The sequence below is a fragment of the Coregonus lavaretus genome (assembly GCF_964263955.1).
Source record: "Coregonus lavaretus genome assembly, chromosome: 13".
Classification (NCBI taxonomy): domain Eukaryota; kingdom Metazoa; phylum Chordata; class Actinopteri; order Salmoniformes; family Salmonidae; genus Coregonus; species Coregonus lavaretus.
Window position 1 is genome coordinate 25,493,216 of NC_140000.1, and position 54,754 is coordinate 25,547,969.

Consider the following 54,754-nt stretch of genomic DNA (forward strand, 5'->3'; position numbering starts at 1 on the left):
GTTACGAAAGAGAGGTTGAACAGGCTAGAAATAGGGGTTGCGACAATTTCGGCGGCTAATTTGAGAAAGAAAGGGTCCAGATTGTCTAGCCCAGCTGATTTGTAGGGTTCCAGATTCTTTAGCTCTTTCAGAACATCAGCTGTCTGAATTTGTGTGAAGGAGAAGCGGGGGGGGGGGGGGGGGGGGGGGGGGGGGCATGGGCAAGTTGCAGAGGAGGGTGCAGAGCTGGTGGCCTGGGTAGTGGTAGCCAGGTGGAAAGCATGGCCAGCCGTAGCAAAATGCTTGTTGAAATTCTCGATTATTGTAGATTTTAGAGGATGCAAATTTCTGTTTGAAAAAGCTAGCCTTTGCTTTCCTAACTGATTGTGTATATTGGTTCCTGACTTCCCTGAAAAGTTGCATATCGCAGGGGCTGTTCGATGCTAATGCAGTATGCCACAGGATGTTTTTGTGCTGGTCAAGGGCAGTCAAGTCTGAGGAGAACCAGGGGCTATATCTGTTCTTAGTTCTGAATTTTTTGAATGGGGCATGCTTATTTAAGATTGAGAGGAAAGCACTTTTAAAGAACAACCAGGCATCCTCTACTGACGGAATGAGGTCAATATCCATCCAGGATACCCGGGCCAGGTCAATTAGAAAGGCCTGCTCGCTAATGTGTTTTAGGGAGCGTTTGACAGTGATGAGGGGTGGTCGTTTGACCGCAGACCCATTACGGACGCAGGCATTAAGGCAGTGATCGCTGAGATCCTGGTTGAAGACAGCTGAGGTGTATTTAGAGGGTAAATTTGTCAGGATGATATCTATGAGGGTGCCCATGTTTACAGATTTAGGGTTGTACCTGGTAGGTTCGTTGATAATTTGTGTGAGATTGAGGGCATCTAGTTTAGATTGTAGGTTGGCTGGGGTGTTAAGCATATCCCAGTTTAGGTCACCAAGCAGTACGAACTCTGAGGATAGATGGGGGGCAATCAGTTCACATATGGTGTCCAGGGCACAGCTCGGTGCTGAGGGGGGTCTGTAGCAAGCGGCAACAGTGAGAGACTTATTTCTGGAAAGGTGGATTTTTAGAAGTAGAAGCTCAAACTGTTTGAGCACAGACCTGGATAGGACGATAGAGCTCTGCAGGCTATCTCTACAGTAGATTGCAACCCCACCCCCTTTGGCAGTTCTATCGAGACGGAAAATGTTGTAGTTGGGGATGGAAATGTCTGAATTTTTGGTGGCCTTCCTAAGCCAGGATTCAGACACTGCTAGGACATCAGGGTTGGCGGAGTGTGCTAACGCAGTGAATAACTCAAACTTCGGGAGGAGGCTTCGGATGTTAACGTGCAAGAAACCAATGCTTTTACGGTTACAGAAGTCAACAAATGATCATGCCTGGGGAGTAGGAGTGATACTGGGGGCTACAGGGCCTTGGTTAACCTCTACATCACCAGAGGAACAGAGGAGGAGTAGAATAAGGATACGGCTAAAGGCTTTAAGTACTGGTCTTCTAGTGCGTTGGGTACAGAGAAAAAAAGGGGCAGGTTTCCGGGCGTTGTAGAATAGATTCAGGGCATTATGTACAGAAAAGGATATGGAAGGATATGAGTACAGTGGAGGTAAACCTAAGCGTTGGGTAACAATGAAAGAGATAGCATCAATGGAGGCACCAATTGAGTCGGTCTCTGCGTGTAATGGGGGGGTGGGACAAAGGAGCTATCTATGGCAGGTTGAGCTGGGCTGGGGGATCTACAGTGAAATAGTACAATAAGAAATAACCAAAACAGCAATAAGCAAGGCATATTGACATGGGAGAGAGGCATAAAGCAATCACGGGTGTTATTCAAGAGAGCTAAGACAACAGCTGGTAATCGCGACAAAGTTTGGGCTGAGGCTAAACATAAACAGGATGCGGTACCGTATAAAGGAACAGTCCAGCAGGCATCAGCTGTATAGCTGAGTTATCATAAGGTCCGGTGAACAGCAATAGGAGAGTTCGGAGGTAGTTCGGGGGCTGCTATAGCACTAGCGAGCAAGAGGCCACGGCTAGCGTGTGCTAGCGGGCCGGGGCTAGCAGATGGATCTTCGTGGTCGACGTCGTAACGGGAAACCTGTTGTAATCGCATCAGACGATTTCGTCGGCAGACCAGTCGTAAGCAAATTTGACTTAAATCTGCTTGGAAATCTATGACAAGACCTGTAAATAGTTGTCTAGCAATGATCAACAACCAATTTGACAGAGCTTGAAGAATTTTGAAAAGAATAATGGGCAAATGTTGCACAATCCAGATGTGGAAAGCTCTTGGAGACTAACCCAGAAAGACTCACAGCTGTAATCACTGCCAAAGGTGATTCGAACATGTAATGTCTCAGGGGGTTGAATACTTATCTAATCAAGATATATTGGTCTTCTATTTTTATATATATCATTTTTTTTTTTTTTTACAAATGTTAGAATTTTGTGTTTTGTGTTGATCATTGACAAAAAAAAACACACAATTAAATCCATTTTAATCCCACTTTGTAACAACAAAATGTGGAAAAAGTCAAGGGGTGTGAATACTTTCTGAAGGCACTGTATAAACATAGACGTAATAGCTAATCGGCAAATTATGATTTTGTAGTTGCATTGATATTAAACGTTATTTAATCACTTTATGCAAAGTATTCATAAGTAAATTAATGTGCAGTTCATTAAGATTTAATTTTAATCAAACTGCACGATTGTTTGCAAGTGGTTCGTTATTTATTTAATTTTCGATCTCATGAACTTAAAGGCAATAGTTTTTCTATAGGTTATATAAACCTGCATATGCCTATGCTCTTAGAAAAAACGGTTCTATCTAGAACCATAAAGGGTCATTCAGCTTGTCCATGTAGAAGAACCCTTTACAGATCCACGTAGAACCTTTTCACCCAATAAAGTTTAGAAGCCTTTATTCCAAAGAGAAGGAACCTTTACGCCTGTAGAAGAGCCCTTTAGAACCGGGTTTCTATGTGAAATACAGCTGTATTATTTTTACTAATATTAATAGGCCTATAATGCTATACATTTGAAACACCAGGAGGAGATGTTTCTCAAATTTCAATCAAGTTCAATACCTCATAACCTCATAGCCTAAGGCTCATACCGGTATTATCCGGTCCCGCATCTGTATTTCCTTAAAAGTATGCTAAAGCGTAGGCTAAACCAGACAACTGACACGTACTGGGCTCACTCAAACTTCGCAACAATGGTTATTAGTAAGTACATTCGAATATGTCTTCTAACTTAATTTGTATGATTTGAATGCTCATTATCGTGCTCGGGAATAGCCTATACTGTGCCGGAATGTACAGGTGCCGGTTGGGCTGAGTAGAAGGCCTGCTAAACTATTTCTGAACCATGTAGCACGCAGAAGCCCGATAATTGTTCTCCGATAATACTGTCATATAGAAAAGGTGAAAGCTTTATGGGGTTAGTTATCATAATCTTTGACAATGTTCTCTAGAGTAGCCTATTCTTGCCTATTAAAATTGAATCGAAGTTTAGACATTTTCACAGCAGGGGTCTCAGTCGGCATCGAATAGCCGAAATAGGCCCCCCAAAAATCCGGCTTTGCATGTTAAACCGAGGTCATAAAATAATACGTTTAGGGTGTCTTTCATTAAAACTTGTCTATGAACTTGAGTGACAGTCAGAATTGCAATGAATTATATTATGCTAATTAGGCTGTATCAATAATGGTCTCCCAGAAAGCCTGGAAAAAGTAAATAGCCTGCTAGATTAATCAATTACGTAATCCAATATTGAAGAGAGATCATTCCATGTCGAAACCATTTGGTAGCTAAGCGAAATCTTGAATAAATTATGAATAGTTTGATAAAGCATAGCCTAAACGGAACATTGGAAAAAAATGAAATAATGTAGGCCGTGCAGAAAAGCCTGTATTTCGGAGGGGGTGTATGCTTATATTTTAGCCTGCCTTAAACTCGTAGTTTTAATACATTTACATTTACATTTTAGTCATTTAGCAGACGCTCTTATCCATAGCGACTTACAGTTAGTGAGTGCATACATTATTATTACATTTTTTTCGATTTTGCCATGTGAATCATCGACATAATTTATGATTCTTTCAAATTTGATAAGATTAATGATTAATTCAGCTAAATCGTTACCCTATTTATTTTGTGTAATTTGTTAAATATAAGCTATTATAGTAGGACATTTGTGTTTATATTAGCCTGTGCTATTTCTGTTGAACTGTACTATGTTTTTATTTTTTGATAAGGCACGTAACTCCAATAACGTGAAATGGCCTTTTACAATCCTAATAGTTAGGAGCCTATTATTGAAAAACGCCCTATTCTCAGACATCACAAGGTCCATAACGCAACTCATAGGCTATTAAAACTCGTTTTATTTTTCTTGGCCTTATTTGGCAGTAGGTTATTAATGTGTAAGCATTTAACGGCTGATTAATTTATCTAGGCCTACATCATATTCTCCAGGCGCCTATTTACGCTTTCCCAACGTCAAGATAATGATTCAGAATTACTGTTTTTATTTACCGCCCAGGTGGACCATTGCAGCATGCTCAGGAAAGTGGGTAAGTCTACAAATGACTAATCGTGTGTGTGCGTATGTGCGCGCACACACGTTTGCTTAAATCATGGATTGGCATTAAGCATGGCAGGCTAACCTGGAAGATAAATTGATTAAACGTCTTTATGTTTTGTATAGGTTTGCTGGCTACTCAGCAGATATGCAGCACAGCATTAGGACTGATCATTACCCTGAGAAAACATCACTTCAAGCTGAGAGCAACAGCTTTGTAAGGCCTATCCCTAGCAAAACGCAGAGAATAAGCGAACTCAACAGCTACAGGACACCAGGAGTGCCTGTTACTTGTGCTAATCTACCCGTGCAAGTGCCTGAGGATCATCAAGTTATCTCTGGTCATGTTAAGAAGAAAGGTCAAGTGGATGATTTCTCCACTCCTGGGACTGACCAGAGACCCACCCGCCCAGGTGGTGTCTCTACAGTGGTGAAGAAAATGCAAGAGTCTTCAGGGGATCACCAATCCGAAATGGGGGTGTTAGCAGCACCCCCCCTTGATACCCCTCTGATGGAACCTCACATGAGCATATCCATGTCCGCCTTTGAACCAGAGACCAACCCTGGAAAAGATGCTGAGGCAGTGCCTACCCGACCATCATACAATGAGGCTCTGGATCTTGCTCTGGTTCCAAAGAAAAGCCCAGCAATAATGGATGGTGCAACAGGGTACAAGAGAGAGGCTACAAGAGAGAAGATTGCTACCTACAAAAGAGATGAAGAGTCCCCAAATCTGAAATCTAACATGGCTCAAGGTCAGGAGGAAGGCCTCCCTGACCTTGAGGAAGGCCTCCCTCTTCCTGTCACCCAAGGACTTCCTGTCACCAAGTGTGTGAGTGAACAAGCTCCTTGTCAACAAAAGAAAACAACCTTTTACAGAAGAAGAGGGGCTGGGATGGAGCATGTGAAATATACTGGTATATATTTTTCCTTTTACTTGCATTGTTATGTGTTTGCAGTAGCGGTGCATGGGTGAAATCACTGGGGAAGCCAAGGCATGTATTTTGATAATTGCGTTGTTTGTGCTATAACCTGTTAGTTCATATGCCTTGCGACAGTGATATATAGGCCTAAGGCCAAGACAATAAGAAGACACAGTGGCAGAATAAATTCAACCACACCATTGTTTCATCACAAAACCAGAGAGCAACCTCTGTCTGGTGAAGTCCACAAAGCAAGCATATCGCATGTAGCAAACAGTTACATGGCCTACAGCATGGTCAAGCAAGTTCATGTTTCAGACATTTTCTGACCACTAAACAACTATTGATTTAGAACCCCGGAGAGTCGCAAAGAAAACAGGAGCTGCCTCCCACTATTCCAGCACCATTTCAACCTCATCAAATCACCTATGTTTAGTCTAATACAGTGACAACTAAAATATACCAAAAACTATTTAGTCCAATCAACGTAAGCTAAATGTCATGTGGCTGTCAATAGTTCTGTGTATGTGTGTGCGCGCGAGGGTGTGCGTTTGTGCAAGTAGAAAAATACATGTTGACTCACCCTACTTGTAGAGAAAACACCAATGCCATCCTCCTCTCTTTCATGTTGATGAAACAGTCTATCACTCTGTCATACAGTACACTGTGTGTTTGCAGTACTTCTGATACTTTTTCAATTCATTCATTTTCTATTCCAGCCATTTTTGTGGGAATCAATAACTTTGAACAAAATAGGTGCTTTTGGTGCTTGTTACAACAATGAAAACAAAAAATAACTATAATTTCCTGTGTTTCCAGTGTTTCTTCAGTTCTTAATCATCAGTGCACTAATTCAAGACTCTGATGGTGAGCTCTGCCCTTTTTGTCTGTTTGCTCTTTAAATGTTTTGAGATTGTTTTTGCAATGAAAAGCTCTATATGTTCTGCTTTATGTTTAGATTGTTAGAGCAGCCAGTCATGTAATGAGCTCTACTTGGCAGACACACATGCAGGAAGTGGAACACTCTCTCTCAGGAACACTTCTGTAAGTGAGGCTGTGTGTTCAGTTTAAACCAGTAGAGACATTCTCTTTCACACTGTTTCACTCGGCCTCACTCACTCTCTCCCTCTCTTTCACTGTCTCTTTCCTTCTCTCTCTCTCATTCCCACCCTGTGTGAGATATGTATTGTTTTAAACAACTAAGCAACCACAGATTTTTAGTTGTGTGGCATTTTACTATTATTTTCGGATCCATCAATAAAAATGTCATAGAGATTTTAAAGTTAAATCCATCTATATGATCAACCTGCTCAGGAAAATGTAATATTACAAATGTGTTCATTTTAATGCTCCTACTTGCTGCCTTTGTGTTCATCCATGCCTCCTTTTCTCAGGAAGCTGTTCAGCCTGCAATCAAGACGGATGTGCAAAAGTGCAGACAATATATGGATCGAATGACACCATATTGTATCAGAGAAGTAACCACATGGAAAAGCTCACAAGTTGTTCCACCACCGCTGCACCACCGCCTCCGAGTCAGAGATGCAATTTATGTCTTGCTGATACCGGAGCTACGATCCTCTTTTGCTCAGACAGCGGGGAAGCAGCTGGGCTGCTCGACTGGGAGGTTGATGGCATCCGATTGAAAAACATCTCTGTGGTTGGTAAGTATAACTTATGGCTGAAGTAAGACTCAATAGTGAATTAAACAATGTGACAAAACAGACTGATATAACATTACTATTCAACAGTCAGGGTGGGAAATGTATCTTCACAGTAGTATATTGTCTTTTGTTGTCAAAATGTGATTTGTTCTTCCATAACTAAGTAATTTAAATACTTAAATACCCTTCCCTCGAAGGATGTTTATAATCATGAACTGTTTTAATGACAGACTGCCCAGCCATGAAGACTGTTCCTGGTGCAACAGGTAAACATCTACTAAAACACTGATGTTAGAAAATAGAAAGTGATATATTCACATATACGATATAAGATTCACCTATAAGATTAATACCATATTTCTAAATCAAATATGATTTTGTATCCCCTAAGACCTCAGCCCTGCTGGGATTTCTGGTACCCTCAGCCCTGGCGGGATTGCTGGTATCCTCAGCCTTTTTGGGATTGCTGGTATGTATGTATCTAGGTACCAGTAGTGTTTATTTCTATTTTACATGTTTGGTGTTTTTTTATGAATTGAATAAACACAAATTACTTTCTCTTTTTTTTCTTCTTCAAAGGCTAGTGTTGGGAATGTCAAGTACTTTTAAGTTTGAAAATATGTTTATCCTTCCATAGTGGTCTGCTGTGCTGGGATTGGCCTCCACTGTAATCGCAAGATGAAACGGTATGTACACAATCAATCCTCTTATCCAGATTTTATAACTTCTTTAAAACAGATTAAATTATATCAAGTTATAATTAGGTTGGCTATTCTCTATGTTATATCATAATCTAACCACAACATTCTATACAATAAAATGCAAATGTATTTATAAAAAATAGCTACATTATATAAAATAGCTACAACCAATAAAATTGCTAAACTTTTATGGCTCAATGTTATTTTCTCTCTCCCTGTTTGTGTTTTTTACAGCGATCGTCAGGAGAGGAGGTAGGTTTGGTAAAATGTGTCCCCCAACCCTCCAGTGATGGGTAAGACAGCTATCAACAACATATAAACGTTTATTCTTCTTGGCCTAAGTAAGGGTTTTGATCCATGTCAATTTCTTTCCATAGGCCTGAAGCTCTGGAGATGATGACAGAAGTGTGAGGACCATGCAGTCGAGCATTAGGGAGAGGACCAGTGGAGCATTTGGGAGAGGAAAAGTGAAGCATTCTACATTAACCTTAGTCTCATACATAAAAAATATCCTTGTTTAGTTATTTACAATATGCCACAGTTACTTATTTGCATGCTTAATCTAACAAACAATTATATTGGATAGTAAACTAATCATGTAATTTGAGCTCAGTGTATTTTAAACCCTGTCAATTGTAGTTCTATACAGCTGCCCACTGGGAGTGATGCAGCATAGAGACATGGTGGATCCTGTTTGTTCAAAGTATGGTTGCTGTTTGATGACAGCACATGGCTTTGAGAGCTGTAATTGTTATCATTCTAAAGACGGACACCTGCCTTCTGTGCTGCAGCACTTCCTGTGTGATTTGTTTTGTTTTTCCAATTTTAACTATGGTTTTGAACCTGTTACTTTCCAGCCTGTGACATGTACAGTGCATTTGGAAAGTGTTCAGACTTTTTCCACATTTTGTTAGGTTACAGCCTTATTCTAAAATTGATTGAATATTTTTTCTCATCAATCTACACACAATACCCCATAAAGTGAAAACAGGTTTTTTGAAATTTTTGCTAATTTATTACAAATACAAAACTGAAATACCTTATTTACATATGTATTCAGACCCTTTGCGATGAGACTCGAAATTGCGGTCAGGTGCATCCTGTTTCCATTGATCATCCCTGAGATGTTTCTACAACTTGATTGGAGTCCACCTGTGGTACATTTAAATTGATTGGACATGATTTGGAAAGGCACACACCTGTTTATATAAGGTCCCACAGTTGACAGTGCATGTCAGAGCAAAAAGCAAGGTCGAGGTCGAAAGAATTGTCCGTAGAGCTCCAAGCCAGGATTGTGTCGAGGCACAGATCTGGGGAAGGGTAACAAAACATTTCTGCAGCATTGAAGGTCCCCAAGAACACAGAGGCCTCCATCATTCTTAAATGGAAGAAGTTTGGAACCACCAAGCCTCTTCCTAGAGCTGGCCGCCCGGCCAAACACAGAGTTCCTCTGTGGAGATGGGAGAACCTTCCAGAAAGACAACCATCTCTGCAGCACTCCACCAATCAGTCCTTTATGGTAGAGTGGCCAGACAGAAGCCACTCCTCAGTAAAAGGCACATGACGGTCCGCTTGGAGTTTGCCTAAAGGACTCTCGGACCATGAGAAACAATATTCTCTGGTCTGATGAAACCAAGATTGAACTCTTTGACCTGAATGCCAAGGGTCACGTCTGGAGGAAACACGGCACCATCCCTACGGTGAAGCATGGTGGTGGCTGCATCATGCTGTGGGGATGTTTTTCAGAGTCAGGGACTGGGAGACTAGTCAGGATTGAGGGAAAGATGAACAGAGCAAAGTAGAGAGAGATCCTTGATGAAAACCTGCTGTAGAGCGCTCAGGACCTCAGACTGGGGCAAAGGTTCACCTTCCAACAGGACAACGACCCTAAGCACACAGCCAAGACAATGCAGGAGTGGCTTTGGGACAAGTCTCTGAATGTCCTTGAGTGGCCCAGCCAGAGCCTGGACTTGAACCCGATCTAACATCTCTGGAGAGACCTGAAAATAGCTGTGCAGCAACGCTCCCCATCCAACCTGACAGAGCTTGAGAGGATCTGCAGAGACTAATGGGAGAAAGTCCCCAAATACAGGTGTGCCAAGCTTGTAGCGTCATACCCAAGAAGACTAGAGGCTGTAATCGCTGCCAAAGATGCTTCAACTGAGTAAAGGGTCTGAATACTTATGTAAATGTGATATTTCCGTTTTTTATTTGTAATAAATTAGCAATAAATTCTAAACAGTTTTTGCTTTGTCATTATGGGGTATTGTGTGTAGATTGATGAACGAAAAAAAAAATCCATTTTAGAATAAGGCTGTAACATAACAAAATGTGGAAAAAGTCAAGGGGTCTGAATACTTTCCGAATGCACTGCATACTGACATTCATTAGGTGAGGTATCTGCTTTTTAACCCCAACTAGTATGCTATATTAGAATAGGCCTATTCTCCTTTTGTGGAAAGTTGTGAATTGATTTACTATTGAATAAAATAGGACAAAAGTAAAAAATGTTATTGTGCTGCCAATATTTTATCACCATCTACATAGCCAGGCCCACTGAGCAAATCTTCAGTGTGAAACCAGAAAAATTGACTTATGTATCTGGATTACATTATTATGTTCATTGCATTGAAAGGGATCTCTTTATCTTTCATATCTGATAGTGATGTGAAAAACCTGAACCTGCTAAAATAAAGGTACTTTACAGGTAAAGCATCTGTATGAAAGGGATTTATTAATAGGAATCGCAATCAAAACAATGTGAAACGTGTAGGATACCATTGCTAAGGGTATTCAGAGTGAAAACTGTCTGTTAAACGAACTTTCTTCAAAGAAAATGCAACAGTTGAAGTCCACAAATCAAATAGAAATTGAAACCCACAATTGAAAGCCTGCTTTTACTGGCATTTCCCGCATGCGCGCCCACACAGTCCTTACTCCTCATAGGGTACATTGCTTATCAACAAACAATCCCCATAAAACAGTTTTACTAGGCCAGCAGCTTGAGATCGGCACACTGCTGCTGCTGCTTAGTATAGAGGCATAGGCAGCAACACCGTCATTGAAGCTTGAAAAGTAACCAGTTTCGAGCTGGGCCATACCAACTATCGCTCCCTTTCGTTTGATGTGGAATGGGTGTGTCCCAGGTCACGTTCAAAGTTACATTATCAATGTAGAGGGCGATTAACTAAATAAACTGTGTAATAAAACAAAAATACATTTTTACAATCCAAATTATTATTTTTAATTACAAATTTCACATTAGAACCAGCCATGTAATATTCGTTTTCAATGGCCACCCCCAGAATTCACATCAAACGTCCCCCTACTGTGCAAGAGGTTTGGCAATCTCACCTGTCAGGTCCGCCTCCTACACCGTGAGACAAAATGTCGGAAGTTGGCCTACCTAGTTAAGGAAAAAACAATTAATGGTTGCGTTTCTACAAGGTTTCTAATGGCTTTTCTGCTCCCATTGAATTCATTACGTTACATGGTTTTTAAATTGAGACTTCTATAAAATATACTCACTTCGGATCGGAAAATGTTCCTGACTTTCGTCGTGACCGTCCTTATGGCAACAGGTAGGGAGAGGAAATGCAATGTTTTTCAAAAGGGAGGGTCAGGGTCCAATTTGATCAACAAGTTAGTTACTGATGTGTATTTATTAATAAACCGCATCTTTTAAACAGTTCATATTATCTAATGTAAATTTTAATGTCGTATTCGTTGGGAAAAGTAGCCTTGTGCTGAATAGTTTATTTTTATTTTTTTTATCGGAAGAGGTAGCCTGAATCTCTTGTTCCTTCTTTTGTCAGGTGTTGGCCACCAAATGCCTCAATCTGTATACATTTGATCGTTTTATATATGCTATTCATCTGTTTGCTTCATGACGTACACGAAATACTATGTTTATGTATTTTTTTTTAAATACTTTTACCGTTTGGTGTAGGCTTTGTAAAATCAAATCAAATTGTATTTGCCACATGCGCCGAATACAACAGGTGTAGACATTACAGTGAAATGCTTACTTACAAGCCCTTAACCAACAATGCAAAGTAAAACAAATAACCAAAAAAAAAGAGCTAATAACTAAAGAGCAGCAGTAAAATAAAATAACAGTAGGGAGGCTATATACAGGGGGGTACCAGTGCAGAGTCAATGTGCGTGGGCACCGGCTAGTCGAGGTAATTGAGGTAATACGTACATGTGGGTAAATCACCACCATAAGTAATATTGAGTGTTTTTCCTAAAGAAAGAACATGTATAATATTCTTATGTATATTTCAGATAATTAGTGACTTCTTTATTTATTAGTTAAATCACAGATTTCCGTTTCTCCAGTGGTGGACAACATTCATGTCAGAATGCAATAAATTAAGGGATAGTCGGCACATACATTTTTAAGACTGAATCATAGTCAAAACTTTTTTAAACTTTCAGATCAAGTATTCGTCATATCATTGTTATTTTCTGTCTCCTGACATTTTTTGTGCACACACATAGCCTGGAATAAGATGAAGTGGTGTGATTTTGATAATATCACATCAATGATACTAGTCAGACTACCTCCCTACTCCAAATATGAAATTAATCTATAGCTCAACAGATTTGTTTATCTAACAGTAATTCCACAGGGATGCTACCTTTCTGACAATTGAAGAGCTGTGAAGCAAACTTCTGATTGAACCAAGGAACAACATCTAATATGTTCATGCCAAATGCCTATGTCTTCCTTTATAAATTTGATACAATTTCACCCCCTATGAAATATATAATTCAGTCAAAACTGAACTATTAAATAATCTCACAGTCTTAATCATGGGGTCAGCATCTAGGGCTAGGCTATTACTCAAATGTAAAGTTTTGGTGATGGAACATGCCCAGCTGAAGGTCTTGGTGACTCATTGCATCTACTCTATGATACCAGGCAGACCTTTGTGACTGTCATTTACAGACTGGTCAGTTTCCTGCCACACCCAGAGTATCTTCAATCTCACTCTCACAGAGCTGCTGAATTACAAATGAGAAAATTGAGCAAATAATGTACTCACAAGAAAAGTTAGCTGCCTTCAGTTAACAACACACTTTCTTGCACACTTATGGGTGGTGAAGATCTCCATCTACCTGCATGCATTGAGACAAACTATACTCTTTAAACACCCCCTATTCTCTCTCCAGGTTCCACCATGGCCATCTCTGTCCAGTGTCCTGACAAGAGATACGTGGTCATCCTGTTCCAGCCGGTCACGCTCACCTGCAACTTCCAGACGTCTGCCACGCAGCCACCCGTCATCACCTGGAGGTACAAGTCCTACTGCAGGGACCCCATCCAGGCAGCCCTGAACCCCAGCAGCGCTGACAACATCCTGTCCCAGAACAACCCTAACTACAACGCCAACATCGAGTGTGCCGACAGCATGCGGACAGTGCGCATTGTGGCCTCCAAGCAGGGCAGTGCTGTCACCCTGGGCCAGCAGTACCAGGGGCGCAAAGTCAGCATCTTGAACAGTGAGTTTGGCTTTTAGTGATTTCAAATGTGGTGTGTGTGTGGGCGGCCGTGCACACCGGTGTGTGTGTGTGTATGTGTTCCTGTCTCTCTCTGTGTCTGTGTGTTACTTCCATTACAAGGCTCCTATATCACAGTGAGTCTTGTCTGTTGCCAGTGTCCCTTCCTCAAACCCACCCTACTTGTCTCTTTAGACGCAGACCTGAACCTTGCCCAGACGGCGTGGGGAGACAGTGGCGTGTACGTGTGCTCTGTGGTGTCTGCTCAGGATCTGACAGGGAACAGCGAGGACTACACTGAGCTCATAGTGCTGGGTGAGTGGCGTCTATCCTCACAAACCCTTCTTAGAGCTCCCCTGACCTGCCGTCATCTTCCACTATTCCACCACCACCCCTCCATCTCTCTACCAAGTCCTATACCACTGCTCCTCACAGAACTGCTGTCCTATGAGGAACAATCACTTGTTTACTCTGTGTTGGTTTCCCCTTAGTTCGCTTTGGTTTATTTGTTGAGTTAGCTGGACACCATGTGGAGCAACACAAAATCTTATAGCGGTAACAATCAAATGTAAAATTATCTTGAAAATCCAATTTTCAGGCAGTTCCACAATTTCCAAATTTGCTATTTGACTCCTGGTTGTGCTTAATGAGACTGCATCCCTCAAGGCTCAGTGAAGTTTCTCCGGAAGGATCCATGACTTCCATTTTGAAGTGATTCATGAACCACTTAGCAGGGAATTCTAAGAAGGACAAGTTGTTGTGAGGGAGACTCTAGAGGGCAAAGGTATAGTCATTTACTAGAAAGATAGTTGGGGCTTTTTAAAATAATTGTGGCTTTCCTTCTTTCACAGAGAGAAAGTCAAATACCACTGATCTCCTGCCTGAGATTGACTTACTGGTTATGGAAGGTACTTTCCAATTTGCCCCTTATATTCAGTAGAGCCCAACCTAGCCTAAGCCATGATTGTTAGGGTAATATGTAAACTATGTCACTGTATAGGTTCAGTTTCTGGAGAATAATATTTGGCCTGGACCCTCTTGCAAATACCTCACAGCTTTGAACGAGACAACATATAGTCAGTGTGGTTAGAACATGTAGAGTCAGAGAAGCAGCCTCCCTTGATAAAGGCAGACAAAACTAAAGTTTTGCTGGTTTGAGTTATCAAGCTTGTTGATGTTTTTATCAAGGTAGTTTGTGCAATGATTTTGGCTCTACTAAATCAAGCCTCTCAGTTTGTCATTTTTTTTTTTTTACATTACACCACCTTCAAGGTCTACATTTGGAATGAGGAACCACATTGAACCACATCTCAAAGTAGTGCTCAGCAGAAAAGCCACCAAAAAACTCCTCTTTACTATTATCTTGTTTGGACTTGTCCTTGCATGTGAAGTCCCCTCACAACAACTTAAAAAACAGATTATGAGAAAATGTGTAACCCCTGAAATATAAAATTAGTTGGTTGCATGGAATAAAATGTTACATTCAACTCTAACTAGTTTTTTCTCTTCTTCATGGTTGAGACCGCAAAACTCTCAGCAGAACATAATGCTAGCCCTAAAGACTGACATTGTTGCAATATGAGGCCACTCAGCACATAGCTCTGGTCTGTTTTGTGTTGACTCAAACTGCACATGAACTCTTTTTCAGTCAGACTGCAGCCTATGACATTTATAGGAGAGGTGGGGTTTAAGTTAATATATCCTCTTTCAGTATATTAGCATAGATTGTTTTTACATCCCGTGCAGCTAGCTCTCTAATCTGACAGAATGACTCACTGAAACCAGTGTTTGAAAAAAAGGAAAACTGAAACCTGTCTTATCTGGTTTCTCTGATGTCTGAAATGAACATGTCGTGTAGATGCTCCAATGTTTACTGCTTGTCATTGTGAGTTTTCACACAATACATACTGTAGCTTTGCATACTAGACTGATAATTGGACTAGCCAAGCTACAGGTTCTAAAACGAATGTGTTTCTTTTTCTATATTAGTGCTCTGTTCTCCAGTGTTCTTGAAAGACTTGTAAATTGTCATTTTCTTGTCCACATCTTTGAAGATATTAGCTTTGTCAAGTTGGCTTTTTGAACAGTAGAAGTCCTCCACTTCTCAGAGCCAAGGGCAAACTAGAACTGCATGAACAAGTGCTATGTAAATACAGAAACGTTAATATGCAACCACGCTGATAGTCACCCAGAGAACGCAGAGGAGATGTTTAATTTTGACTGAATGGCACACACATTAGCTTGCCTATACATACATAATTATAATCTCTCTCTCTCTCACTCTCTCTCTCTCTCCCTCTACTTTCTCTATTCCCCCTCTACTCTTTCTCTGTCTACAGACTGGTTGTTGGTGGTACTGGTAGTGTTTGGCTTCCTGCTGCTGTTGCTCCTCATAGCGATCTGCTGGTGCCAGTGCTGCCCCCACACCTGCTGCTGCTACATCAGTTGCCCCTGCTGCCCTGAGAAATGCTGCTGCCCCCGGGCACGTAAGTACCACTCTCCACCGCTCTGTGCAAAAACCACACCACCACCACCCTTAATTGTTCCTCTTCCACTGGGCACAGAGCATCCTGCTTCGATGCCACCTTCACATGAGTGTGCCCATTCCATTCAACCAAACTCCTTTTTCTCATTCAGTTTCACTTTGCCAGTTTGTGACACTGGCACTGTTTACCTTTTATTTGCCATTCTCATGTACATATTATTTATACAGCTTGTGCTGCTACTCTTATCTTCATAGAAAGACATATAGGTTTTGCTCGTGCACAACACACTGGTTGTATTGAATTTCATCATGACTTACAATGAAACACATTTTAACAGGCAAATGAAGTAAAACCTGGTAAATGAAGTAAGCCCTCCACAATATGTATTTCCAGTATGCTACCTAACTACAACATTAATGCATCGTAACACGGTGAACTGACTCCTCTCAATTCAGTGTACGAAGCAGGCAAGGCGGTGAAGTCAGGCGTCCCCAGCCACTACGCCCCCACGCTCTATGCCCCCAGCATGTACGCCCAGCCACCCTACGGAGGGGGCATGCAACAGCCCGGCATGCCCATGCTGCCCCTACCCCAGGGGATGGGTGGTCCCCCACTACACCCCAACGGCTACGGACGGGAGTACGACGGTGCCAGTTCAGGTGACTACAGCCTCTCTCCAGTTTTAACATGACAATTAGCTCGATAAAATAACTTTTATGCGTGAATTTCGCTTCTCAGTTTTGTGTGGATTGATGATCGTCTTGCTCTCAGATCTTAGTACTGCACATTTTCGCAGCCATGTGGTTTTCAACGCTGGCGTGAGGAACCTTTTGTTGATAAATCTCTTTTTTTGTTTTCTGTTTGTAGTTGGACAGGGCTCCCAGGTGCCTTTGCTGCATGACCAGGACAGTGGCGCAGGAGACCAAAGTGAGTAGTTAAAACGGTTACTACAAATCCTCAATCTGTTTTGATTATTTGTGATAATACATAAAAGTCTAACAAGAGCTATAGCTCGCGGGCTGAGAAATATCAGCATATTTCATCTCTTCACCAGGGTTGGGCTCATTTCCATTTCCATTCAGTGAATTCACAAAGTAAACTGAAATTCCCATTCTAATTTTCCTCATTGTTTTTCAAAGGAATTTTTGTTTACTTCCTGAATTGAATGGATTGAAATTGAATTGAGACCAACCCTGCTTGTCACAATGTGTCATGGTTTACTCCCTCCTCCTCAGCTCGGAGCGGCTACCGTATCCAGGTGGACCCAGATGGGAACGCAACGCGGGCCATCTACTACATGGAGAAACAGTTAGCCAACCTGGACCTCACCCGGTCTGGTGACGCCGCTGGGAAGTACAACCGCTGTGAGTCTTACACATAAACACACCCATGTGAACTGTACTGTACTTCAAAGTTCGGGGCCTGTAATCACAAAGAGCCTCAGAGTAGGAGTGCTGATCTAGGATCAGTTTAACCTTTTAGATTACAATAGCCAGGCGGGACCTCTGAGAAGCTATTTGAATATGGTCCCTAGGCTCATCCATCAGTTCAATGTTGTGTTTTATGAGGGTTGTTCAAGTGAAAGGGGGAAAGTGTTCCTTCATTTCACATGGAGCCTTCAACTGGCTTCAACTTTAATGTGTTGTAATGTTCTTTGATAGTGCTTTTTAACTCTGACTCGCGGTTGATCTCTCTCTCTCTGTCTCTCTTGTGCATTTCCCCATCGTCTTAATTTTTCCTTCTCCTCTCCCCCCATCTCTCTCTCTCTTTCTCAGTGGATGGGGTGATGAGTGAGGTCAGCTCCCTACACGATGACCCCCGGGGCCGTGGCGGGGGCCGCTCCCAGGCCCCGCCCCTCGCCACCGTGTACGACCAGGACGAAGCCATGAGCACCATCAGCAGCGTGTCCACGCACGGCCAGCGGGGGCGTGACGACTACCCGCGGCGAGGAGGTGGACCCTCCCCCCACTTGGGGGACCAGGGACGCGCCCGCTCCATGGACAACCTGGATGACATCGCCCGCCGAGACCGCTACCCCAGAGACCCCCGGGATCCCCGCGACGACTACCCTCCCCACCGCCTTGACGGAGGAGGAGCCAGAGACAGGAGAGGGTGAGGCTCTTATCTGGCACCTCTCACTCTTTCTCCTTTTACCTTACATTACTTTCCTACGTATTTCTAGTGCGTGAACCTTACCTCTCAGCGGTCAAATCTGGGGAAGATAATTATTGTTGTTTACCCACTGTTTTTTCTCCTCTCAGCTCGGATGATGACTTTAGCAGCCGCGGCGGCTATGACCGCGGCCGTGACTTTGACGACCGCAGACGACGCGAGCCCTCCCCCGACGACCGTCACCGCGGAGGCAGCCCGGCCAGCGGTCTCCAGGGGAGACGCAGCCGTAGCCGTGACGACTTGATGGCCGTCGAACGTGAGCGCAGTGGCGGCCGTGGCGGTGGGCGGGATGCCTATGATGATAGCTTTCTGCGGGAAGCCATGGAGAAGAAACGTCTAGGTGAGCAGCAGAGGGCGAGGAGCCGCGATCGCCTGGACAGCGACAGCGAACGCTCGGACCGAGGCAGGGCCCCCCGCGGACCCCCTCCACTCCCCATGTCACCGCCCTCCGCCTTCCCCGACCGTCGTTACGACGACAACTACCTAGCCCCTCCCCCACCTCCCTACATTAGCGATGACGAGAGCTTGACGTCCTCCAAGAAGAGCAACCTGCGCAAGGTCAGTCAGTCATCACAGGGTTCTGCAAATGGGCATTGAGCATTCAGGGTGCAACTCAAGGCCACAGCGTTGTTTACTGCATTGCCAAAATGCCTCATTGATTGTTTCATTCATAGAACTACTTTCATCAACATAGTTAAAGGCATACTTCGTGATTTTGGCAATGAAGACCTTTATCTATTTCCCCAGAGTCAGATGAACTCGTGGATGCCCTTTTTATGTCTCTGCGTGCAGCTTGAAGGAAAAGCTAGCATGCTGTTCCCATAACAATCCAGTCATTGCGCTAATGCTAGTTAGCATTTGCTCGCGAAAATACCTGTAATTTCCTTCATACAGGATGCAGAGACATAAAAATGGTATCCACAAGTTTTACCTAAACATCAGACTGTTACCATGGTTATTCCATGGATAATCAGTCAAAGAGAAAAAGACGCAATAGTCTCTACAAGCCAGAATGTTGACTAAAATTGTTGTCCGTGCTATTGGTCCTTTTGCCGGAAGGTAGCGGAGATCCAATGTCCACAGTAAAGTATTGTTTACCCAACTTTTTGCAGCACCGGTAGGTTTATGTCGCATGTATTTTCCATCTCCTGATGCATTTCACGTGATGCACAATATGTAAAGAATAGTAACTTAACGTTGTCGGCTGAAGTACATTCCCTCACAATCAGCTGGAAGTGCTTGTGAAATTTGCCAGCTGATTGCGTGGGACAACGTTCGGTCTGCGCTTCGTTTAAGCTCGGCCATTGTTGACATTTTGTGCAAGTAGCGTGCGAATTGCATCATTATTGAAACTACAAACTGGAAATACAAACTGATATACAGACCAGCATACTGAAAGTCGGGTTAATAACAATACTCTGGATATTCTTTGTCTGACAGAATCAGCGGACAACAGGTAAAGGACGTTCAAATTAAGTTTATTCAACATTATGACTTGTGATGGGACTGTTCACAAAAAGGGAGCCTATATGTTAGACGAGAGAAGAGTCTTCTGCTCTCGGATTCAAAGAGGCTACCATGAGTAGATAAAAGGCTTCATTGCCAAAATACCGAAGTATCCCTTTAATGCTAGTTACAAAAATTGTATAATCATATTTAGCAGAAAAAAGAAAAAAGAAAAAGTCCAGATTCTGGTTTTGCCAGAATTGTGGTAGTATGTTTTAGTGGGTTTTTCACATATGTATGCTTGTTGTCTGATTGTAATGCTTCTAGTACAGTACCAGGCCAACTCATCATTATGTTTGTTTCAACTCTTTCTTTTCTGACAGAATGGAGCCGTGAGTCGGGAGAGTCTGGTGGTGTGAGACGTTCGATAATCCCCAGCGTAACTGATCTGTCCCTTAACTCAATCACCAGTCGTCTATGTAAATAGTACTAATGTTGCAAACTTGCTACAGTGATTTTATATCCAATACCTAAACTCAGATATCAAAATTTGGCGCTGGATATTTATGTACAGAATAGCTCTAACTGAAGAGCTAAGTGTAATGTGTGGTTGAACATACCAAGGCTTAATTAAAGTAGCCTACACTGGAATGGCAGTTGCCAAAGTAAACCAAAAATGGTTTTCAATCGCTCTTTTTAACCATTTCATTTTCATCTTACAGTCAATGTGAGTATGAATGTAGGGTAAGATTCTAAAGCAACTATTCATTTGAACTTTTCATTATTTACTGCGAGAAGTCATGGATTTTTTTGTTATTAGATTAGAATTAGATCATGCTGTACATTTTTGAGATGGAATAGATTTTATTAGGGCGGAAGGTAGCCTAGCGGTTAAGAGCGTTGGGCCAGTAACCGAAAGGCCGCTGGTTCGAATCGCCCAGCCGACTAAGTGAAAAATCTGCCGAAGTGCCCTTGAGCAAGGCACTTAACCCTAATTGCTCTGGATAAGAGCATCTGCTAAATGACTAAAATGGAATAATAGCCAAGTTATTGTTACATTGTGTTTATCATTGTATTTAGAGTTTTGGATTAGTTTTAACTGTCTGTACAGCATTTCTTTGTCATGAATTATTTCAGCCCATAGGCTGATAATAGTTTGTCCTTTTATTTTTAAATTGCTATGAAAAATGCATTGTTGTACAGTCTACTTGTCATACCCACTGGTCGTGCTGTGTTTAGTGTGATTTACAACAGGCATCATTTTACAATAAATCTTTTTCAAAATGCTCAGGTTTTTCTTCTTCTATAAAATACAGTCTATGGAGCGAACTTCTACTTCAGTCGAATATTCACTTAGTTTCCAATTGACATCAATGCATGACTAAGTGAAAATTCAATAATAGGCTATCTGACATGCTGTTCTAGAAGATACCACCTGATGTCACTGTCTTGTTTATGTGGAATGAAGAAGAGCTGTTCACTCAGGGAGTATCATGCAGGGAATACTGTATGACATATAGAAGGCACACTAGTATTTCAGTATTTGTTTTTGTCTTTATGGGTATCTACTATTTGACCACATGAACATCATAACCATACGTTGTCTTTCCTTTTTCCTTTTTCTCTAAAGGCCTTTCCCGTTGCTTGTCCAATTTCTATGTTCAACGTCTGCCAAAATGTAGACATGATAGATGTGGTGTAACATTGGGTCTGACTGAATGATGCCCTCTTTTTATACCTGTTATTGACATTTTTCCAGTAATTGAATTGTTGCCACATTTTGTTATGGCAAGTCATGAGGATTGGTACTGTACAAGGTAAGAGCCCAGCTGCCACCTGCTTGGTACATCAGCTCCACCAGATTTTGCTGTCTCACCCTGCTTTTGGCTAGAACTAATGAAATGAATTAAGCAAATTTGCAAACTAAAAGAGTTATATAGATAATTATAAACCGGGTAGTTCGAGACCTTTATGCTGATTGGCTGAAAGCCGTGGTACGTACTGAAATAAGTGTTTCACAAAGAAAGTCCAACTATCTTGTAATTAATGTTATTCACTCACTACAACCTGCCTGACACTACAATGTAATTTGTATAAAGACAGTGGTTATGTTTGACAGATTTTTCCTATGGGTATGAATACATATTAAAAGTAATACAACTGATACAGATTTGTGTTTTTCCTTCGTTTTCTTTGATTGCTTCACCAATAGAGAGGAAATGAGAAAACGAGAGAAAGAGGGAGGGAGTAGGAGAGAAGGCAGACGCCATAGGAGATGAGGACTTGCTGGCTCCTATCTGCTGGCCATTACAGCTAAGTGCTTCACTGGGTGCATATCAACTGATGAGGTAAGAGCTATACTACATGTGTGGGACTTGTGTTCTTATATCTTTAGATTACTAATCTTGAATTTATAGCAATTATGTTAATTGCCTTTTATTGATTTTGATAACTTGTTAATTGCATCATTATTTTCAGGGCTGTAATACCTATTGAGAGCAATATTGGTCTTCTTGCATAGTAGCATCATGTAGTGTGTAATACTACTTATTTGATAGTCTGCAAAATCACTTTCATTGTATTCCATTGTGTTCACCTTTAATACCTCACACTGTATTGTATCCTCTGTATCAGGGTACCATTACAATTCAGTGGTTATCACAAACGAGTTCACAAGGTAAGGTTTGTGAATTCAGCCTTGTGTTTTAGCACATGGTTGTTGGCAGTCACATTCAGGCTTTGGTGACAGGGGAGTGTGAGAGTGAGTTGGTGACCTTTTATAACTGAATAGTTTTTTTCCTATGAAAGCTGTTGAGGTTTGGTACCAGTAAGGCTTTAGAAGCTTTGATATAGCAGCAGAGTTTATCTCCTCATCCGTGGTATTTTTTAAGGCTGAAAACAACCAACATGTATCTGCTATTTTGGTATTATTGATGGAAGATTGTGGCATTGTAACTCACACCAATTCATTAATGCTAAGGGGTGTATGTTGTCTTGGGTCTATATTCAGCAGTGTAACAGAACAACTAGGATAGATAGATGGGTAAGAGTGCTGTCTCATATCCCGGCAAAGTTTTGTACTGTTATTCTTTTCTAATAGTCTTCATCTGCTTGAATGTTTGAGAGGAGAGGGAGATCCCATTTGAGCTTTTAGATGATAAGATGAGGTGCCTTGGGAGAAGGGCCCATTGGGACAACCAGTTAAAACAAATACAATTCAGTTGATCTTGGCATTATATCTCAGCAGTGTTGACTTAATTCCCAAGATAGAGCCAGAATTGGGTATGAGGCCAAGTGAGGCACAGATTGGGGAGCAAATATCCCTTGGGGAGTAAATCCTCTGTTCCACAGGGACACAAGCCATTAGTGACAGTGGGTGTACCGCAGGCACATCCAATAATCTAGTGACCCGATTACTTTGGACACAACAATGGCTGGAACAGATGGACGTAATGACAACATGTTCATTTCTATGTCATCATAATGTCATGAGACTTCAATGATGGCAGAATGTAGCAAAAGGTTCCAGACCTGGGTTCAAATACTATTTGAAATCTTTCAAATACTTTGAGTGTTTGCTCTAGCCTGCACAGAGTGCCAGGTGGGGTTTGCAGTTTTTGGACTATTCAATTGATCCATTAAGCCAGGCAACTTCAATAAAGCACCAGATAAAGTATTTGATTTCAAATAGTATTTGAACCCAGATCTGGAAAGTACCAAGATAGCAGGCTAGTAGCATCAGAAGATGATAATAAATGTTAATCAGTGAGAGAGAAAATAATGACTTTATGGTTCTTTTGTATGTGTTTTACAGCAGTGAGAGTAGTACCCTCAGAGCTGAGGAATTTGAGATGGCATATGTCTCTCTACTGACACCCTGTGTCTATGCGTGCCAATAACTCTCCATCCCTTAACCAATGACAACCATCTATCTCTCCTGTCCACCAAAGATGATGCTTGGAACACAATGGATCCTTTCTCAGTGTGTGCTCTGCTCTCTCACCCTCTCTCGGTGACCTGGCCATCTCTGTCCACCACGAGCACTACAAATACACTACAAATAGAGGGATGGTGTGTGTGTGTGAGTAAGTGTGTGGCTGTGTGTTTGTATGTTTGGCGATGGTAGAGGGTGGTGGTGGGGATAAGATGGTGAACTAGGAGAAGTAGAAGAAGAAACCTGATTCATTTGAATGCTGCCATCAGCAAACAATGGAAGATTAATGTAAGAAATAGTAGAACAAGAAGGGCGATGGGTCGAATTAGCTAATGCCACCAGAAGAGAGAGAAATCCAGCGAGTGAAAGAGGAGCGAGAGCAGAGAGAAAAGGGGATTGTTGTGATTAAAAGACAATTATCTGTGCACATCGACTTCCCAGTGTTGTGCGGTGTCAGGCTCGAGCTGTGCTGTTCTTTTCTCCCAGCAGGTCCTGGGAGACAATGGCTACTGTGTCAGGACAGGAGGGGGTGGTAGCAGGGAGGGTTGAAGGGGTGGGGGGGTGGTTGAGCCTTGGGTGGAGAGAGGTTCAGTCCAGAGGAGCATTGAGCAGCTCCCCTCGCCATTGTGTTCGCACACTCTATTTTCTAATATAGGCCTGAGCAATATTTAGTGTATGCTGAGTCTACAAAGCATTAGGAACACCTGCTCTTTCCATGACATAGACTGACCAGGTGAAAGCTATGATCCCCTTATTGATGTCACTTATTTAATCCACTTCAATCAGTGTAGATGAAGGGGAGGAGATGGGTTAAAGAAGGATTTTTAAGTCTTGAGACAATTGAGACATGGTTGTATGTGTGTCATTCAGAGAGTGAAAATGTAAGTGCCTTTGAACAGGGTATGGTAGTATGTGCCAGGCACAGTGGTTTGTGTCAAGAACTGCAACACTGCTGGGTTTTTCACACTCAACAGTTTCCCTTGTGTATCAAGAATGGTCCACCACCCAAAGGACATCAAGCCAACTTGACACAGCTGTGGGAAGCATTGGAGTCAACATGGGCCAGCATCCCTGTGGAATGCTTTCGACACCCCGTAGAGTCCATGCCCCGATGAATTGAAGCCGTTCTGAAGGCAAAACTGTGTGCAACTCAATATTAGGAAGGTGTTCCTAATGCTTTATACACTCAGTGTATAGCGCAATATCATAATAATATTGCAGTATTATTATCAGTATATGGATATATGCCATGTGCATATCATAATTTTTCAGCATTTACCCATATTTAAACCTCTCCTCGGGCCCTCAGAACACTTGTGAATGTTCTCATACTGCAGTTACAGTCACTGTAGTCAATGGGTCATGTTCAGAGGGCTCCAAATGGAAGCAAACATTTTCAGATAGACTGTACCACCTCAACTTGCCCCAATAGATTTGTCCAATTTCTTAATTTAAGTGGTCATATCATCCTTCAATTCGTTATTGTTATAACTGTTTTGTATCGTGAAATAAATGTTTGTAAATATACTGAACAAAAATATAAACGCAACATGCAACAATTTCAACGATTTTACTGAGTTGCAGTTCATATAAGGAAATCAGTCAATTGAAATAAATAAATGAGGCCCTAATCTATGGATTTCACATGACTTGGCAGGGCGCAGTAATGGGTGGGCCTGGGAGGGCATAGGCCCACCCACTGGGGAGCCAGAACCTGTGTTTATCCCCACAAAAGGGCTTTATTACAGACATAAATACTCCTGAGTTTCATCAGTTGTCTGGGTGGCTGGTCTCAGACGATCCTGCAGGTGAAGAAGCCGGATGTGGAGGTCCTAGGCTGGCGAGGTTACACGTGGTCTGCGGTTGTGAGGCCGGTTAGACCTAATGCCAAATTCTCTAAAACGATGTTGGAAGTGGCTTATGGTAGAGAAATGAACATTCAATTCCCTGACAACAGCTCTTGTGGACATTCCTGCAGTCAGCATGCCAATTGCACGCTCCCTCAAAACTTGAGACATCTGTGGCATTGTGTTGTGTGACAAAACTGCACATTTTAGAGTGGCCTTTTATTGTTCCCAGCACATGGTGCACCTGTGTAATGATCATGCTGTTTAATCAGCTTCTTGATATGCCACACCTGTCAGGTGGTTGGATTGTCTTGGCAAAGGAGAAATGCTCACTAACAGGGATGTAATCAAATTTGTGCAAAGAATTTGAGATAAATACGCTTTTTGTGCATTTGGAACATTTCTGCGATCTTTTTTTTCAGCTCATGAAACATGTTGCGTAAATACTATATATTGCCTGACCTTCTTATATAGTACATTTGAGTTGTTAACCTTCAGTCTTGGACAAGGTCATAGAAAATAGGGCAGGAGGGAAGGTGAGGGCCTCTTGAGACCTGTAAGGGAGTTTTTGACCATGTGTCAATGGTTTATGAGCTGGTCACGCAGGAAGTGATGCGGTTTGAGGTCACATGCTTCTCACTGTGCCCTCAAACACCAGTTCAGTATGGTTCAGCCACAGGACAAGTTTAGTGACTGTCATTATTCTCAATATCCAGCCTTTTAGAAGATTGTGGTGGCAAATGTATTGGTCAAGCCCTCTATTGGTCAGGTTAGGTGGCAGCTACAAGTACTGTAGCTATAGTTCAAATAGGCCTATAGATTACATATGGATATGGGTGGCATGTATTAGCCTCTGAGAGGTCTTCTACCGCAAAACAACAAACATTTCCATACAATAACATCGTTATTTTAACTCCCATCTCTATCTTTACCCTGTTTTTTCTCCCTGTCCATTCTTCCATCCCCCTTTGGCGTAGTAGTGACCTCAAACAAACAAGGACGTGGCACTCCATCAATCCAAAACAAACGAATATGCTCGGACCCATCCAATGTTAAACTAATGGCCGTGTTGGATGGAAAGGGTCTTGGAGCTCAAAGCCTCACCCACATTTGTTGGGACGAGTGGGAACAGTGGAGGTCATTGTGGCCAGGGGAGTGCGGGGTGTGCATTTATGAATGGCTGGGCCTCGAGGCAAAGGCACGGAACAATGCTGGTACACTGAGGAGACTGATTACCATATGGGAGGGGGGTGGTGGCAGTTTATCCCCCCCCCCCCTCTTGATGGGGCATGGTACAGAGAGGGGCGAGAGGTCTCTTCATGGCAGCGCGAGCGGTGGCGTGACGGTTAGCGTATAGTAGTGCATGTGCGTGTTGTTGGGGACAGGCTTGTTGGCACTGAGGCTAGAAACCCAAGAGAGGGCGAGAAACGCCTGCGACACTCACCTGACTGCACAGGTGAGTAAAAGCTCTGGACAAAGTTAGATGGAGTTAATTGGTCCATGGAGATAGTTGGAGTTAGTTGGTTTTATGGCCAAGATTGATTATTTACTTAGATTAATGGATGCTATTGACTTTGTTTCTCAGTGCTTCTTGGCCTCTCTGTGTGTCATACCTTTTGTTAGAGATGTCTAGGGCAGTGGTTTTCAACTGGTGTGCCGCAAAACCTTTCCTAATCTTAATAATGTTTTGGATCACTTACTTATATTGGTGACCTGACCTATGGAATTTTGACTTGGGAGCACCTGTGCGCTCAGATAATGCATTGACAATACATTAATAATACATTGACGTTGGCATGGTTACATCTGTATCATTGTTTTTCAAGTCCAATGTGCTCAGGCTGGCATCAAGAGCAAAGTCATTTGTATCATTTTACTTCACCTTGAGAACCATTAGCACAGGCAAGTCTGATTAGGCTAAGTTGTACCATAGCCTCTGCCATAGAAACAAACCAACCATGGCTTTGTGTCGGTGGCTGAACCTTTACAATGCAGAAAACCTCTCCTCTCCAGCTCAAACCGTTCAAAACTAAAGACCTATTTTACCTGAGCTATTTATCTTTTCTGCCGCAGATTCTCTCTTAAAGGGGTAGCCTACACACAAATGAATCATTATGAGTAAGGAACTATGCAAACTATGAAACTAGTTCAAATAAACCATATTTAATCTATAAAAAACATTTGTCACAGAAAATAGAAGATTTGCAGTATGGATCAGATGAGATGGAGGTCATTACCACTAAATCAATGAATAGGGAAATGTTAGATGTTCTGCAGAAATGTTTATCCCATCAAGGTGTGCCACTGTTCATAAAAGTTTGGCAACCTCTGGTCTAGGTGTTGACTTTGGATGAGTTGTTACACCTGGAAGACTCTTGCTGTTCTACAGTAATATTAAAGGTATGATGGGCAGTCTCTGTGTGAGGGTTCAGTGTGTCCTCAATAATATAGTGATACAGCAAATGTCTTGGATTTCAGTCGTTTTTCATGTAATACTCAGCAGCATATAACTTGAAATTGGTAAGACATTGAGTAGAATGAGAATGCTTCCTCTTCTTGATTTTCAAATGCAGTAAACTAAAATATAAAATACGTCTTTCAACATGTGTTCTAAGGTGAGTGGGTAAGTGAAGTGGCAAATGAGCAAGTGATTGAGTATTGTGTGAGTTTGTGTGTGTGTGTTTGCATTTGTGTGAGTGGGGGCTAGTGAAAGCCATGCAATAATCACAGGACAGATTTTCCTCTGAGAACCACACAGAAATGAACAGTTCCTGCTTTTACCAGAGCTTTTGCCAGTGTCTCACCACAATTACATGGAATTCTGATACAACAGCAGATGAAGATTCCAAATCCAAATTCGGACAGACTGTTTTGAGCTTATTGTGCCAAAATGTCCATGTGTGCTGAACACATGCAAGCTTTTTAAAGAAACTATATTAAGAGATTAATTTCATCATGTGAACTATTGTGGCTAAATAGTCTTAATAAATAGCTTCCTTTCTTTGGCTCTTCTCCTGCATGACCACTGATGCGAAAATACTTTATAGGAGTGAGGAACATGGTAGAAAACGACCCACTCCTTCAATCTATATGTGGTACAAAAACAAATAATACCAGCGTGGGAAGGTTATGCGAAGGCAAGGGATTCGGACATTGAGAAGGTTTGGGGAAGGATTGAAAATGGCAATACATATCTTTCCGCAGTAAGTCTTCGCCTCCTGCCTGTGGGGCTATGCAGGTGACTGCTCTGTTTGTCGCCCCCTACTGGGCAGGGCGGAAGAGAGAGCACTCTAATGAGAGAGGGGGCCTGTGGCTCACCATCTGCCCACTGTGCTGGGACTGCATTGGGCAGCACTGTACTAGATAGTGGTCCAGAGACACACTGCTGCCAGGTAGAGGATACACACATTAGTAAACACACACACACACACAAATGCTCTCTTGAATGCATGGAGGTGCACAGGCATGCAAGAACAAGCACACACACAAATGCACTCAGAAAATACACGCACGCATGCACACATACATGCAAACATAGGTACTGTACAGGCACTATACATGTCGCAACAAAATTTTGTCATAGTTTTATAGTTTGTAATTGTCGCCTTATAAGCAGTAGTCTACCTCACACAGACTGTGATATGGAGTGATGGTGGAGGGGTGGGCTTCTCACAGGCAGCTCTGAGTGCTGTGTGTGTGGGAGGGGGGAGCGGGTGTACTTTAAGACCATCTGCTCCTTGGAGTATTTTAGTGAGGGCCAGAGCTTGTGGACCAGCACGCGTCACAGGCAAACAGCAACGCAAGCTGTGAGCTGGCCTGTTCCGGAAAATTCCTCCAGTTTCTGCCTCACAATGGGCAGTGTTCCGCGTACAGGGTTTCCTTTATTCCTATGAGCCACCAGCGAGCACTCACATACATACAGTATATGATATTAAGAATACAAATTATTTTGGCTAAGCTGGCTCGTTCTCTTGAGGACAGTGGGGCCATTTGTTATTGGTTGATCTTTTGGAAAATGAGTCATGGTAATATGGCAAGGTGTCATGACCTGTTTCTGCCTTACTGATTCTGTGTCCATAGTCTCATTGTGGCACTATACGTCATGGAAATAGCCTACACTAGGCCATATGCACAGTGTACACCATGATTTTCTCTTTGAAGAATAATTGTTAGAATGAAATTATAGGGATAAGGATTCCTGTGATTATTCTGTCTATTAACTACTGTGTTGGGGCTGGGATAATACTGCCTCCACAGGCTAAGTGAAACACAATGAAGAACAGGAGGAGTGGTGGAGTGTACGCCTAAGGAGATTCTCAATTGAGCAAAAGTACGTCTTCTCCTCAACTCCTCCGTCCTCCTCTCCTCCGTGACCCGGAAACCGATAAGTGGTCGAGGAGAGCGTCAGTTTGTTAGTTGGCGAACGAAGGAGTGTCCTCCTCTCCTCGATTACCTACTTCAGCAGAGGATGCACAAGAGCGTTCTACCGGCAGCCTGCACGGAAGGGTTTTAACATCCGCCACACCCCCTTTGAATCAGCTGTTGTTTTCTCGAAGGAGAAAAGAATGCACACATTTAAAAACGATACACTACTTATCATTTTACCTTTAAAATGTCTTGCACAACTAGCTACATTTATTTTTATCACTTTGCACATTTATTTTGGGATTCCACCCCTATAAAAGTCATTTGCCTGATGATGCGCGAGTGGAGAAGGAGAGTCTCATTTCATACAAGCGCATTTGTTTCCAGATTCCCTGGTCAGAGGAGAGGAGGCAGGAGGCGAGCAAAACCATTTGAGATTCTCCCATAGACTCCTAATGGGGAATTTGTGTTGCAGTCATTTGTACAATGTTAATGTTTCAAGAGTGAAGGTCCTCACTAAGGTCATCGCTTATGCTGTACATTTCACCTACAGTATGTATGACAATACAGAACTGTGACATGTTGTTATTACTGTATAACACACAGGAACCAACAATCATGAGTAAGAAACAACTATATCAAATAATTTCATCAACGTGTTATTTTTGTCGCAATACCATTAACTAAAGTATAGTAGTTTGGAAATGTTGCTGTGCCAACAGTGCTAACAATGACAGTGCGATAGTAGTCAGATTTGCAGATGAGCATGCATACACTCTCAGCTCTTTAAAAGGTTGACATGGCTTAGGAGGGACCCTCCCCCATGTGGACACGTACACACACACACACACAGGCACACACACACAATGACCATGGCGCAGGGAAACACTGCTTTGTCCCAACGGAACGACAGCGAGTGGAGGAGGATGAGGGGATGGGGGGAGGAGAGAGGAGGGGGTGGGCAGGAAGGTCACATAGCTGTTGTGTCGCCGTAAGCGCCACAGTGCGGAGTGTGTTGGCACGCCGTGAGCTGCGTGTGTGTGTAGGAGGCTGTGGTATGCTGCACATTCGTTTGTACAGGCTCCAGTCTGTGAATGAGGTATTCACTCTGACTCTACCAACCTCCCCCCACCCATCCTCAAGTGTGTTTGTGTAGATGTGTTTGTGTAGGGATTCCCTTGAAAACATCCATGGCTTGAAGGATGCCATAATTTGGCCTCTGGCCTAATGGCTCTTGGAGACAGTGACTCACGCCACTTAAACTGTAATAACCATTCCACCATGAGGTCCTCCTAGTTGGTCCTCCTAGTTGCTTGCTGGACCCTGTTGTCATCCCACATCCACAAACATGCCTTATGTGGGAACATTTTTGGTGTGTGTGTGTCCAAGGGAATGCACAAAACATTTTACAACACCAATATACTTATTTTGTAGTAATAAAATAAGAACCATTTTAACATTGGTTTATTTGTTGTTCGTTTCTAGATCAAAATCCCAGGTTTGCATCTTTTGGCTTAGTTTTTTTCATATTTACTCATTTTGGCTGCAAACGGTAGTCAACAAGGGCACAGTACAATATCTAAAGCCTCTAACTGTGGGGGATGTTTGATTCCAATGGATCTGTTTGGAAATTGAGAATATTTTCATCTGTATGGGTATAAATCCAGCCATACTCATCTAGTCATACTCACTAGTCATAGTGATATTATGACTCAACTTACATTCACCCTGAGGTCACTGGCTCTTTGTGGATACAGTAGGTCCTAGCGGGGAAGTTATCTAATGCTAGCAGGGTTAATTTGACCTGGTTGTGAGAGTCAAAAGCCTGGTCCATAGTCTGAGACAGAGAGACAGGCCATAGCAGAGATGGCGATAGAGGAGAGGAATGCGTGGAGTGGGCCTAGGAAAAGGCAGAGACATTTTTGAATTCATATTCAGAACTACCCACCACACACATTCACCACAGCCTGCAGCTCACACAGTCTCTCTTCCCCTCTTTCCCCCTCTCTCTCTCTCTCTCTCTCTCTCTGTCTTTGTCCCTCTTTCTCTCTCCATCCTCTGTCCTAGAATCCATAGAACCCGACAGACAGGATTTTTCAGCCTGTGGAGAACCACAAGGGAACCACACGCTCGGGGAGAACGTAGAACCGACAGAACCGAGGGAAGGAACCGAGAGGGAGCCGGAGCCTGGTGCTGAAGCTGGTATGAGGCAAGTGGTCTGTGGCTGGTCTCTGTGCAGGCCGTTTGTCTACCAATCAATGGCTTTCGTTGTTGTTGCTGGTGGTGTCAGTGCCCTGCTCTCTGGGCTATTCTGTTCCTCCTGCCATTGCTGATGCATTCCCTCTCAGCTCAGACACAGTCCCTCTCTTGGGGTTTTGTCTAATGCAGATGGTACAGCTTGACGCAATGTTTTAGAAACGTTTTACTAGCATTAGCTATGATTGCCATAACCTAGAGCCTCATGGTTTGGTTTAAAGGGGTCCAAGTCAACTTTATAAGTAATCATTATGTGGACTGTACTTTTTACTTTGTATTTCCAATGTGTGTGTGTGTGTGTGTGTGTGTGTGTGTATAAGTGTTATGACACCATTTGGAAATACGCATGAGCATGCTGTTTGTGTGCGTACGGTCGCTTGTTTGAGAACGGGATGTTCATGTGCCTCAGCCCAGAATAACCTCTCCCTATTGTTGCCAAACTGCCTAAAACCAACAGAATTTGCCCTTATTTTCTGTATGAACACAGCTTATCAGCCTATAGACTGTCTGGGGACGTAGTGTGTGTTAATCATGGAGCTCTCCAACACAATCCACTCTTAGGCCCACCATCTGCAGCCACCGGCTGCTCGGAGGGGGGCTAAAGACAAGTCATTGCCTCCATAGCATCATGAATGACATAAATGGGGAGACACAGACTGGTAGATACAGACTAAATGGTCCAAACAACCAACGGACCAAATGATGATGGTTGACGCCATGATGTAATGTATTGGATAAGGGTCAAGGGACTAGGGTAGTGAGTCATGGTTATGAACAGCGTCCAACAGTGACTGTCTGTCGAAGACCTGGGACTTACGTATGAATAGCCTAATGAGTGACTCTACTAGCAGTCACACTACGGGGCCCAAACAGGTGCCGTCTGAGAGAGCGAGAGGGAGAGAGAGAGCGAGAGAGAGAGTGTGCGTCACCATGTCTATGTGCCAGTGCCAGTAAAGAGCCTGCTGTGCATCTCAGGCAGCAGGGCTGATGTCATCGCCTGATGCTGATGTCACTTGTTGTGTGTTTTTTTGTGTGTTTTTTACAGAGAAGTTAAGGGAGAGGGCTGTCGAGCTGTCTGGGTGTGATTGGGTGCCCTCTAGTGAACATTACTGCTACTACTACTGTGACCACCAAGCTGAGAAATCAGACATTTTCTGTCTTGGCTACTTTTCGCCCATTGAGCAATTCAAGGTGATAGTCAGTAATGTCTACCATCTTTTTACACACAATCATCTTGAGATATGTCATTGTTACCTGAGATAAAAGCAACATAGGCTCATTAGAATATATACCAAAAAAAGTGACATTTAACCATTGCAGTTATATACCACCACTACTGACATTCGTTACATGTCACTATAATCGCATATTCAATATATATCACATAGCATGGGGCTCCATTGGTCCAGAACAGAATGGTAACGTGTGAAGTAGTTGATGTGTAATTGATGTCCGATGTCTGTTGCAGAGGTCTCTGGTTCAGGGTTAAACAGACACCATGTGGTGTTTGGAGCTGCTTCTGCCGCTGTTGCTAATCATCAAAGGTAAAACGTATGTTTCTCATTCTCTCTTGTCAGTGTGAATAACTACTCAATTACACCACAATAACTCAGACTGTGGATATTCCCTTCAAGACTACAGATGTAATACTATAAATGAATTAATCTACATATGCAATTGCAATGTAAAACTGATTGGGTGGTTTTACTGCATTGACCCAGTTTACTTTTAGAGTGTGTCAAACTTACAGCAAACAATACTAAAGCAACAGGGTACAGAGTAGACACAGGGTCCAACTGGCACACATGGCAGCAGGGAATCAGCCTACTGTTCCAGTGCTGTGGGATGGCTGGCGTCCATCTTGGCTCAACCTTGTCCCTCTCACTTAAACAGTGGTGCCAGTGGTAAGAGTGAGACATATGCTTCCTCCACATAGGGTCTCTGCTCTTACCATCTCACCCAGGGAGAACCTCATGATATCATCCTATGTTCTCTCTCTCTCTTTGTCTCTCTCTGTTCATCTTTTCTCAGTGAGTCCATTTGAAACTGTATATGTATTGTAGATTGATTGTTCATTGATATACAGTTTCACTCTCAATATTACCATTTCCAATCTTCCTCCCATCTCCCTCCTTCCCTCCCTCAGATGTCAGTGGCCAGTGGAACGTATGGATACCCAGGGACATCTCAGCCATGACCAACTCCTGCGTGATCATCCCCTGCACATTCATGTACCCGTCCGGTATCCGGCCGTACCGCGGCATCCACGGCATCTGGTACTTTGGCCAGCCCTACCCTCAGCTCTTCCCACCTGTGGTGTTCAAGACGCGCACAGACATTGTGCATGAAAGTTACAAAGGGCGTACCAAGCTCATTGGGGACCTGCACCAGAGGAACTGCACCCTGCTCATCAGTAATATAGGTACAGAGCACTCAGGGAGGTACTACTTCCGTGCCGACCTGGGCGGTGCCAACATCTACACCTACCCAGACTTCTCTGAGCTCAAGGTGCTGGGTAAGCATTTACTATATTTACAATTGTTTACAATCATAGGTGTCACATTTATTGTCTGGATTTCCCTAGCCTGGTACCATATATGTTGTGCTGTCTTGATTATAATTATTATAGTTTTAATGAGAACAGGTAAATATTGTGAATTGGTGAATTTTAACTCATTCACACCCCCAGACCAGCCCAACATTGACATCCCTGAGGAGATAGTCGCTGATGAGAATCTGGAGTTGACGTGCTATGCTCCAGACAATTGTCCAGAGAATAGCCCAGAGATCGAATGGATGTACACAGACTACCTGCCTGAACCCGAGTATACCACAGACTACGTGGAAGAAAGCAATACAGCCGTACTGTCCAGCACGCTCACCTTCACCCCCAGGCCCATGCACAACGGCCAGCTGCTGGGCTGCAGGGTCTACTACCCCAACACCACCCTGGTCTACGAGAGACTCATCTCTCTGGACGTCAAGTGTAAGTGACCAACTGACCGTTGTCACCGAACATGTAGGTTGAATCCTGAAATTCTGTGAGAAGCGTGTCATTTGGACACAACAGAGGACATAATATGTAATATGGGGGATTATATAAATATAGAATAACTAATCCTGCCATATTTCTGACGCACACATTGTAGAACCATTTTCAATATCTACAGTTATCCATTATTCTCCATCAACAGTAGAAGGATAGCAGCTTGATTTAGCAATATATTGCATGATTGTGACATGGCTGGCATAGGGTATGTTAGCCTTGCATCCAAACCTGTTTTTCTATGTTTCACCTTTGTTTTTCTTTGAAACAATGATGAGTGCAGTGTTGGGTCTGGTTTAACCAGGTTTGGCGTAGTCGGCAGGAATTATTATTATTATTATTATTATTATTATTATTCTATATTTATATAATCCCCCATATTACATAATATGTCCTCTGTTGTGTCCAAATAACCAATCCCTCACACTTGTCACTTTTAACCAGGTTATACACTTGTCACTTTTACAAGTCTAACCCCACTTTCCCCTTCCTCTCACCCCAGATGCCCCTCGCTCGGTGTGGGTGAACGTGTCCGTGGAGGTGATGGAGGGCAGCTCCGTGACGCTGCACTGTGAGGTGGACAGTAACCCTCCTCCCAGGATCTCCTGGCTGTTTGGGGACCAGGAGCTGCTGTGGGACACGGCCTCCAACGCCTCACTCTCCCTGGATGACTTAACCCCCACTCAGGAGGGCATCTACACCTGCGTGGGGGATAATGGCTACGGCGTCATGAACACATCCATGTACCTGGCCGTCTTGTGTGAGTGTCATTGTGCAACATTGTGTTTGTGGAATAATCAAAAATAGTTACATTTAAACATTGTAGTTATAAGTCAACCAAGCTGACATTTTAGTTTATGTCACTTGCGGTGACATATGTGACTGACCGGCTCGATTCGGTCTTATGTAGCAAAATTTGAAATTGTGTTTTTTACATTGGATAAAAGTAAAATTATATATCATACACTACAGTTGAGGAACATTGCGAAAGTAATTATGTTTTGAAAGTTGATCAACTTGAGAAAATGGCCCTTGAATGTTTTAGTAAACCTACTGGAGAGCTCTTCTTTGTCTACACCCATTCAGCATCGTTCACACCCTCTTAAGCCTTAGCCCCACCCATCTCTTTAAGGATTCAGATGTGAGGCAATGTGCTAAACAGTGAGTACGGTCATGTACTAAACAACCAAAGATTTCAAGACTAAAGGCTGGTTTATACTGCGTCTATCAACATGTCTGTATACAGTTGTCATTCATTATTACAGAAAAATAAACTCACAACAAGATCATTATTTACAAGTTAATGGCGAGCTAATTACAGAAAATTGTTTATGGTTGTGAGTGTAAAAGCAGGTCCTTCTACTGGATAATTTTTTTACTTGGACACTGTCTTGTTGGCCTAACGTTTAATCCTAATTTCACTTTGGTGAAGGTCATGTTGTTGTTCACATTACAGTCTCTGGTAAACACACACTATATAAAATAAAATCAAAGTTTATTTGTCACATGCACAGGATACAGAAGGTGTAAACGGTACTAGCTAGCTAACATTAGGCTATAACTAGCAGTGCAAATGGCTCTGAGATATGAATAATATTACTACACGTAATGTTAGCTAGCGAGCCAGCCAGCCTGCTAACATTAGCTAGCTAACAGTATGCTTTAACTTGCAATGAAAATTTGAAACATATAATATCTGAAAATGTAGCTAGCTATACTCTCTTACCCGTATACAGTACATGGATGAACGATTCTCCCTCTCTGTCATGGATGCCATGGTTGCCCTTAGTTTTGAAGATGTAATCCGGAGACAGGTGTTTTGTGTTCTCTTTTCGACTCTCTCTGCATTTGCAATCAAACGACTGAATTTTCTCCATCTCCTTAGCTATCATGCTCTGCTTCCACCGGGAATTCCACTGATTTCAGAACTTGGTCCTCCAGAAAGTGGGCACATACGTACACATACTGAACAGCTCATTATAGACAGAAGCATGCTCCATGGCAGAGCAATCCGAACTCATCTCTCGGAATGTCCAGCCCACCCATTATCTCCGCCAATCATGGCTAGAGGGAAGGTTCTTGTCTTTTTCTGTGGCTAAACCAACTAGGCTTGTAATTTAAATTGTATACTTATTTAAAGATGGCATACAAGATTGTTATTAAGGCACATGAAAATTCACATGATCCAGAAGGCATTTCTGCCCAAAAACATATTTTGATGAATAATAAAATGTTTATGTTCAAATGCCCCTCCTTTGAAGTAGTGAAGCGCGATATATATAATGACGTATTAGTTATGTGATAAACCAGGCCCATAGCTTCTTGCGCTTGTTTATACACAGTACGTTCTATCCTCTTTAACGTACTCCATTGTTCAACTCCTTTCATTCTCCTCATATCGCTCTACATTTCATCCCTTCTATGTCCTCCCTGCAGACCCTCCCAGTGAGCCAGTGATAAACAGCTCCCTGACCATTTTGGAAGGTTCCTCCATCTCCCTGCAATGTAGCACCCAAGGCAATCCTGCGCCCACCCTCACCTGGCTGAAGGACGGGGAGCTGGTGGGCACCATCACGGCTGAGGAGGTGTCTGTGCTGGAGCTTCTGGAGCTTACCCCTCAGGGAGACGGACAGTACCGCTGCCTGGCAGAGAACGAACACGGACGAGCCAGCAGCTCCCTCAACATAACTGTGGAATGTGAGTGGGTCATCAAATCATGTAATGTTGTATCATATCATATGGTATGGTACCATATCGTATTGTACCACACTGCGCTACACCACACTACACCATCTATCCCACTCTACATATCAGTCATACCCCTACCTCCACCCTCTCTTCAGACGCCCCTGTCCTTCTGGAAGAGTCCAAGTGCACTGTGGTGAGGGAGGGAGTCCAGTGTGTTTGCATGGCTACAGGCAACCCTGAGCCCACCATCGAGTTCTACCTCCCAGACAAGAACATCACCATCAACGACACGGACGGCCGCTACAACTACTACACGCACACGGACGGCCACACGTCCACGGGCATGATCAAGCTACGGGAGAAGGGTGAGCGCCTAGGCAACGGTGCCGTCAATGTGCACTGCAGCATCAGCAACATGTACGGGTCGGAGAGAGTTCATCTGGAGTTGCAGCAGGAGAGTGAGTACACAAGTTCAGGTTTATGGTTAAACACAGAAACAAACTCCATACCGTTAAAATGCAAAACATTGTATAGCAGAGCATACATGAGAGATTGAACTGAAATGAGAAGTGTAGTACCTTTATATGATATCTAGATTGACTGTATAAGTAAGTCCACAAACTGGCTACCCCATTGGCTTGATATGGCAATGGCATTATCTTGAATGTAAACAAGCTAAATTATAGTACCATGACCTAGCTAAACAGTATTTTCTGTTTCTACACTACCTTCAATATGATGTTCTTGTCCGATGTTAGAGAAGTACATGATGGCAGTGATCGTTGGCACCATTGGTGGAGTGGCTGTCATCGCCTTCATCATCGCAGCAGTGAGATATGTGGGCCATAACAACAAGAAGTGAGTATCCACCCTCAATACGAGCTACAGGTAGTCATTTCCTGTTTAAATTGATGATAAGGAAACACTTCAGCCTAGCCATCCATTCCAAAACACCTCTGTGTATTCATGAGTGAATGATTGATCGATGGACGGACGTGAGAATCATGGTCATAAGTTATGCTAACGCCAGAGCGAGTTCAATTAATTTGCCATCATTAGTCCCCTTTCTGAAATCCTCTGAGATGGAGATCCAAAATGGCTGCCTGTTGGAGTGGGGTTAGCAAGCCAGACTAACTGTAGCCTATAGTTTGCAGGCTCAATTCCCTGCTTTGATACTGCTTTGTACCCTTGACTTGCTTAGCTAAAAATACAGCCACGGTAGCCTACTTAACTAAGGTGCTTCAGCATTATAGCAATACATCACACTCCGATAAATGGTTTTACAGAAAGTCGCTCCAAGAGAGGGTGTCAGCTCAACCGCAACTAAACCCATGAAACGATAACCACAACCATGAACGTCGACCACAACCATGAACTATAGGCCTGTAGATTGTTAACTATGTTGGGAAACAGGCCCTTGTTTTAAAATGGATGCCCAGGCTTGGAGTGTCACCCTCAGTTAGTTAGTGGTCATGAGACAGAGTCTGATCTTGTGACTCCACCCCCCAGAGAGAATGGCAACCCTGGGCAGGACCTGGTCTCTAAACTGGAGAACCCAGCATTGTACTACAGCACAGTCAAGAAGGACAAACAATGTTTGAGGAAGAAAGTGGTGAGACATGTTGATGATGATGACTATAATGATGATAATGATCTCAGATCTGTCCCAGACACGAGAAAGATAGCTGACCCGTTGCTGATACTATACTATACCCGTTCAATTCATGTCTCTTTTTTGATGTACGGTAATGTTCATTCCGTGGAGATACTCATAAATTATCAAAAACCTATATGACCTCTTATGTTAAAGAGAAAATGTAAACTTCCCCAGCCAACTACTGACCTAGCCTGAGAGTCCCAGTACCACTATAGCTATCTATCACAGTACCACTGGAGTAGCTGCGACCATAGCCTTTCCAAACCACTGTTTTCTGCTTCATCGCTTCTCTGCGTTCTTCTGTCTCTTTTTCTCTTCTCTAACTCTTGCACAGCTTAAGACAGAGCTTCTGGGCTCAAAGTTTAACTCCATTCTAGAGGAGAGCACGGTAAGGTTCCAAAACAACCCCACCCCAATCCCAACTCCAGGTCTCAGTGGTAGACAGCATCCCTCACTCATCCCAGATAGCAAAATTATATGATCGCCCAAAATCGGCCCTAATCTACAATATTACGACTTACCATTTGGCCCAGTTAACCACTTGGTGTTACGGTCCTGAAGTGGATCTGTAGAATGAAATGTCCAGACCTTACCTGGCAAGGTGGATGTGGCCCACATTCAGAACAAAAGTAGCCCAGTAACTAGGGAAAGTTGTTAGGGCCACACAACTCAAGCCAGAGATGGCCCATAAGCAAAGTGCCAACCCTCCCCCAGTTCGCATCTCCTACATTCGGACCAGATCTGGGCCATATGACGCATTGTGGTGCCAGAACTGAGCCATACTGTATGTGTCACCAAACAACCAGATCTGGCCCACAGTTGTCTGCTGTCTGAGATCCGTATCTATGTGCTGTATTGCCTTTGATTTCCACAACTGCTGTTGCATGGCTGCCTCGATACCAACAGGATATGCTAAACCTACTCAATCTCCTTGTCTTACACCTCTGCTCACCAATAACAACTAACCCTCCTTTCTCCTCTCTCAATGTCTGTCATGCTATACCTTAATACGCTCTATGTTCTGAGATGTCAATGGCATTGGTGGCACTGTGCTGGTATAATCTGTGATTCTGAATGGACCTTGTCTCTTTCCATTCCTTCAACAGGGAGAAGACGGGGATTATCAACCTGTGGGCTCTATGGCAGACCTGGAGAGGCAAGAGCTGAACTACGCTGCCCTGGAGTTTCTGGGGGGGCGCTCCAGGGATGGGGGGGCCTCAGGGAGGGGGGATGACGGCAGCGACTACACCGAGATCAAAGCCAAATGAATCGCGATCCTTCCCTGACTCCTCGTCACCGCGGGACACAGTGGCAGCCATGTTGTCGCCCCCCACCTCACGTCATTCGCCCCCTGTTCAAACGTATTCCTCCCTCCCCCGTGGACACCATCACCACCCTTCACCATCACACCAAGATTCCCCATCGTCTCCCCCCGTCCCTGACTCATCTGAATTGACGTCCCCTTTGGTCAACCCCCCGGCCTCCAGGGGGAGCCCCAGTCACATCTCGCCGCCCAGGACTGCTGGTAGCTACTTGCAGGGTCGGAACACGGCCCAGTGGACAATGTAAAAAGCTCTTTGTATTATCAGCAGCTGTCGGTCTCCCAGCTCTTACTTTACTGTTCATAGCCACACAATTCACTCACAACAGGTGCAATGTGTTAGCTACTGTACTGTACTGTATCATCTACATTCAATGTTGCTATTTCCATCTCTACACCATTAATTGTTGGCATTGCTATCAAGCTTGGGACACAGTAACACATTTTCTGGGGCTCCCCTTCTGTATGTCACCCTATATCATACTCATAGCTAGCCTTGTTAAACAAGATTGAACGCTGCGCTCACCTCTGTTTTCCTGTGAAATGCAGCGCAATCAGTTTGGATACCAGGCTAGCTTGTTCCTGCTCCTGTTCTAGATCTGTCCATTATAGTCCTTCTCCACTGTGTCCGCTGCCAGTCGAAGTGTCAGGGAAAGGGGGTGTTTTGTGCTTTTTCTTTTCTTATCTCTATTGCTGACCCTGGATCTGGAGGAAACGAGGGATCTCCTCTCTCTTCCTGATTCAGTGGTTGTCAACACTGACCAGTGTTCAACAAACGTCAGGCCTGGTACATATCCAGTTGAAGCCAGTCATCTTCATCTCACATATTCTGTTCCCACATATAGTTCAATAGTGATGTGTGCTGTGACTCAGTAGCTTTTGATGATGATGAGAAATGAATAATTTATTTGATTTTATATATAGAGAGAAGATGGATACTCTTAGAGGTTTGTTGAGCATTAAACACAAGGTTCTGTTCGTGCAAGAGGTGGCCTGATTTCTTTTGTTCTTATGCATTACAAGCACTGATTACGTTGTCGTTTGCTCTTGGGGAAATGTGCCGGGGTAACACAGAATGTTCTATTTATGCCGTTGCCCATGATTTAATTACTAGTATTTTTGGACAATTTCTCTGTTTTGCTAAGGCTAAGTGTTAACTTATCCTTAAATGGGAACCAATGGGTTAGAATCCATTTTTTGATCAATCTGGCATACATGACTCCACTGTAGCACTCGCACAGCAGGCCAAAATGTATCTCGTTGAGACAATGTGTGTGTGTATGTATGTAAACAGTGCTGAAAGATCAGCGAACACTGATCACTGTGGCTGTTTCAAAGGATCACTTACCTGAGACCGCTTCTCACAAAAATGTCTTCAATGGTTGTGAATTGTGAAATCAATGCCTAATCCTATAGGGTTGTATCAGATGAAGCAGTTGAGTGGCACAAAAGTGAAGCTGATATAACAGTTGGTTGTGCTATTCAAATATACTTGATCAACTCATGTAATGTAATCTCCAAGCTCACTAATGGCATAACTAGATAACAATGACTGTTAATAAAATAATAATAAGCTGCATACGTATTGGTAAAAGGATACCAGTATACATTATGTAAATAAATACCCTGCATGACTATTATGTTGTCAGCCATATGTGTAAATACACTACGGTATGTACATGCTCAGTATTACACAATGGTTTACACAGGGAAGTCGGATACAGGTTCAACTTTAATTGACTTCTCTGTCATAAGGGTGACATAACGCTGTCATGACATAACACATGTCATTTTCGGTCATGAAAACTGATGTCAAAATACTGACAACACTTTACACTGTCATGACACAAATGGTTATTTATGTAAATTAGTTGGCTTCCTGTATGCCAAGCCAATAAGCTGACTTAAGCAAAGATTTGTGCCATGAAAGTGTCAAGTCAGCTGTCAAGCTTATGTCAGCTGTCATGACTGTTAATAACATACTTTATGTAATTGTTCTGACATGGTTAAGTCACTAGACCTAATGGCAGAGCGTTCAAGATGTGTTACCCAACATTGAGACATGCCAATATGGACATCCGGTTAGTAACACTTACTGTCATCGGTTCTCTTGAACGCCTCATGGGGGGTTATTTATTTCTAAACCTGGAAACAAAATGGAGAAGTGTTGTTCATGTTTATCTAATTTGTTTGTCACATAGTGTGTTGAAAAGCAGATCTGTACTTTCTTTACTTTGTGGTATTCATTATTAGTATTGTGATATTTGACACAATAATTCCGATCAGAATTCTGCAATCTTTCTGCAAATTAGCACTGTTATTACTTAATGACAATAAGAGCTCTATGATGATGTTTGATCCCTCTCTTTTATTTTACAAGTCTATCACGCCTCAAGCAAAGCCATCTTTCTTTGGTTCCAAACAAAAAAGAAATAAAGCAAACAACAGAGAATGTGACCAGCTCAGTTGATCTATATACATTTTACATTTATATTTTAGTCATTTAGCAGACGCTCTTATCCAGAGCGACTTACAGTTAGTATTGTATTTTTAATTTTTTCATACTGGCCCCCCTTGGGAATCGAACCCACAACCCTGGCGTTGCAAACGCCATGCTCTACCAACTGAGCTGCATCCCTGTAGTTTGTTATCTGTACTCTCATACCCAAAACAGTACCATTTCAACCATTTCACTTGACAATATTTGCAACTGTGGTACCTTGATTATCTACATAACAATTTGATTAACATAGTTGAACATGAGGAAGATAACAAAAACTTGTAGCTTATGTGCTTTTACATAAAATATAACATAATTCGGTTATAATTGAGATATTTTTTGTGTGCATAAAAGCCTGAGACATTATTCAGAAAAAGAGGTTGAATTCATTCACGTAAAAATGCATTCAGCGCTCACCCTAAGATTTTTTTTTTATAGCAATAGAAAATAATTTACATTGAAATAAAATAGCAAAATCAAGCCTCTGAACCAAACTCTAAAATAAAATAGAAGTTTATCACAAGCAGAGGATCATTGGTGATTCGGGGAGATGATGTCATATTCGGGAGACACGTCTTCCTTGACCAATGAGATGTAGGTACTATCTTCTTCTTTAGCTCTCTTCTTTTCACCCTTTTTGCTATTTAAGTCACAAACCCATTGTTATCTGAGATGATTTTAGAGCCAATTTGTGCAGTATTGAAAATAGTAACATACAGTGAGGGAAAACAAGTTTTTGATCCCCTGCTGATTTTGTACGTTTGCCCACTGACAAAGAAATGATCAGTCTATAATTTTAATGGTAGGTTTATTTGAACAGTGAGAGACAGAATAACAACAAAACAAAAAAATCCTGAAAAACGCATGTCAAAAATGTTATAAATTGATTTGCATTTTAATGAGGGAAATAAGTATTGGACCCCCTCTCAATCACAAGATTTCTGGCTCCCAGGTGTCTTTTATACAGGTAACGAGCTGAGATTAGGAGCACACTCTTAAAGGGAGTGCTCCTAATCTCAGTTTGTTACCTGTATAAAAGACACCTGTCCACAGAAGCAATCAATCAATCAGATTTCAAACTCTCTCCAAGGATGTCAGGGACAAGATTGTAGACCTACACAAGGCTGGAATGGGCTACAAGACCATCGCCAAGCAGTTTGGTGAGAAGGTGAGAACAGTTGGTGCGATTGTTCGCAAATGGAAGAAACACAAATAACTGTCAATCTCCCTCGGCCTGGGGCTCCATGAAAGATCTCACCTCGTGGAGTTGAAATGATCATGAGAACGGTGAGGAATCAGCCCAGAACTACACGGAAGGATCGTGTCAATATCTCAAGGCAGCTGGGACCATAGTCACAAAGAAAACAATTGGTAACACACTATGCCGTGAAGGACTGAAATCCTGCAGCAGGGGGGCTCAAGAAAGCACATATACAGGGACGTCTGAAGTTTGCCAATGAACATCTGAATGATTCAGAGGAGAACTGGGTGAAAGTGTTGTGGTCAGATGAAATCAAAATCGAGCTCTTTGGTATCAACTCAACTCGCTGTGTTTGGAGGAGGAGGAATGCTGCCTATGACCCCAAGAACATCATCCCCACTGTCAAACATGGAGCTGGAAACATTATGCTTTGGGGGTGTTTTTCTGCTAAGGGGACAGGACAACTTCACCGCATCAAAGGGACGATGGACGGGGCCATGTACCGTCAAATCTTGGGTGAGAACCTCCTTCCCTCAGCCAGGGCATTGAAAATGGGTCGTGGATGGGTATTCCAGCATGACAATGACCCAAAACACACGGCCAAGGCAACAAAGGAGTGGCTCAAGAAGAAGCACATTAAGGTCCTGGAGTGGCCTAGCCAGTCTACAGACCTTAATCCCATAGAAAATCTGTGGAGGGAGCTGAAGGTTCAAGTTGCCAAACGTCAGCCTCGAAACCTTAATGACTTGGAGAAGATCTGCAAAGAGGAGTGGAACAAAATCCATCCTGAGATGTGTGCAAACCTGGTGGCCAACTACAAGAAACGTCTGACCTCTGTGATTGCCAACAAGGGTTTTGCCACCAAGTACTAATTCATGTTTTGCAGAAGGGTCAAATACTTATTTCCCTCATTAAATTGCAAATCAATTCATAACATTTTTGACATGCGTTTTTCTGGATTTTTTTGTTGTTATTCTGTCTCTCACTGTTCAAATAAACCTACCATTAAAATTATAGACTGATCATGTCTTTGTCAGTAGGTAAACATACAAAATCAGCAGGGGATCAAATACTTTTTTCCCTCACTGTAAAGGAAGCATCTACTGTACAGTAAGTTGCAACCAGTTTTTTAAGATTAAGATCACTTTATTGGTCAGTTGCACACAAGGTCCAACTGAAATTTGACTTTAACCCAACGTCTCTGAAAGACACACATACACATATATAAACATTTTGGAGAGGTGGGGGGGGGCTGCCTCACTGGGCGGCAGGTTGACGTTTATTGTCATGAATGTTGCCCTGGAGGCAGAACGGAGTGAGTTTCGCTAGATGGGTCAGCTGCAAAGATATTTTGTCTTAAGTTAGCTGTGTGGTTAAGTCAGTGTAAAATCAAATTTCATGACTTTTGGCTATGTCAGCTAGTGACCACTGCAGAGCAGCCTCCAGAACTAAATTCATCATGAAAAACACTAACCTGACACTGGGTGCTGTAGTGGGTTGCTCAAGGGCACCCAATGGCATCAATGATTTGATTCCAGCAACCCTCCAGTTGCCAGTTCACTTCCCACTGGACCTGGAATTTGAACTCGCAACCCTCCGGTTGCTGGTTCGCCTCTTTACGCTAGGCTACGGTCTCTGGTTGCAACTTCAGTTAGCCAAACAGAGCTAAAAGGTTTCCTTGATTATGATTTACCTCTCTCAGACAGTCCTACCTTGCATACGTATTGATAAAAAACAGCAAAATATAACAATGATAAGAATTTTATGCCTCCTGACCTTATGCCAAATGTCCCCATGTGTTCAACTGTGGGGTTGTCATGTTGTCTTACCATTTACAAGGACTGGTCAGATAGACAAGGAGTGCCACAATAAGGCTGAGGGACAGGATTATCCAGGGAAAGACTGCAACATCCCTCTTCTCTGACCCAGGGATATCTATGGGAAGTTATACTAATTAATTGGTACGAAAACACTTTGTTTAATTTATCCAACACTATTCTACTTTATCTCTTCTCTTTACCCCACTAGCTAGGTTTCCATCCAATTGGCGACAGATATTAATGTGGAATAAAATATGCAAGTTTCCACCAAACTGACTAGTTGCAGATATACAGTGGGGGAAAAAAGTATTTAGTCAGCCACCAATTGTGCAAGTTCTCTCACTTAAAAAGATGAGAGAGGCCTGTAATTTTCATCATAGGTACACGCCAACTATGACAGACAAATTAAAATCCTGAAAATCACATTGTAGGATTTTTTATGAATTTATTTGCAAATTATGGTGGAAAATAAGTATTTGGTCAACTACAAACAAGCAAGATTTCTGGCTCTCACAGACCTGTAACTTCTTCTTTAAGAGGCTCCTCTGTCCTCCACTCGTTACCTGTATTAATGGCACCTGTTTGAACTTGTTATCAGTATAAAAGACACCTGTCCACAACCTCAAACAGTCACTCTCCAAACTCCACTATGGCCAAGACCAAAGAGCTGTCAAAGGACACCAGAAACAAAATTGTAGACCTGCACCAGGCTGGGAAGACTGAATCTGCAATAGGTAAGCAGCTTGGTTTGAAGAAATCAACTGTGGGAGCAATTATTAGGAAATGGAAGACATACAAGACCACTGATAATCTCCCTCGATCTGGGGCTCCACGCAAGATCTCACCCCGTGGGGTCAAAATTATCACAAGAACGGTGAGTAAAAATCCCAGAACCACACGGGGGGACCTAGTGAATAACCTGCAGAGAGCTGGGACCAAAGTAACAAAGCCTACCATCAGTAACACACTACGCCGCCAGGGACTCAAATCCTGCAGTGCCAGACGTGTCCCCCTCCTTAAGCCAGTACATGTCCAGGCCCATCTGAAGTTTGCTAGAGTGCATTTGGATGATCCAGAAGAGGATTGGGAGAATGTCATATGGTCTTTTTGGTAAAAACTCAACTTGTCGTGTTTGGAGGACAAAGAATGCTGAGTTGCATCCAAAGAACACCATACCTACTGTGAAGCATGGGGGTGGAAACATCATGCTTTGGGGCTGTTTTTCTGCAAAGGGACCAGGACGACTGATCCGTGTAAAGGAAAGAATGAATGGGGCCATGTATCGTGAGATTTTGAGTGAAAACCTCCTTCCATCAGCAAGGGCATTGAAGATGAAACGTGGCTGGGTCTTTCAGCATGACAATGATCCCAAACACACCGCCCGGGCAACGAAGGAGTGGCTTCGTAAAAAGCATTTCAAGGTCCTGGAGTGGCCTAGCCAGTCTCCAGATCTCAACCCCATATAAAATCTTTGGAGGGAGTTGAAAGTCCGTGTTGCCCAGCGACAGCCCCAAAACATCACTGCTCTAGAGGAGATCTGCATGGAGGAATGGGCCAAAATACCAGCAACAGTGTGTGAAAACCTTGTGAAGACTTACAGAAAACGTTTGACCTTTGTCATTGCCAACAAAGGGTATATAACAAAGTATTGAGAAACTTTTGTTATTGACCAAATACTTATTTTCCACCATAATTTGCAAATAAATTGGTCCCCCCTTTGCTGCTATAACAGCCTCCACAACAGCCTCCACTTCTGGGAAGGCTTTCCACTAGATGTTGGAACATTGCTTTCATTCAGCCACAAGAGCATTAGTGAGGTCGGGCACTGATGTTGGGCGATTAGGCCTGGTTCGCAGTCGGCGGTCCAATTCGGCGGTCCAATTCATCCCAAAGGTGTTCGATGGAGCTATGACTTACAATAGCTAGAATAACTCTACTAGGCTTTTAGGTACCAATTGGTGGCTGACTAAATCTCTAGTTTGGGGCATTTGCAGGAGTATCCACCAGGTTGAGGCTCATGCCACCAGAAATTCAGCCAAAATGAAGCCATATCCAGAATCCCTTATAAAAGTCACGATAACATGTATTGTAAAAATCAGTTTGTTCTACTGTCCCTTCTGCAGAATGAGGCCTGCTTAGGAGACCTGTACTTAACACCACTTTTTCAACAGCAGCAACACATATATTTCAAGGAACATGGTGTAGAGTTTAAAGTATTTAAAGAAAGTAAAACCCCACCTAACAAATATAGCAAGGCCTTAGCACTTTAACACAGTTTCAAAGTGGGAAGAGGAACTAAACTAGGGCCCACAGAGTGTTGTGAGCTTTAGTCAAATTCTGTGAAGATGCACTAACAGGTCTGGTTAAAATACAATACAAATGTAATGGGAAACTGAGTTGAATACTAAGGCATAATGGCTTTTACAGTAATATTGTTTTTAGATAAATTACAGATAGTTCCCTGTATGTACAGTAATGGTAATTTATGTTGATCTTTGACTACATGCATTTCCATTACAACTACACAAATTGACACTGAAATTAATCTGACAGTTTACACATTACTGATACTTTATCAGGCATTGTTGAAACCAATTTCTTCCACTTCAGGCTGTGATCAGTTGCATTATTATCATTACTTCTTGTCATCACTCTTCAAAAGTGGGTCTGATATGTCTGTATAAGTGAAAGATTGTGGACGGAAACAAATAGTCTGTCCTTGGTTGCAACACTAACTACTGAGTTCCAAACTGCCTCTGGAAGCAACGTCAGCACAAAAACTGTTCTTCGGGAGCTTCATGAAATGTGTTTCAATGGCCGAGCAGCTGCACACAAGCCTAAGATCACCATGCGCAACACCAAGCATAGGCTGGAGTGGTGTAAAGCTTGCCACCATTAGACTCTGGAGCATTGGAAAAATGTGTTCTCTGGAGTGAAGAATCACAAATCTGGGTTATACACCATATTATACACATGTACATGTTACAAACAGCCAATCTTGAAATATGCACGTATTTTCTTATAGAAATCTTATAGAAATCTTTGCAGTGTGTGTTGGGATTGCAGTGTGTGTTGGGAATGCAGTGTGTGTTTGGAATGCAGTGTATGTTGGGATTGTAGTGTGTGTTGGGATTTCAGTGTGTGTTGGGATTGCAGTCTGTGTTGGGAATGCAGTGTATGTTGGGATTGCAGTGTGTGTCTCAGTTGGTAGAGCATGGTGCTTGCAATGCCAGGGTTGTGGGTTTGATTCCCACGGGGGACCAATACAGAAAACATTTATTGACTCACTACTGGAAGTCGCTCTGGATAAGAACATCTCCTAAATGACTAAAATGTAAATGTTAACCAAGGTGGTTTACTGGGTTGGTTGATTATGGTCTATATACAGTACAGTATGGCTGGACGGTAAACAGTACAGAGGGACTTCCTGGATTGTAGCACCAGGAAAGAGAGAGGAGGAAGAGACTGGGAACATGAAGTGACAGTTCACACCCATTAGAGTCTCACACAGGGCTCCTGATCAAGAAGAGGAGAAAGCACACAGAGAGGTAATGTGCTGATTAAGTCTACTTTTCTGCATGGATCGAAAGACAAGCTATTTAACCATTATATAGTTTTGTCTCGTTACATTGAATGACTGTTAAAACTTGATTATGACTACGTAATGTAATGGTAATGTTCTATTAATCATTTAGGGCATTGCAACCCATTGCTTCATAAGGCTTTATATAGCCTAGGCATAATTATTTATGAATGTGGTTAAAGATATTTATGAGCAGATATTAACGCCTATGTCGGGCATTATAATACATTATATGGAGTCACTCATAAGGAGTTGTTATTATCACAACACCATTTAATATTTTAGTTCACACTTATCTTGTGCTCCAGACCAGTAGACACAGACAGAGATAGTGACCATACAGAAAGAGGAGAAAGAGGAGAGAGACCCCAGTGCTGTGGTTGATTCATCGAGGCAGTAGAGGCAGGATGTGGGTCCTCATCTGGGCAGCTCTACTTCTCTCTCTGACAGAGAGAACCACATGCAACAGTAAGGTCCCTTTTATCACTACTATTGGTAATGTAATAATCATTAGTAGATGTGGTAGTAGTAGTGGTATGGCAAATATCTCAATAGATACTATATCATACAAATGTTACGAACAAGTGAAGTAGTATCCAAGTGCTTTCTGCATTACTCATGGCTGTATTAATTTCCCTCCATCAGAACAGCCACAAACACCACCACCAACAACAGCATCACCCTGGACCATCACCTTCAGTCCAGCAGAGATAACAGCAGAGATGGGACTATGTGCTGTTATTTCATGTACCTTCAGTCATGCAGAGAACTTCAATCCTACTGCAGCAATATGGTTTAAATGCTCTAAAAATGGCAAATGTGATCAGGATGAAAACATAATTATCCACTCTGAAACGCCCTCTAAAGCTCAGGAGGGTTACAGAAAGAGAGTGTCTCTACTGGAGACTGATCTGACAAAGAAGAACTGTAGTGTAATCATCAACAACATCAGAAAGAATGATGCTGGAGAGTATCAGTTCAGACTGCTAAGTGCATATACATACTCCAAGAAAGTGAAAATCACAGTGAGAGGTATTTCATGACTATTATTGTCAGTTACAGTGACAGACTATTACTGTAGTTCATTGTATACAGTACACACTTGCCAAGTTCCCTCTCAAGATGTCATTACTGGGAAGACTCCTATTCAGACTTAGCACATCAATGCTGCTCTCCTTTGGCTGATTATGTGTCACTGCTGTTTAGTACACATATGTAAAACTCACTTCTGTGTTTGTATTTCCTGTCTCCAGCTCTGACCCAGAAGCCCTCAGTGTTGACTCCTCCTCTGACAGAGGGAGAACCAGCTACTCTGACCTGCACTGCCCCGAGGATCTGCTCTGGAACTCCTCCTAACATCACATGGACATGGAGAGGGACAGGAGACAACATCACTGAGCTCAGAGACAATACCACCATACAGAAGAGAGAGGACCTGACCAGCGTCACAACATCCCACTTCTCAACTTTGACCTTTACCCCCTCAGCTGAGCACCACAACATGAAGGTTACGTGTCAAGTAACCTTTCAGAAAAATCATCAAATTGAAGAGACAGTAACTTTGAATGTGACATGTGAGTACCATGTCACCTACATTTTACATTAAACACCTTATTCCAGAAAATCTTTGAAACCTAGGAATAACCTTGATAACAAGCAGATGATACAATATGCAGGCTATACGCAGTTATGTCATGGCTTTGACCTTTTCCCTTGCTTTTTAATCATGATCCATTGTAATTAGTCCCTCAACCAATATAGTTAGAATTTAGTGTATGTGTAACAATTAAACAAATAAAATTAGAAACTCTATGCACTAAAGATGTGAAAGACCCCCAAATAACTGGAAATAAAACAGTGAAGGAGGATGGTACCCTGGATCTGACCTGTAATGTTGACAGTTACCCACCATCTGACATCACTTGGAGTAAGAACAGGACAAGTGCCCCACTTCAGAATTACACTTAAAATGCCACTCTCACCATCTCCAATGTGACAAGAGAACGTGCTGGGGAGTATGTGTGTACAGCGCAACACCTCAACAGGACTATGACAGCTTCCACTGTTGTCACTGTGATGTGTAAGTACAAACAGTACAAACTTGATTGAAATATACAAACTCATTTCATATTTTAAGATCTGGAATTGTTTTTAGCATCAATCTATCACTGATCTCTCTCTCTTCACTGTCTTTTCCAGACCATCCTGTGATTCTTCCTGGCTCTGGGTGTGTGGATCAGGCAGAGGTCATGACCTGTGTGTGTGTCAGTCAGGGGGTTCCCTTACCCCTCATAGAGTGGCCACTGCTGGAGCTCAACACAGAGAAGTACAGCCTCACTACATCAGTGTTCGGGTCCTCAGTGAACAGCACCATCTGCCTGCCTGTTAGAAACCACACCAACAACACCAGTGTGTCAAGGTTGGCTGTAGGTGGGTGTATGGGTGGAATCAAGCGCAGGACACCGAAGTCAATAATCCAAAAGACTTTAGTCAAAATTACCAATAAGGCAAACAGGAAAACTCGCCCGAAGGCGGAACGACGCACGTAGGCGACCAAAATAAAGGCGCACGAAAACAGGTGCGTAAATACGCTCCAGCGCAGTGGAGTAGAAAGCTCAACCGAGCGAAATAGTCAAGCGACCAGCAAATACGACAGTACACGAAACAATAACACACAACACCTGACAAACACAACGAGAACTAAATAGGACACTAATGACACTAAATGATAACAGGTGTGAAAACAATCAGACAAAAGCAAAAGAACATGAAACATACAACGGTGGCAGCTAGTATTCCGGAGACAACGAACGCCGAAGCCTGCCCGAACAAGGAAGAGAGGCAGCCTCGGCCGAAACCGTGACAGTACCCCCCCCTTGACGCGCGGCTCCAGACGTGCGCCGACTCCGGCCTCGGGGACGACCCGGAGGACGCGGAGCAGGGTGCGTCGGGTGCCCACGATGGAATTCCGTCAGGAGAGACGGGTCCAAAATGTCTCTCCTCGGCACCCAGCACCGCTCCTCCGGACCGTACCCCTCCCACTCCACTAGATACTGGAGACCCCCCATCCGACGTCTCGAATCCAAGATGGATCTCACGGAGTACGCCGGTGCCCCCTCGATGTCCAATGGGGGCGGAGGAGTCTCCCTGATCTCACTGTCTGCAAGTTCTCCCACTTAAAAAGATGAGAGAGGCCTGTAATTTTCATCATAGGTACACGTCAACGATGACAGACAAAATGAGGGAAAAAAATCCAGAAAATCACATTGTAGGATTTTTTATGAATTTATTTGCAAATTATGGTGGAAAATAAGTATTTGGTCAATAACAAAAGTTTCTCAATACTTTGTTATATACCCTTTGTTGGCAATGACACAGGTCAAACGTTTTCTTTAAGTCTTCACAAGGTTTTCACACACTGTTGCTGGTATTTTGGCCCATTCCTCCATGCAGATCTCCTCTAGAGCAGTGATGTTTTGGAGCTGTCGGTGGGAAACACAGACTTTCAACTCCCTCCAAAGATTTTCTATGGGGTTGAGATCTGGAGACTGGCTAGGCCACTCCAGACCTTGAAATGCTTCTTGCGAAGCCACTCCTTCGTTACCCGGGCGGTGTGTTTGGGATCATTGTCATGCTGAAAGACCCAGCCATGTTTCATCTTCAATGCCCTTGCTGATGGAAGGAGGTTTTCACTCAAAATCTCACGATACATGGCCCCATTCATTCTTTCCTTTACACGGATCAGTCGTCATGGTCCCTTTGCAGAAAAACAGCCCCAAAGCATGATGTTTCCACCCCCATGCTTCACAGTAGGTATGGTGTTCTTTGGATGCAATTCAGCATTCTTTGTCCTCCAAACACGACGAGTTGAGTTTTTACCAAAAAGTTATATTTTGGTTTCATCTGACCATATGACATTCTCCCAATCCTCTTCTGGATCATCCAAATGCACTCTAGCAAACTTCAGACGGGCCTGGACATGTACTGGCTTAAGCAGGGGGACACGTCTGGCACTGCAGGATTTGAGTCCCTGGCGGCGTAGTGTGTTACTGATGGTAGGCTTTGTTACTTTGGTCCCAGCTCTCTGCAGGTCATTCACTAGGTCCCCCCGTGTGGTTCTGGGATTTTTGCTTACCGTTCTTGTGATCATTTTGACCCCACGGGGTGAGATCTTGCGTGGAGCCCCAGATCGAGGGGGATTATCAGTGGTCTTGTATGTCTTCCATTTCCTAATAATTGCTCCCACAGTTGATTTCTTCAAACCAAGCTGCTTACCTATTGAAGATTCAGTCTTCCCAGCCTGGTGCAAGTCTACAATTTTGTTTCTGGTGTCCTTTGACAGCTCTTTGGTCTTGGCCATAGTGGAGTTTGGAGTGTGACTGTTTGAGGTTGTGGACAGGTGTCTTTTATACTGATAACAAGTTCAAACAGGTGCCATTAATGCAGGTAACGAGTGGAGGACAGAGGAGCCTCTTAAAGAAGAAGTTACAGGTCTGTGAGAACCAGACATCTTGCTTGTTTGTAGGTGACAAAATACTTATTTTCCACCATAATTTGCCAACCAAATCCCAAAGAAGAAGAAGGATGCAAATGCACATCGCTTGACCCGTATGGAGAATGTGAAAAAGGAGCAAAGTTCATCTTTATTATTGATGTTTGATGAAGAGTATCTACCACCCTATGTAAAGCTGGGATATATAATATACCCCATAAGAGAGTTTGTGTAAAACCTGATGCAATGCAAGAAATGTAAAAAGTTTGGCCACATGTCAAGTGTTTGCAGACGGAAGGAATATGTTATTGAAGACCATGTGAATGTAAAATGTTGTAACTGTGGTGGGGGTCATATTCCTGAATTCCCAGAGTGCCCTGTTAGGGCACGACGCCAGGACAGCGGAGTCACTCACCACCTTCCGGAGACATTTGAAACCCCACCTCTTTAAGGAATACCTGGGATAGGATAAAATAATCCTTCTACCCCCCCCAAAAAAATTGTAAAGTGGTTATCCCACTGGCTATAGGGTGAACGCACCAATTGGTGAGTCGCTCTGGATAAG

At 42.9% G+C, this 54,754-nt stretch overlaps 3 protein-coding genes and 1 pseudogene across 7 annotated transcripts in view; all 4 read left to right on the plus strand.

The window, feature by feature from the left end:
* The first annotated feature begins 3,107 nt into the window (after nt 1–3,107).
* LOC311140291 (uncharacterized protein) lies at nt 3,108–10,643 on the plus strand. Of its 2 annotated transcripts, XM_084175276.1 has the most exons (10): nt 3,108–3,225; nt 4,544–4,574; nt 4,709–5,499; nt 6,325–6,372; nt 6,900–7,169; nt 7,400–7,435; nt 7,561–7,638; nt 7,807–7,855; nt 8,105–8,122; nt 8,248–10,643. In XM_084175276.1, exons 1-10 carry the CDS (start codon nt 3,153–3,155, stop codon nt 8,279–8,281), a joined length of 1,428 nt encoding a protein of 475 aa, XP_084031402.1. In that variant the 5' UTR covers nt 3,108–3,152; the 3' UTR covers nt 8,282–10,643. The 2 variants fall into 2 exon arrangements, with proteins under 2 accessions (XP_084031402.1, XP_084031403.1); XM_084175277.1 differs by lacking the exon at nt 6,325–6,372.
* A 597-nt stretch (nt 10,644–11,240) lies between these two features.
* LOC311140288 (lipolysis-stimulated lipoprotein receptor-like) lies at nt 11,241–20,765 on the plus strand. 2 transcript variants are annotated; one of them, XM_084175271.1, is made up of 11 exons: nt 11,241–11,451; nt 13,049–13,378; nt 13,571–13,690; nt 14,227–14,283; nt 15,715–15,861; nt 16,317–16,520; nt 16,729–16,788; nt 17,097–17,225; nt 17,637–17,973; nt 18,123–18,591; nt 19,863–20,765. In XM_084175271.1, exons 1-11 carry the CDS (start codon nt 11,412–11,414, stop codon nt 19,896–19,898), a joined length of 1,929 nt encoding a protein of 642 aa, XP_084031397.1. In that variant the 5' UTR covers nt 11,241–11,411; the 3' UTR covers nt 19,899–20,765. The 2 variants fall into 2 exon arrangements, with proteins under 2 accessions (XP_084031397.1, XP_084031398.1); XM_084175272.1 differs by lacking the exon at nt 14,227–14,283.
* Nucleotides 20,766–32,951: 12,186 nt separating this feature from the next.
* LOC311139110 (myelin-associated glycoprotein-like) lies at nt 32,952–43,045 on the plus strand. Of its 2 annotated transcripts, XM_084173999.1 has the most exons (10): nt 32,952–33,072; nt 33,350–33,425; nt 34,028–34,396; nt 34,571–34,867; nt 35,430–35,687; nt 37,364–37,624; nt 37,771–38,073; nt 38,374–38,473; nt 39,125–39,227; nt 40,379–43,045. In XM_084173999.1, the coding sequence occupies exons 2-10, from the start codon at nt 33,380–33,382 to the stop codon at nt 40,538–40,540; spliced, it is 1,899 nt and encodes a 632-aa protein (XP_084030125.1). In that variant the 5' UTR covers nt 32,952–33,072; nt 33,350–33,379; the 3' UTR covers nt 40,541–43,045. The 2 variants fall into 2 exon arrangements, with proteins under 2 accessions (XP_084030125.1, XP_084030126.1); XM_084174000.1 differs by lacking the exon at nt 39,125–39,227 and having other exon boundaries at nt 40,379–40,507.
* Nucleotides 43,046–50,064: 7,019 nt separating this feature from the next.
* LOC311140519 (sialic acid-binding Ig-like lectin 14) overlaps nt 50,065–54,754 on the plus strand; it is a 5,991-nt pseudogene continuing 1,301 nt past the window's right edge. The window contains exons 1-5 of the transcript in view: nt 50,065–50,165; nt 50,373–50,729; nt 50,951–51,271; nt 51,520–51,777; nt 51,897–52,131. The product of the transcript in view is annotated as a sialic acid-binding Ig-like lectin 14 (transcript). The remainder of the gene's footprint in view (nt 50,166–50,372; nt 50,730–50,950; nt 51,272–51,519; nt 51,778–51,896; nt 52,132–54,754) is intronic.

Excerpts from the sequence above, each read along its gene's own strand:
- LOC311140291 (XM_084175276.1), top strand. The coding sequence starts at position 3,153 with ATGCTAAAGCGTAGGCTAAACCAGACAACTGACACGTACTGGGCTCAC. Across the intron at positions 3,226-4,543 it reads CTTCGCAACAATGGTTATTA|GTGGACCATTGCAGCATGCT; the intron begins GTAAGTACATTC and ends TTTACCGCCCAG. Across the intron at positions 7,639-7,806 it reads CAGCCTTTTTGGGATTGCTG|TGGTCTGCTGTGCTGGGATT; the intron begins GTATGTATGTAT and ends ATCCTTCCATAG.
- LOC311139110 (XM_084173999.1), top strand. The coding sequence starts at position 33,380 with ATGTGGTGTTTGGAGCTGCTTCTGCCGCTGTTGCTAATCATCAAAG. Across the intron at positions 34,397-34,570 it reads CTCTGAGCTCAAGGTGCTGG|ACCAGCCCAACATTGACATC; the intron begins GTAAGCATTTAC and ends TCACACCCCCAG. Across the intron at positions 34,868-35,429 it reads CATCTCTCTGGACGTCAAGT|ATGCCCCTCGCTCGGTGTGG; the intron begins GTAAGTGACCAA and ends CTCTCACCCCAG.
- LOC311140288 (XM_084175271.1), top strand. The coding sequence starts at position 11,412 with ATGTTCCTGACTTTCGTCGTGACCGTCCTTATGGCAACAG. Across the intron at positions 16,789-17,096 it reads CAGTGGCGCAGGAGACCAAA|CTCGGAGCGGCTACCGTATC; the intron begins GTGAGTAGTTAA and ends CCTCCTCCTCAG. Across the intron at positions 17,974-18,122 it reads GGAGCCAGAGACAGGAGAGG|CTCGGATGATGACTTTAGCA; the intron begins GTGAGGCTCTTA and ends TTCTCCTCTCAG.